This window comes from Anolis sagrei, chromosome X, assembly GCF_037176765.1.
Source record: "Anolis sagrei isolate rAnoSag1 chromosome X, rAnoSag1.mat, whole genome shotgun sequence".
Classification (NCBI taxonomy): domain Eukaryota; kingdom Metazoa; phylum Chordata; class Lepidosauria; order Squamata; family Dactyloidae; genus Anolis; species Anolis sagrei.
In genome coordinates this window covers 28,555,173-28,627,261 of record NC_090034.1, presented here as the reverse complement: position 1 = coordinate 28,627,261, position 72,089 = coordinate 28,555,173, and the positions used below count along the sequence as shown (strand labels likewise).

The following is a 72,089-nucleotide window of genomic DNA, read 5'->3' as shown; positions in this document are numbered from 1 at the left end:
CTGGTGGAGTTTGGGGGAAATAGACTTTGATATTTGGGAGTAGCAGTTACTGGATTTATAGTTCACCTACAATCAAAGTGCATTCTGAACCCCACCAATGATACAATTTGGCCAAACTTCCCACACAGAACCCTATGACCAACAGAAAATACTGTGTTGTCTGATGATCTTTGGTGACCCCTCTGACATCCCCTCATGACCCCCCCCCAGGGGTCCCAACCCCCGGGTTGAGAAACGCTGGGTTAAACCCTTGTGCTGCTGAACTGCTGACCTGAAGGTTAGCAGTTCAAATCTGCAAGATGGAGTGAGCTCCCGTCTGTCAAGCCCTAGTTTCTGCCAACCTAGCAGTTCAAAAACATGCAAATGTGTGTAGATAAATAGGTACCGCGTCAATGGGAAAAGGTTAAGAGATACTCCAAGGAGTCTTGCCGACCACATGACCAGAAGGTGACGGCGCAGACTCCTCAGCTTGAAAATGGTGAAAAAGCACCTCCCTGGAGCCCCAGTGATGAGCAGAAGCCAGAAATGAAAGAAGTCTCTGGCTTTGTTTGTGTTTGCGTATCTCTAGACTAAGGGTTACGGGAGCTGCAATCCCACAAGACTGTTTGTTCCAATTCTGAGTGAGAAATTTGTTTCAATTTATTTTGCAATAAAGAAGGGCCTATTAACATCCCACCCACCCCCCAAAATCCAAACTAAGAAGGGGCTGAAGTTTTCATTCTCACTTTGAGAGAAAGATGGGATATCAATTCAATATGTTGTCGAAGGCTTTAATGGCTGGAATCACTGGGTTGCTGAAAGCTTTTTGGGCTGTATGACCATTTTCAGTAGCATTCTCTCCTGACATTTCACCTGCATCTGTGGCTAATGACATCCTCAGAGGTCTGTTGGCAGTGAGGCAAGTGGAGTGTATATATACCTATGGAATGGTGTGACAAATTGCCTACCTTTAGACTAGAATAAGCTCAGGAATTAGGCCCAGTTTTTTTTTTTTTTGGCATCCATTTTGTATGGAGCCTGGAGGCAGCCATCTTAGGTTAGTTATTTCCTAGTGGAGGCGGAGCTTAGAAGAAGCCTGGGGGGGAAATGCGGAGAACCCTTGTGATTGGCTGGGATAAAGTGGGCGGAGCTTGGTTGAAGTGTAGGGGAAAAAAAGCTTAGAGGAGAAGTTTTTGAATTCTGACAGTCAGTCAGGTTCTTGGGTTGAAGAAGAGAGTTGGGAAAAGGAGAGTGTAAGGTGGTGAAGCCAAAGAAGTTAGAGAGTTCAGAGAGCTATTAGTGAAGAATAGCTAGAATAGTGATTATAAACAGATCCCAGGAAAAGGACTGTTTTGAAGTCAAAGGATTCTAGTCAGGAGGAAGTCTGCTAGTTTCCTGAGGGAGTTAAGAGTTTTATTGGAAACCAAGAACTGAACTGATTTAAAGAAACCAAATAAGCTTCAACTCATTCTTGCAACTGTTACAGTTAAGTGCCTGTTTTTTGAAAACTACACAAATAAACATCATTGTAAAACAAACATTTGCCTCGTTGTGCCTCCATTTGAAGAAGTATCCATAACATGTCAGGGAAACAGAATTCCCAGATTGGTGGCAGCAACTACTTAGAAGAATTTCAATAATATTCACCTCAGTGTTCTGCACCCTGAGTTCAAATTCAGCATAATCCAGCTTACTTACAATACACTGGTCAAATAATAACTAAAAATTCCTCAATAGTACAAGCTCCTAAGAATATCATTAATAGGCAGCAGCGGCCTGATGAATATTTTGCCTTTCTCCATTCCAAGTTAATTGCCCTAAGCCTTTACATATATTTTTGAACAACGTAGGGACTGTAAAGTAAAAAAAAAAAAAGTCATTACAAATGGCATCCAGAATGGGAGAAAGAACTATTGTCTGGCTGAAGCAAGTGTGGATGTTGAAAGGAGCAAGCTTGAATAGCATTGGGGAGCCATGAGGCTGCAAAGTCAATCAGTGAGGGTATCTGCATAGTGAGGGTATCTGCCTGGCCTCTGTTGCCTGGAGGCACCCTCTCTTTGGGAAGTGTTAAACTGGCAAGTGGTTGTTTGCTGTCTGGAATTCCCCTGTTTCTGAGTGGTGTTCTTTATTCACTGTCTTGATTCTGGTGTTCTCTTAATACTGGTAATCAGATTTTGTTCATTTTCATGATTTCCTCTTTTCTGTTGAAACATGAAAAGCGCTGCAGACCAATTTATCCATAGAAGTTTGCTATGGCAGAGCATTTGATGACTCAACCTCGACACAGAATATTATTTGAGAACACAGAAATGCTGGACCACTCTGACAACCACCATGTCAGACGACACAGAGAAGCCATTGAAATCCACAAGCACGTGGACAATTTCAACAGACAGGAGGAAACCAAGAACATGAACAAAATCCGGTTACCAGTATTAAAAAAACATCAGAATCAAGACAGTAAATAAAGAATACCACTCAGAAACAGGAGAATTCCAGACAGCAAACAACCAAATGCCAGTTAATACCTCCTAAACAAAGGATGCCTTCAGACACAACAGCTAGACTACCTCTATGCAGATACCCTCACTGATTGATTTTTGCAGCTGTAAGGCTACTCAATGCTAATCAAGCTTGCTAATGGCAACATTCACAGACAAAGATACTTTCTCCCACCCTGAACATTATTCCACAGGGATATATGTCCACTTGCTTCGTTACCTCTTTGCAGATACCCTCACTGACTGACTTTGCAAACTTCATGGCTACTCAGTGCTAATCAAGCTTGCTAATTGCAATATTCACATTTGCTTAAAAGAGGCAAGAGTTCTTTCTCTCACCCTGGACAGTATTCCAGAGATACAGACACACACACACCACTTGCTTCCCTGCCTCTATGCAGAGACTTTCACTGATTGACTTTGCAGTTGCAAGGCTGCTCAATGCTATGCAAGCTTGCTTGTTGTAACATTCACACTTGCTTCAACAGATAAGGGTTCTTTCTCCCACCCTGGACATTATTCCACAGGGATATATATACACTCATTTCACTGCCAACAAATTTCTGAGGATGGTTGCCAAGAATGCTACTGGAACATGGCCATACAGTCCTAAAAACTCACAGCAACCCATACATTCAATCACAGAATCATAGAATCATTGAGATGGTAGAGATCTCATGGGCCATCCAGTCCAACCCCCTGCCAAGAAGCAGGAATAAATAAATAAAATTATTTATTAAATAAATAAGATAAAATTCAGAATCCTAACAACTCAGAATGAAGGATATGAAGAAAAAAGTCTTCCAAATGGAAATGGTTTCCACAGCTAAAAGGGAGGAGATACTTAAGATGACCCTATTCTTTGTGGTGACATAAAATCTATATATATGAGGTAGAACATGACCCCCCCCCCCCAATAAAAGATAGCAACTTATAGTTTTGCTAAGGACAAGGACATCAGACTGGATAATAAGGGTTAAGTCTTGGTCAATTTACCAAGACACTAACAACAACAAAGACCCTTCCCATGTCAGATAGTGTGTACATTTAATCAAGGTTTTATGCCCTATGTTTCATATATAACAGAAGGTAACAGCTTTATTGCTGAGAAACCACCTCCCTTTACACCTCCCTGTGTTATGGGACATTTTTCCCTTCTGAAGGACTCTTAGAAACCTTTTGGAAACTTTACCTTCTCACGCCCCATGAACCTTTGGACTTTTTAAAACTTGTTCCTCTCCCCAGGCCCATGGGCTCTCAAAATGGCTTTATGAATTCCCAATGGACTTTGGTGGGTGGGGGAAAGTGGAGATGGGCTCTTTCTCTTTATATGAATGTACTCTTTGATTCCTTCCTATGCCTCCCCTTCCCATCCTATATAATATATAATGTATAAAACATGATATGCCACTCTCTGTGACCCCAGGAAGGGAGGTAATCTCCTGATTGAAAAGAACCTTGACAAAGAAAACTTTTGCATGGACAATACAATGGGCACCAATCTCGGGTCTCGGAGTCTGGCCGCTCGAGGGGTGTGCCCCCTTGGCATAGATAGTCATATCTCAACAGGACAAAGGGCCTTCGGAAAGCCACAATTTGTCCTGATCTGTTTACCCATTTAAGCTTCTCTCAACCGAAACTGCAAACCAGATTACTCTATTGTCCGCATATCCCGGCTCAAGGAAAATCTGGATTTTGGCCATCTCACCAGACCTCAATGTTGATTACCACCCCTCATCACAATAAGCTGGTCAGCTGGAAGGCCCCTGAGGACTCGCCGGCCACATGGACACCACATATTTCCATAATCCACTCAAGTTCTCATTGTTTCCCTCTCATCCCACCTCCCTCTCTCCCAATTGGCCAGGAGGCCGAAGTGGCATAAGCTCACCCATTGGCTAAGGCACTCAGGAGGCGGCCAAGCACCGAGCCAGCTGACGGGTGGGGAGCGGGAAATCCCACCCACCCTAAACGGTTCTGGCCCAAGCTACCTATCTGACCGCATCTCGGCCTATGAACCCACCAGGACTTTGAGATCTTCCGGGGAGGCCCTGCTCTTGATCCCGCCAGCGTCACAAGCACGGCTGGCGGGGACGAGAGATAGGGCCTTCTCGGTGGTGGCTCCCCGGCTGTGGAACGCCCTTCCCACAGATATTAGGTTAGCACCATCTCTAATGGCATTCCGCAAGAAAGTAAAGACCTGGTTATTTCAGCAGGCGTTCAAATAATTGTGCAATGACTGGTAATGACATAGGAATGGAACAATGGATGACGAATCTGGATCATGTTTTTAGTGATGAGACCTTAGTGAATGGTTATTATAGTAATTGTGTATTAATTGTGTATTAGATTAGGTTAGTAACTGCTTTATATTGGTGTTGAATATTGCTATGTCCTGTGTCTTGTGAACCGCCGTGAGTCGCCTCCGGGCTGAGAACAGCGGTATAGAAGTAAAGTAAAGTAAGTAAGTAAATAAATAAATAAATTCAAATCTGACAACTCTGTATATGTATAAAAAGGCTTTATTTTGTATTCAATGTATGTCTGCTTGACGAATGATCACTGTATGACATCCTTTCCAGCTGGATCGCAATAAACAACTCGGTGGCTTTTCTTCAACTTGGTGAGACCTTTTATTGGGAAAAATCAGGGAAAATATTGGGTGCTTCTTTCTGTCTCGCCAGGGCAACGAACTCTTTGATGAGTCTGATTGGTCTCTGCCTCCTGGCAAAGACCCCTAAATTTTTGCTCGATATCATATATATACACACACACACACACTTATACACACACACACAAAAGCAGATGGGCCAAGTGGACCAGAGAGGAGGACCGGAAGGGTTTCTTTGTGTGGAAATAACTGAGTGAAAATAGGATTAAATCTGATGGGAAGAAACCAAGCATTGTTTGATTGCCAAGCAACTTTGAAAAGAAGCGTCTCTGGAAAAAAATGTTTGGCTCGCCATGAATGCTTGGAGGTGTCACCAGAGATGGCTGGCATTCAAAGCGCGACGCATCCTCGCACCTTAAAGTCGCCACAAGCCGAGGCAGGTTGCTTCAAAAACAAAGGGGCTCTATCTTCTTTGGGACATCCCCTCCAAAAAGACTATCCTGGTGAAACATGTAGAAATCGAAGTCATTCTCATAAGGCTTGGTTTCCCTGTCTTTGGTTGCCTTTTGAGAAAATTTTGTTTGCCATTCTGAGAAAATGGGAAGGATTAATGAGAATAATTCCTGGACCCAGTGATCCTTGACAACTCTTGGCCTATTTCCAACCTCCACTTCCTGGGCAAGGTTTAGAGAAGGCATGGGCTGTTAGGAATTGTGGGAGTTGCAGTCCAAAACACCTGGAAGGCTGAAGTTTGCCCATGTCTGCTCTAGGGTGTGTAGTGCCTACTCAACTCCAGGGATTCTTGGATGAAACTGATTATCTTGACTCATGCAGTCTGGTTTTAGGCCTGGTTATGGAACAGAGACAGCTTTTGTCTCCTTGGTGGATGACCTCCTCAGAGAGCTAGACAGGGGGTGTGTGCCTCTGTTGGTTCTCTTGGATTTCTCAGCAGCTTTCAAGACCATGGTATTCTTCTGGCTCAGTTCTCTGAAATGGGTCTTGGGGGCAATGCTCCTTCCTGAAGGATCATACCCGGATGGTGATGCTGAGGGACACCTGCTCGGAACCCAGGCCATTGACATGTGGGGTCCCACAAGGGTTTGTTCTATCCCACATGCTCTTCAACATCTACATGAAACTGTTGGGTGAGGCCATCCGGAGTGTTGAAGTTCAGTGTCATCTGTACGCAAATGATATACAACTCTATTACTCATTTCCATCCCAAGCCAACAAAGCCCCCGAGTCCTGAACCAGTGCTTAACAGCCGTAAAGAGCTAAATGAGGGCTAACAAACTGAAACTTAATCCAGACAAAACAGACGTGCTTCTGGTCAGTCGCAAAGCCGATTGGAATATAGGGTGGCTACCTGTGCTGGATGGGTTCACACTCCTCCTGAAGACACAGATCCATAGTCTGGGGTCACCCTGGACTCAACACTGATGTTTGAAGCTCTGCTGTCAGTGGTGGCCAGGAGGGCCTTCGTGCAGTTAAAACTTGTGTACCAGCTGCAACTTTACCTCGAGAAGCCAGGTTTGGCCACAGTGGTCCATGCCTTGGTTACGTCAATATTGGATTACTGCAGCGCACTCTACATGGGGCCGCCTTTGAAGACGGCTTGGAAATTGCTGTTAGTACAAAGATCGACTGCCAAATTACAAACTGGGGCAAGCTACAGGGAACATACTGTCCTCTTTCTGGGCATAATATACTATGCCCCTACTAAAACAGCTCCACTGGCTTCCAACAATTTTCTGGGCTCAATTCAAGGTGCAGGTCATTACTTACAAAGCCCTATATGCTTCAGGTCCAACCTCTTTCTATGAACTGGTGTGGACTCTGCAATGGCAGGAAAGGCCCTTCTCTCGGTCCCACCACCATCTCAAGCGCAGTTGGTGGGGATGAGAGAGAGAGGGCCTTCTCTGTGGCAGCTCCCCAGCTCTGGAATATCCTCTGGAGATTAGGTTAGCCCCCACCCTTGAATCCTTCCAATACAGCCTGGACTCAGCACTGACGTTTGAAGCTCAGGTGTCGGTGGTGGCCAGGAGGGCCTTCGCACAGTTAAAACTCTTGTGCCATTTGCGACCGTACCTCAAAAAGCCTGACTTGGTCATGGTGGTCCATGCCTTAGTTACATCTTGAATGGATTATTGCAATGCACTCTGTGTGGGGCAGCCTGTGAAGATGGTCCGGAAGTTTTAATTATTACAAAGATTGGCAGCCAGACTGCTTACAAGGGCAGGTTGTAGGGAACATACTGCCCCACTCTTAAAGCAGCTGCAGTAGCTGCCAATTTACTTTCAGGCCCAATTCAAAGTGCAAGTTATTACCTACAAAGCCCAATACAGCTCGGGTCCTGCTGAAGGGGCTTGGCTCCTTTAAACCTCAGAAGCCCGTTTCCTAAAAGAGATTCCAAGGCGTGGAAATAAAATTCACAGAATTTTATTTTGCAAAATAAAAGACCTGTGGGTATCAAAATTATTTTGTTCCCATGCCCTTTCTGTCTTTCATCTTGTCTCCTGGAGCCCCTGGTGGCGCAGTGGGTTAAACCCCTGTGCCGGCAGGACTGAAGACTGACAGGTTGCAGGTTCGAATCCGGGGAGAGTGCAGATAAGCTCCCTCTATCAGCTCCAGCTCCCCAAGCGGGGACATGCGAGAAGCCTCCCACAAGGATGATAAAACATCAAAACATCTGGGTGTCCCCTGGGCAACGTCCTTGCAGACAGTCAATTCTCTCACACCAGTTGCAGTTCCTCAAGTCGATCCTGACACGACAAAAAAATAAATGAAAATATTGTCTCTTTCTCTCTTCATCCTGCACATGGAACCTTTGATCAGATGCTTATCAAAACAGTTCAAGAAAGTAAATGTCCCAATTACAGTCAATATATCAATATTCCATCTTGGCCTTTTGAAGCCTCATTCTGGGCCCAATCGATCAAAAAAAAAAAAACTACATCAAAAAGCCATTTCTAATTCCCACATCGAAGACTGCCCTGCTTGTGGCTTGACATTTACAATCATTCAGTTTATTCCCTTTTTGCATACCTAAGGAAGTGATTGGCTGTTTTATTGTTTTGCTTCTCTCCTTTCAACTGCCATTTGTTAGTGTTTGTGGGGTTTATTGGTGTTTATTGCTCCGTGGGTCTCTTCCTGTGTGTTTTCCCATGGCAGATTCCTCTAACACTAAGGAGACCAATTGATTTCTAAGGCTAAGGCTATGTATTTAATCAAACCTATTCATACTGACATGGTTCCATTGTATACAATAAAAACAATGGTTAAAATGTGTAAAAATTAATAAAAATGGAAGCAAGCTTAATCAGTTTGAACAAATAATATACAATGGAAGGGGGATAGAGGAATTTAAAAAATTGAAAGGAATAATTAGTAAAGTATGTAAGATAATATTTGAAATAAACAAAGGAAAAATAGAGAATAACACCCTCAAGGAGATCTAGGAAGAAGATTTAGGGATGAAAATAAATGAACTGGAGTGGTTATAATTATGGAGACAAAGACATTTGAAAAATTTATAAATTCAGATTAAAGAAAATTATTTCAAGTTAATATGGAAATGGTATCTAACACCAATAAGAATAGCAAATATAAATAAAAAGTATTAAAAAAATGCTGGAGAGGATGCCAACAATCGGGAACATATCTACACATGTGGTGGCAAGGTAAATATGTAAGTAATTTGGGGGGAAATAAAAATATATTAAAAAAATAATCAAGCCTATTCTTCATACTATTGCTATTTATTAATCAAATGAAATCAGGTTCCCCATTGTCCCCTTCACTGCCTATTTATGTGACCACATCTCTCCCTATGAACCTGTTCTGACTTTAAGTTCAGCAGAGGAGGCCCGCCTCTCCATCTCACCTTGATGAGGGACATCAGGAGCCCCCTGCCTCCAAGCTGATCTGACGTGCAGCAGGGATTTTTGCAGTTCCTGGATGTCCGATCGGGCTAGCATCGCTGGGAATGTGGCCACAGCAGCAGCTTCAAAAAGAGACTCTTTTTCTGCCTTGCTTTCTTCCTCTTGCCCTAACATTGTAACAAATCCCTAATAAAGTATCTTTTAATTGTAACTTTTCCCTCTCCATAGTGATACATTGTGTCCTTGACTGCTTCTAATTCTCTCCGGCATGAACTTTCCCTCTCCTGAGCCACAGATCGCTGTTGGCTCACCCGGGATGCGTTTCCAGCTTCCCGGGGAGGCCAAAACTGCGTTCCCCTGAACCGTGGATACGGAGACCCATGGGGCCCCTGTATCCACGGGTCAACAGATCGTTTCCAAACTGGTTCCATTCTTCTCCTAGACTAATTCTAAGCCTAACTGCTATCTCGCTATTTGCATTACAGACCCCTCCGCTCTGGGAATAACCTTTTTCACTTCAAAACTTCACGTGGAGACCAGCTGATTGAGATCCTTGCCTCAACATCATTCCTGCCATCGTCTTGTTGATGTCCAGAAGCCTGTTGACTCAGGGAACCTGATGCAGTCACCCCTTCGGACCTCCGGGAAGTGCAGGCCACCCTGGCCCCTCGATGAGATGGGATCTATAGTTTCCCCCCCCCCCCAAATGAATGGACCCCGATCCTCACCACCCTGCAGTGTTCCCAGTTCAAACTCTTTGAACTCTTAAGAACATTTCTCTTTTAATCCATGAATTCCTTTGGACTCTTATTAAACCTTTGCCCACTTTGGAGAACTTTTACAAAATTTTGGAAACTTTTTCCTTCAAACCCCCATGGACTCTCACTATGATTTATGAACTGTAAATGGACTCTGATGAGTGGGATGGACTAATATGATTTCTTTTCTCCTCTATATGAATGTATCCCCTATGGTCCTCATGCATGCCTCCCTTTCCCCCATATCTTTATATAAAATATAAAATATGAAATGCCACCTCTTCGTGAACCCAGCACCTCAGGGCTACAGGAAAAAACCTCACATTTCCTGAAGCCCTCTAAATCCCCTGACAAAAGGATTCAACAGAACCTCTTGCATGGACAATAAGACAATGGGCATAATCCTTCAGACCTCGGAGTAACCCAAGTTAGCCCATCTGAAGGATGTGCCCCCTGGCAGATTTAATAACTTCTCACAAAAGGTGACATCTCGCCTGCGGAGGATTTAGATGTCGCTACAGCTTCTTTCTTTGTTTCCGTTCCTCTGGTCAATACTACAGTCAGATATCATCACTAAAACCATATCCTGGACTTAAAGATTACAAAGGGCTGGCTTTCGAGTCAGACGAAGATGTATATTTCAAACACTCAGGACAATAGAAAAAGCCAGCTTGAGGACTTAAAAAGTTATTGCTAGCAATTATACAAATATTAAGTCACCTAATCCATTCATCTTTTTCTCCCGGTTCATTGTTTCCCACCTCCTTGCTCCCCATTGGCTGTGAGGCCAAAGCGGCGCTGGCTCTACGATTGGCTGAGGTGCAGCTAAGCCGGCAGCGCCTCCCCTCCAGCTGATGACTCCAACCAATCAGAGTGAAGCCGGCAAGGGGGGCGGGTGCGGGAAGTTTGAATGTGACAGCTCTGTTTATCTATTAAAATGTACTGTTTTGCCTTGTGCTTCATGTCAGCTTTGGCAAATGATTGCAGTTTGGCATCTGCTCCAACTGGAATGAAATAAAACAACTCGGTGGCATTTTCTTCATCTTTGGTGAGATTTATTTGGGAAAATCAGGGAAAAATTCTTTGGGTGCTTCTTTTTTGCCAGGGTCAAAACGGATCCTCTTTGGTTCTTGCTCGAGGGAGAGGGCCTTCTCAGTAGTGGCTGCCTGCTCTGGAATGCTCTTCCCAAGGAAATAAGGCAAGCACCCATCTTGTTAACTTTCAGGAAGAAGCTAAAAACTTGACGATTTAAGAGAGCTTTTGAGAATGCTAGACTGCATTGGAGACCATCAGACATAGGAATGGCTGGTTAAACGGTGATATATACTTAGATTGTTTTTACAGGACAAATAGTTTTTAAATTATTATTTATTAATACCTACGGTATTTTAAATTGCACTAAATGATAATTGGTTATTGCTATTGTTGTTTATCAAGTATGCTCATAATTTTTTATTATTACTTGTTGTAAGCTGCCCCAACTCGGGGAGAGGGGGCGGGGTAAAAAATAACATTGATTATTTATTTATAACCAGCTTGGGGACCCGGCAGTGCCTGGGTTATTTGAAAAAGGCATTGTTTGTTTTGGGAAATTTGGTAACATCAGTTTGGTAATGTATAAAGCTATTTATTTTAAAAATGCCAGTCTTTCCTTTTGTTTTTTTATGACTTCTCCCATTAGAAAATGCATAAGGATGTGGGTAAACTACAATTTTCAGAATCATGTGTCGATCCTTCCCAAACCCTGCCAGTATTCAAAGTTGGCTATGTTGGGTCTGTGTGCCAAGTCCAATACAGATCCATTGTTGGCTGGGTTCAGTGTTCTCTGGATAAGGGTGAACTACAACTCCCAGATTCCCAGGGAAATCACCCCAAACTCTGCCAGCATTCACAGTTGGCCTTGTTGGGTCTGTGTGACAAGTTTGGTCCAGATTCGTCATCAGCTGGGTTCAGTGCTCTCTGGATGTGGGTGAACTACAACCAGAGGCGGCTCAACACGGTACACAAATTACGCTTTTGCGTATAGTGCGCGTCTTGGGGGGGCACTCTTGAGGAGCTCTTGAGGTGCCCCTGCCCCAAAAACCACCAAGAGGCAGCTCGCTCTCCCTCCCTCCTTCCCTCACAAGTGCCCATTGGGCCTCTCCTCCTCCTCCTCATAGGGCAAGGGAGACAAAAATGCCAGTGTGCGTCCCTCTCCAGGTGTTAGGAAGTGCGCGGAGAAGGAGGGGCGATGCAGGGCGCGCACTTCCTAACGCCGGGAAAGGGACGTGCAGCAGTGTTGCCGGGCACATGGGAAAAGAGGCATGCACGAGGTCTCTTCCCACATGCCCAGCAACGCCAATGCGTGTCCCTTTCCCGGCGTTAGGAAGTGTGCGCCCTGCATCGCCCCTCCTTCTCCGCGCACTTCTTAACACTGGGAGAAGGACACACACTGGTGTTTTTGTCTCCCTTGGCCTGCGGGACTTGCCGCGCGCACCTCCCATTGGGCCGAGCCCTGCTGGCCCCACCCCCTTTCGCCCTGTGAGCCTCCAGAGGTGAGTAGAAGGCGCTCGGACCTAAATGGCCACGGCGGGGCTTTGCCTTTCGCACAGCTCTCAGACCGGGACAACAAGGGCTCGCCCTTTCAGGACCGAATTTCCCTTCTGAGTGGTCAATTTCTCCCACTTCCTGCTGTCTCACCCCTGTTCTTAACTAGGAATTGGATGTTTGGGACTGCCTGTAGTCTTTTTTAATGGGTGGGTTGTTGATTTAATCTTCGAGATGTGAAATAAGAGGGATTTGGGCAGTGTTGGCCCTTTTGCAATTGGCTGGTCACTATCTGAAACCATAGTGTTTTTTGAATGGATTGGAATATTGGGTTGCTGTGAGTTTGGCCATGTTCTAGAAGCATTCTTTCCTGACGTTTCGCCCATATCTGTGGCAGGCATCCTCAGAGGTTATGAGTTCTGTTGGAAACTAGACAAGTGAGGTTTATATATCTGTGGAATAACTACCAGGTACTGTTTACCCACAAGCATCAAGAAATTACATATATTAGAAACCAACTTTCTCATTACTTTCTTTTCAAGATCACCAGACTGGATCACAGCAACGCATGTCAGGGGACAGGTAGTGTGTGTGTGTGTGTGTGTGTGTCTTATATAATAAAATGTTCTGTGCATAATGAGTACCTTAAAAACAAAAGAACCAATGAACGAAATCACACCAAATTTGGCAACAAAACGTCTCACAACACAAGGAGTGACCATCACTCAAAAAATTATGATTTTGTCATTTGGGAGTTGTAGTTGCTGGGATTTATAGTTCACCTACAATCGAAGAGCATTCTGAACTCCATCAACAATGGAATTGAACCAAACTTGGCACACAGAACTCCCACGACCAACAGAAAATACTGGAAGGGTTTGGTGGGCATTGACCTTGAGTTTGGGAGTTGTAGTTCACCTACATCCAGAGAGCACTGTGGACTCAAACAATGATGGATCTGGACCAAACTTAGCACGAATATTCCATATGCCCAAATATGAACACAGATGGAGTTTAAGGGAAATAGACCTTGACATTTGGTAGTTGTAGTTGCTGGGATTTATAGTTCACCTACAATCAAAGAGCATTCTGAACTCCACCAATGATGGAATTCAACCAAACATGGCATACAGGACTTCTATGACTAACAGAACACACTGGAAGGGTTTGGTGGGCATTGACCTTGAGTTTGGGAGTTGTAGTTCACCTACATCCAGAGAGCACTGTGGACTCAAACAATGATGGATCTGGACCAAACTTGACACAAAAATTCCATATGCCTAAATATGAACACAGATGGAGTTTGGAGGAAATAGACCTTGACATTTGGGATTTGTAGTTACTGGGATTTATAGTTCACTACAATTAAAGAGCATTCTGAAACCCACAAACGACAGACATGGGGCAAACTTCCCACACAGAACCCCCATGACCAACAGAAAATACTTAAGGCCATCCAGTCCAACTCTCTTCACCAGGGTAAGAAAATGTAATCAGAGCCCTCCTGACAAAGACCCATCCAGTCATAAATATAGATAGATTGATATGATTCTCTCTCTCACACACAGATATAGTATCATAGATTTGAAAGAGACCCTTAAAGAAGGACTGTGATATGTTACATATTCCAGAGTAGACAAACCAGACACTCTCCACATCAACACTGACAAAGAAACAGCAAGAAATACTGTTTACTCACAAGCATAAAGGAATTACATATAACCAATTATCATAACAGTCATTAAAACAATACTCAGTCCACAAACCCATTGATAGAACCATAAAACCATATCCTCATACATATCATCTTGCCAATCCATTTCCAGTCAAAGTGCTGCTTTATGTTTATTGTCCGAAAGCCTGGTCCCAAAACCAAGATTTTAATTTCTTCCTGAACACCAGGAGGGATGGGGTCGATCATATTTCATTTGGAAGCGCATTCCACAGGCGGGGGGCTACAGCTGAGAAGGCCCTGTCTCTCTTCCCCACCAGCCGCGATGTTGGTGGGAGCGAGAGCAGGGCCTCCCCGGATTATCTTAAGTTACGAGGTGGGACATAGAGGCAAATGCGTTCGGACGAGTAAACTGGGCCAGAACTGTATAGAGCTTTATAGGTCAAAACCAGCAATTTGAATTGAGCTCGGAAGTGGACAGGCAGTCAGTGGAGCTGACACAACAAGGGGGTGGTATACTCCCTGTATGTAGCTCCTGTTAGTAATCTGGCTGCCACCCGTTGGACTAACTGCAGTTTCCGAACCGTCTTCAAAGGCAGCCCCGCGTAGAGTGCGTTGCAGTAATCTATTCGGGATGTGACCAGAGCGTGGGCCACCGTGGCCAGATCCCAAGGTACGGGCGCAGCTGGCGCACAAGTCTTAACTGTGCAAAAGCTCCCCTGGCCACCGCCGAAACCTGAGGTTCCAGGCTCAGCGATGAGTCCAGGATCACTCCCAAGATGCGAACCTGTGCCTTCAGGGGGAGTGTAACCCCATCCAACAAAGGTTGTAACCCTATGCCCTGTTTGGCCTTTCGACTGACCAGGAGGACCTCTGTCTTGTCAGGATTCCGTTTCAATTTGTTAGCCCTCATCCAGTCTGACACAGCAGCCAAGCACCGATTCAAAGTCTGGACGGCCTCCTTAGTAACAGGTGGGAAGGAGTGACAGATTTGGACGTCATCTGCATACAGATAACATCTTACTCCGAAACTCCGGATTATCTCCCCCAGCGGCTTCATGTAGATGTTAAATAACATCGGGGACAATACTGGACCCTGAGGGACTCCACAAGACAACGGCTGTGGAGTCAAACAGGTGTCACCCAATAACACCCTGTAGGACCGACCCTCCAGGAAGGACTGGAGCCACTGCAGAGCAGAGGCATCCCAGAAGGATACTGTGGTCAACGGTATCGAAGGCCGCTGAGAGGTCCAGCAGAACCAACAGGGACACACTCCCCCTGTCTAGCTCCCGGCGTAGATCATCTACTAAGGCGACCAAGGCTATCTCAGTTCCATGTCCTAGCCTAAAGCCAGACTGTGCCAGATCAAGATAATCAGTGTCTACCAAGAACCCCTGGAGTTGCGAGGCCACCACATGTTCCATGACTTTACCCAGGTAGGGGAGATTGGAAACTGGCTGATAGTTGACTAATTGCATGGGGTCCAGTGATGGTTTTTTCAACAGCGATTTTATAACAACCTGTTTTAGGCTGGCTGGAATCTTGCCTTCCTGTAAAGAGGCATTAACCACCACCTTAACCCACTCTGCCAAACCCCCTCTGGCTTCTTTGATTCAGCCAGGATGGGCAGGGGTCTATGATGCATGTGGTAGGCCTCGCTTCTCCAAGGATCTTGTCCATGTCCTCGAGCTGAACCAATTGAAACGAATCCATTAAAATCGGACAAGCAGATGCTCGTGTCACATCCTCAGAGACTGCCATTAAAGTGGTATTGAAATTGGAACAGATCAGAGCAACTTTGTCCGTGAAAAACCAAGCAAATTCTTCACAGTGATCTGTTGAGCTGTCTGGGATCTCGCTCTGCGGTGGATTTAATAGTCCTCTGACAACTCAGAACAGTTCCGCTGGACGGTTCATAGCAGACACAATATTGGCCACGATGGATGTTTTCTGTGCAGCCTTTATTGCTGCGTCATAGGTCCTTAGATAAGAACCCAGACGTGCTTGGGCTGATCTGCTCTGCTTCCGCCACCACACGCACTCTAGCCTCCTCTTATTTCGCTTCATCGCTGCCAGCTCCTCAGTGAACCAAGGAGCTGGTTTAGCTCGGTTACTCGAGAGGGGGCGTTCTGGAGCGAGCGTGTCTATAGCCCTGGTTATCTCCCTATCCCAGAGAGAGACCAGAGCCTCAACAGGATCACTTACCGAGGAGGCGGGAAAATCCCCAAGAGCCGTCAGGAATCCATCTGGATCCATAAGTCTCTTGGGGCGGACCATTTTAGTGGGTCCACCACCCCTGCGGAGGTGGAAAGGCGCAGTAAGTCTAAGCCTGATCAGGTGGTGGTCGGTCCATGGCAATGGAGTGATGGTCAGCTCCTCCACCCCACCACCTTCTTCCCATCCCTGACAGAAAACCAGATCTAACGTGTGTCCTGCACTGTGGGTGGGACCCGATACTATTTGGCACAGGCCCATGGTTGCCATGGCAGCCATGAAGTCCTGAGCTGCACCTGACAGGGTGGTTATCGGCATGAACGTTGAAGTCCCCCAGCACAATAAGCCGTTGAGACTCCAACACCAGGCCCGAGTCCACTCCGGCTAGCTCAGGTAGGGAGACTGTAGTGCAGCGGGGTGGCCAGTACTCTAACAGAATCCCTACCCTGTCCCGGTCACCGACCCTCAGACCAACACATTTGAACATGGTTGACTGCGGCACCTGGTCAGGGGGATGGAATCCTTATAGGCAACTGTGACACCACCTCCCCGCCCCGCCGTCTCGACTGGTGCTGTATGGAGTAACCTGGTGGACAAAGCTGGGAGAGATTAACCCCCCCCAGCCTTGTCCAGCCAGGTCTCCGGGTTCTTAATTGATCTTCTTCATGCGGTCTAATTCCTCTTCAAAATGATCAAATCTGGTAGCCAACCACATAGGCTTCTGATACATGTCAGTTCATCCTCTGGGACAGTTTTATTACCTGCTTTTCCCAACATAAAACCGAATCCCTCTCCTTCTCCGCATGTCACTGCAGCTCACCGCAAATATGGAGAGTTTATTTGCATTGCGGTAATAAGATATAATTATGTAAAGAAACACTCGTCCGGCTGCTGGTCTCGCTCAAAGGCACGCGGGCGACTGCCAAAAGCTGTGGGAAGGGGGTCGTATCACGATCCCACTGTTTACGTTCAGTTGGATTTAGGCCTATTTCCCCAAACTTTGCCTATTGGGAGAAGCAGGGACCCAGTCTCAACTGCATCTCTGTCATTCCAATGTAAGGCTTTTCTATCTCTTTCTCCATGAATCTGTTACTGAACTTGACAGTGGGCTAGACCAGGATGTTCCTTCCCCGTCTCTGCCTTTAGCCTTCTGTGTCCAAATTCAGCCCTGCATTCCATTTTAAAATTAATTCCAGCATTCCAGGAAAATGGTTTGCTGCTGTTTTTCATTCTTCCCGTTTCATGTGTCTTCCTTTTATGTTTCCCCTCCACGGGAAGATCATAGCAAAGGACTTCTGGGAACACGGTGCTATGGTTAAGTCCACAATTTAATCCATTGTTCTATGTCCCGGTCTCCTGAGTAGCAGAACATAAGCTTACTCAATAGAACATCCTTTTGAATATTCAAATATGGCTTGATTTTAACCTTCTCTTCTCCAAACTCAACATCTTCAGATACCCAACATATTCCTCATAGAGATTCATGGTTTCCAGACCTTTTCCCGTTTCTGAATACTTTCCATCTTGTCCAGATCCTTCTTAAATTGCATCTTCAGCAGCCTTCGATACCATCAACCATGGTGGTATTATTATTATTATTATTATTATTATTATTATTAATGACCATGGTATCCTTCTGGGTCACCTGGCTGGGATGGAGCTTGGGGGCACTGTTTTGCTGTGGCTCCACTCCTTCCTGAAAGGACGGACCGAGAAGGTGCTGTTGGGGGACACCTGCTCGTCCCCACAGCCGTTGACTTGTGCGGTCCCGCAGGGCTCAGGATTGTCCCCCATGTTGTTTAACATCTACATGAAGCCAATGGGAAAGATCATCCAGAGTTTTGGAGTTCGGTGCCATCTGTACCGCAGTAGCACAGCGGTTAAAACCACTATCTGCAGGAAAGGTTGCTGACCTTTCAACAGTTTGAAGCCGCGAGTTAGGGTGAGCTCCTGACTATTAGCCCTAGCTTCTGCCTACCCAACAGTTTGAAAGCATGCATGCAATGCAAGTAGATCAATAGGTAATGCCTTGGCGGGAAGGTAAAAGGGCACCCCATGCAGACATGCCAGCAGACTGCAGGCTCCTTTGGCATGGAAAATGGAACAAGAGCACCTTCCCATGGCCAGAAGTTGAGCATTGTCTCCAGACACCAGAGATGGAAAAAGGGACGGTCTTTACCTTATCTGTGTATTTTATATTGTTGTTCATGTAAAAAGGCATTTAATGTTTGTTTTATATATGTACTGCAATCCTCTCTGAGTCCCTCCAGGGAAATAAAGCAGAATATAAATAAAGCGTATTATTATTCTTATGTATGTAGCTGACACTCAACTTTACTACTCATTTCCACCAAAAGCCAAGGAAGCAGCCCAGACCCTGAACCAGTGCCTGGCAGGTGTTGTGGGTTGGATGAGGATGAACAAATTGAAACTGAATCCAGACAAGACAGAGGTCATTCTGGTCAGTCGTAAGACAAATCAGGGTATAGGGTGTCAACCTATACTGGATGGGGGTCACACTCCCCCTGAAGACACAAGTGCGCAGTTTGGGTGTTCTCCTGGATTCATTGATAAGCCTGGAGTGGAAGCCCAGGTGTTGGCAGTGGCCAGGAGGGCCTTTGCACAGTTAAAACTTGTGTGCTTGTGTGCCAGCTGCAACCATACCTTGAGAAGCCAGATTTGGCTATGGTGGTCCACGCCTTAGTTACATCCCATTTAGACAACTGTAACAGGCTCTATGTGGGACTGCCCTTGAAAAAGTGCCTGGAAACTAGTTCAGAGATCTGTAGCCAGGTTATTGATAGGTGCAATAATAATATTAATTATTATTATTTATTTATATTCCGCCCTTCTCTCCTTGGGGACTCAGAGTGGATTACAGTGTAAACAGATACCGGCAAACATTCAATGCATTGTTACAATACAATGATACACACAAAGACTAACAAAGTCAGAGGCTTCTCCTTTCATTTCCGGCTTTGGAGGCAGTGTTCATCTCTGGCTCTGGCGGAGGTGCTGTTCTCTATTGTCAAACCACGGATCCTGCGATGTCACATCCTGGTCGTGTGACCGGCATGACTACTTGAGGTGTCTTACACCTTTCCCGCCGAAGCGGTACCTACTAATCTACTCACATTTGCATGTTTTCAAATTGCCAGGTTGGCAGGAGCTGGGCTAACAGTGGGAGCTCACCCCATCCCATGGATTTGAACTGCTAACCCTCAGGTCAGCAGTTCAGTGGCACAAGGGTTTAACCCATGGTGCCACTGCGGCCCAGGGAGTGTACCACCAGGGTGCTGAACCCAGGGAGTGTACCACTCCTGTTACAGCACCTATACCGGCTGCCAATATGTTTCTGAGCCTTATTCAAGATGCCAGTTTTGACCTTTAAAGCTCTAAACCAGTGGTTCTCAACCTGGGGTCCCCAGATGTTTTTGCCCTACAACTCCCAGAAATCCCAGTCAGTTTACCAGCTCCTAGGATTTCTGAGAGTTGAAGGCCAAAAATATCTGGGGATCCTAGGTTGAGAACCACTGCAAACGGTTCAGGCCCAACTTACCCATCTGACTGCATCTCCTCATACCAATCCACCCGAACTTTAAGATCTTCCTGAGAGACCCTCCTCTTGCTGCTGCTATCCTCGTAAATGCAGTTGGCAATGATGTGAGAGAGGGCCTTCTCGGGGAGCCCCGACCCTTTGGAACTCCCTCCCCATTGAGATTAAAACAGCCCCTTCCCTGACATCTTTTTAAAAACAGCTGAAGAACTTCCTGTCCAAGCAAGCATTTAATGAATGTGACAGCGCGAGTGGCACCACCTATGTATAGAACTGTTAGTTGCAAGATTTAAACTGTTGTATCATGCTTAATCCTGCCCCTTTTACCCTGCTTATGTATAGTTGTATGGATTGGTTACTTATAGCTGTCAATCAGTACTGTTTGGCTCCACCTCTTCCTGCAGGAGGTGAGTGCTTCCCTTTTCTTTCTCATTCTGCCATCAGAGTTCCTACGATATGGACCTGAGTAAAAGACTTGATTCTAAAGGACCCTGATTTAAGTTACCTCTTAGCACCAGTTCTGAGGTTTTTTACCCCTGGGACTCATGCTTTATGTCCAGATCATCCTGGACAATTATTGAGGAGACCCAGGCGCCTTCAAGCCGGTTCTTTTGGTACCAAAGGAAGATCCTGAATCTTCAAAACATAGGCCATCTGAACTGGGGTTGTGGTTTGCTCCAGCATTCACAGCCATTGAGGAAAGAGGAAACTTGGTGAGGCTTCTCAGCTTCAAACCCCTTGGACCCAGGACTAATTGAGACTGTAACATATGTTTTCCTTCACCCCTCTAAAGTTTTCCAGCTCATTGCTTTGAAGAAATGACTTTGTGATAAATAAAACTTATTTTGAGCTATTTACAGCGTTTTGGGTTTTTGGGAGTTCTAGTTTCCTATAGGAGGGCAAGAAGCAATCCCCTGGGGGAAAGATGCCACGTTCATCCCTCCTTTATTGAGAATAATAGCGCAACGGCACAGTAAAGAAATTTAATTTGGAATGACAGGAAGGCTAACTTTCAGTGAGTCGAGTGAAGTGTATTATTTGAACTGATGAGTTCCTTCAATAATTGTATTTGTTAAATGCTTTAAGAATGCTCATTTATTTTTTATTTTAAAGGTGCTTTTATTGTTAGATGTATGGATGATTTGTATTGTTTTCAAAATGTTATGAGCTGCTTTGAGTCATGATCTCTATCTCATGCCATCCAACTATCCACCTTTCTGACACAGAGCACATGGTCCCATGGGCTAAAAGGGACCATAGGAACAATATGAACTAGTCATAAAAGTCCATTGCCCCAACGTGGGGGGAAAGTGGACTCTGGAATGTGGAAAGGGGCTAGCTCCAGGTGCCAGGATTCTTGAGTGAATATGATATTGTAGCTAGGCCTATACTGATGGGCGGCAGTGCGAGACTCTTGTATTCCAAACAAGAAAGACCTTGGTATCAGCAGCCCTTGTATCTGCATGTTCTTTCAGAGAAGACGAATCCACAGCAACACAAGTTGGAACTGAGAAGCCTTACAGTTTGTTCAGAATCCTGTACTCTCTCTAGCTTCTGCCTACACCAACATGGAGGGAAGAGAGAGGGTACGACACCACCGGGAACTAACTTGGGACATTTCGGGGGAAGAAGCAAGCTCCGAAGGAAGAGAGATGACAGGTTCTCACGCCCCTCTGGGTGCAGCAGCCTCCCCAACAATGACCAGCCGCTGGCAGGTCACACTGACTCAGCCGAAAGTCTTTCACAGAGCCAGGCCGAAAACAGGCTAGGAGTATGGCCCTCCCTACTCGACGGGCAGCCAAGAAGTGCAGGAGATGAGCAAGAATTGGCGCAAGTGAAGGAGCTGCTCCATTCCTTGCTCCTAGGACAATAAGGCAGCCCCGGGGGGGGGGGGGGCAGAACACTATCCCTGGCCTTCCAGCGGCCGCTCCTTCTCTGCAGGTAACCTCCCCGGGCCTTACAGCATCAGCCCCTTTCCCCCATCGGCAGAAGATTGAGGAAGAGGGGGCAGGGCCCAGCCGCAGCACAAAGGGGAGATGAAGCTCCGAACCACCTTTGACGGGGACCCAGATATATTGCCCTTCTTTTTGACAAGAGCAGCTTCCTTCATGACCAAGTGAGCAGGCTGTTTTGCAGACAAAACGGACAAGGTCCAACATGTGGCTGACCAGCTGGAGGGCACGGCAGCTGAGTGGCCCCTGGCCCTGTATGACATTAGTGCCCCAGAGTTGAACATCTTGGATACTTTCATGCTGGCCCTGAGGTCACACTTCAGGGATCCCCTCCGCAAAGACAAGACCAGGGCAAAACTGATGAGCCTGAGGCAAGGCGCCCACCCCATTCAGGACTTTGCCTTGGAGTTCATAAGACTGGCCTCACAGCTCCCTGAATGGAATGAAACCTTCAGGATCCATGTGTTCAAGGACGGCTTGAGACCAGACCTGTTGGAATGGGTGCTTGCCATCTGGTTGGATGCAGCTGGCAAAGGAGAGATGGTAAAGGAAGAAATCAAAAGAGCCCACCAAAACAGCCCAGGCCCACCAGAAGCACAAGGAAGAGGTAGAAGCTGGGCTTTAGCCTACGGTGTGGCGGTGAGGGGCATTTGGTTGGCTCCTGCTCAGGAAGCAGAAGGAAACCTGTAGGGTGCAAACCAGGAGAAAGCCAGCAGAAGGGGAACCTGAACCAGGGGAGAAAGAACAAGGCTACAGCACTGACAGCAAAGCAGCAGAAACAGCCAGCCTCCCCCCTCTTGCAGACCCCCAGGACGACTCATCAGACAATGGAGAGCTCTTGGGAAATTAGGCTTGCCTGGAGTAATGCATGTCGGCATCCAGGGAGCAGGAGAATAGCGCACCAAAGCGGCAGAGACTGGCAGCAACCCTTCCCCACGCCAGCCAGCAAGGAAGCGTGGCACCAACTCCCCCTTGTGGCTGGAAGTGCGGCTGAGTAAGGAGGGGATGCACAAAATCCATAATGAAGCCAGAGACAGCTGTTAGGATGGGATTGGCCAAGGTAAAGCTCTGCTTCCCCATAACCTTTGTGCAAATGGATGGGAGCAGGATGGATTCTGTAAATATAAAACTGAATGTGTTTTCCTCGTGGTGGGAGAGCATCGGGAGGCTATCTCTTTCATTATCGCACCCACAGCCAGATTTTCCTTAGTCCTAGATTTAGATTGGCTGAAATTTCAAAAACCCATGGTGAAATGGAGGGAAGGGAAAATAAGTTTCACAGATCCTGCTTGTAAGGCTCATGGGCAAGATAAATGCCAGCCTCCAGCAGACTTGAGTGCAAGGGAGTGGGGAAGGGCTGCTACTAAAAATCCATCTTTTTAGGCTGAATCAGAAGGATTTAATTATGGGGACTTACCTAATCTCTTTGGGAGGGTATTCCAGAGCCGGGGAGCCGCCACAGAGAAGGCCCTCTCTCTCGTCCCCACCAACCATACTTGAGATGGTGATGGGACCGAGAGAAGGGCCTCCCCTGCTGATCTCAGAGTCCATGCTGGTTCATAGAAAGAGATGTGGTCTCGAAGATAGGTTGGACCCGAAGCATAATAGGGCTTTGTAGGTAATGACCTGCAACTTGAATTGAGCCCGGAAAATTGTTGGGAGCCGGTCAAACTGTTTTAGTAGGACCATAGTATGTTCCCTGTAGCTCGCCTCAGTTAGTAATTGGACAGATGATCTTTGTACTAACTGCAATTTCCGAGCCATCTTCAAAGGCAGCCCCACGTACAGTGCGCTGCAGTAATCCAATCTTGATGTAACCAAGGTATGGACCACCGTGGCCAAATCTGGCTTCTTGAGGTATAGTTGCAGCTGGTGCACAAGTTTTAACTATGCGAAGGCTCTCCTGGCCACCGCCGACACATGAGCTTCAAGCATCAGCGCTGAGTCCAAGAGGACCTCCAGACTGCAGACCTATGTCCTCAGGGGGAGTGTGACCCCATCAAGCACAGGTTGCCACCCTATACCCCAATCTGCCTTGCAACTGACCAGGAGGACCTCTGTCTTGTCTGGATTGAGCCTCAATGTATTAGTCCTCATCCAGTCTATCATGGCTGCCAGTCACTGGTCCAGGATCTGGAGGGAGGGGGGGGGGGGTTCCTTGGAATTTGGTAGAAAGGAGTAATAGAGTTGAGTGTCATCTGCATACAGGTGGCACCCATAATATTATATTTTATTAATGATAAAATATATTTTATTACATTTATTATGTGTTTGAAATATATTATTATATTTATTGGGTACACTTATATATATATATTATTAATATATAAATTGTTATTCTTTATTTGAAATATATTATATTACTTTATTTATTGAGTACACTATTGAAATAGAGCAGTTTGGAGCAGCTGCAGATAGTGAGATCCGTGCCGCAGACAGCCAGAACCTGAGACCGAGAGCCAAGCCCGTTAAGAGATGAATGGCTCTAGTGCTCAGCTAGCCTGTGGATCCGTGTGCTTGGCGAACATAAGGAAGTCCAATCTGACAAAAGAATGCTCACCAAGTTGGAGAACAGTCATCGAAGATTTTATTGAGTGATGACAGCTTGCTGTAGCCTGCTCAAGATAAGCTACGATACATAACACACTAAAACATGCACTTTTATACATTTTTCAGGTTCAAAATTCCCCCTGCTCCCAGCTTCGCTGTGATTGGCTGAGCCAGCATGACATCAGTGGGGGCTCCCTGAAGAGGCAGGAGTTTGGCACACCTCAGCCAATGGGAGGGCGGCAGCTGCCTCTGATGTAGATTTCCCGCTGTCCAATGGTTGGAGAGGAGCTGGCAGGTCTCAGAACAATGGGGAAGGGGATGTCTGGCAATGGGATTAAATATCCCTGATGTGCAAACACAATGACCCTAATGGGTCTTCCGAAACCTTTCTTGTCCCTTATGTATTCAGTCCTGATTGAGCCCAGTGCCCTGAGCACCGGACTCCCGTGCAGGTTCCAGAAGGAAGTATTGTCCATATATAGGTTCAAAGGCTGGAAATAAAAAAAAAGGGAAATAGCCTTTCCAAAGGCAGTGACATGGTTTCTCGTGACTGTGAACTTCATACCAGGTTGATAAATGTCACGTATTATCCAAGCAGCAACACAAAGGCCATTTGGTCCTCCAGGGCTCCGGTTGACCTCTGTGTCACCTGGGTCTTATGGATTGCATGGAGGTAGCTGATTGAATCCAATCAAATGCAAATGAAGCCTGGCAAGATGTTGGCTGATCTTCCAAGGACAGGAAAAATGCGGGGAAAGGTCATTGCAAGGCTAGGTTGGCAACTTCTCCAATAATTTTATAAAGTGATACAAAAGCATAAACAAGATTATACATATACACACACGAGGGACCATGGTTGCAGGGGTATCCTCACTGGAAACCTGGTTCCCATGGGTTGGGGGTTTACATATGGATTGAGGTACGCAAGGTTCTTTAAGGAGCTTCTATCTCCCTTGGTCCTCTCATAGGGAAGAAAAATAAACAAATACTGTGGGGAGACGGAAGGGGAGACATGCACATGAGGGTCTCATGGGTCAGAGTGGCCCATGGGCTCTGGGAAATATACACGGGGGATCAGTGGGTCTGTGGGGACTTCTAAGGTCCTCAGGCCCAACTTGGGTTCAAACACTACTGGTGGGATCAATGTCTCGGTTCTAGATAAGGGATTATGGGTTAGATAGTTAGTTGGGGAAAGGAAAGGTTGGAGGGGCAATCAGGAAGATCCAGAGCTCCTAGGGGGTTGTAGGTTTGGTGAGGGGTGTGGAGAGGTCCAGGGGACCCCTGGCACACAAGATTGTGAATACAGGGGAACAGTGGGCCTCTGTATTTGTGGTTTAAGGGGGCGCAGCTCATGGGCCCCAGTGGGGTCAGGGTTTGGCTTTATATGTTTTAAATCGGGGGTCCTCAAACTAAGGCCCGGGGGCCGGATGCGGCCCTCCGAGGTCATTTACCTGGCCCTCGCTCAGGGTCAACCTAAGTCTGAAACGACTTGAAAGCACATAACAACAACAATCCTATCTCATCAGCCAAAAGCAGGGCCATACTTCCCATTGAAATACTAATCTATATATATAAAAAACTTAAGGGCGTAATTAGGCGTTCAAAAACGGAGAAACCACCGGACGAAATCTCACCAAATTTGGCCTGCTAATACCTCTTCCCCCAAGGTATGACCAACAACCCTCAAAACACCAATACGCAACAATACAAACTCACAATACCCTAAAAACACGGAGCATGCGCAGAGGCCTTGGGAGGAATACGATGAGGAGGAAGAACTCCATTTCCCAGCTTCCCCCGTGCCCAAGTCTCCCTCCACATGTGCACTGCTGCCTGCCTGCCTCCCTCTACCCCATCGCTCCCGCCGCTGCGTGGTTAGCGGGTGACGTCACAGGCGGGAAGAGCAAGATGGCGGGAGAGGTAAACAAACCCGGCTGGGCCTGGGAGGCTTTGCCCATCTGCTCATCTCGGGGCCAAATCGTGGCCGCCGTAAGGACAAGCGCTTTCCTGTTGGTCTCAGGACAGACAGGGAGCAGGAAGACCACCCAGCTCCCCAAGTACCTCTTGGAGGAAGGTGAGCTGCTCCGTGGTGATCTGCTACCAGGCTCAATTCAAAGTGCTGGCGTTGGCCTTTAAAGCCCTAAACGGTTCCGGCCCAAGCTACCTATCCGACCGCATCTCTGCCTATGAACCCACCAGGACTTTGAGATCTTCTGGGGAGGCCCTGCTCTCGATCCCGCCTGCTTCTCAAGCACGGCTGGCGGGGACGAGAGATAGGGCCTTCTCAGTGGTGGCTCCTCGGCTGTGGAACGCTCTTCCTACGGACATTAGACTAGCACCATCTCTAATGGTATTCCGCAAAAAAGTGAAGACCTGGCTGTTTGAGCAGGCGTTCGAATAATTAGTGCAATGATTGGTTAATGAACACTGGAATGGAACAATGGATGACGAATCTGGAACATGTTTTTGATGACGAGACGACAGTGAATGGGTATTGTAGTAACTGTTTATTAATTGTGTAATGTGTTAGGTTGTTAACTGTTTTTATACTGTAGCACTGAATTTTTTCTGTTCGTATTTGTTGTGAACCGCTGTGAGTCGCCTTCGGGCTGAGAACAGCGGTATATAAGTAAGGTAAATAAATAAATAAATAAATAAATAAATAAATAAATGGGCCTCCTTCTCCCACATCCTAGGCCTTCACATGGCCTTCTGGTAACCTCCAATGCTCTTCCTAGGGGCACTGCTACTCCTCACGTCCTTTCATAGGTGTTTCATGGCTTCAGCACATATTTTTAATTAATAATAATAGCAATTCTTATTATTGTACTCCTTGCCTGCCTCTCTTTGTGGCTGGAGGTGGGTTACAGAATAATGCAAACACACAAACCTTGAAAATGCTGCAAACAATATGTGTTTCTATAAAATACACATCCAAAGGCACACAAAAGAGATTAAACCACAGGCACGCCTTCATTTTTATTATAATCAAATTATTATTATATTGGGTTCTTGTAGATTTTTTCAGGCTATATGGCCATGTTCCAGAGGCATTCTCTCCTGACATTTCGCCTGCATCTGTGGCAAGCATCCTCGAACATGACCATATAGCCCCCCCCCCCCAAAACCAACAACAATCCGGTGATTCCAGTCATGAAAGCCTTATATATTATTATATTATTATTATGGGGGTTTTTTACCATCCTTGTGGGAGGCTTCTCTCATGACCCCACATGGGGAGCTGGAGCTGACAGAGGGAGCTCACCCACACTCTCCCTGGATTTGAACCTGCAACCTGTCGGTCTTCCGTCCTGCCGGCACAGGTGATTAACCCACTCCGCCACCGGGGGCTCCATTATTATTTTTATTTATATTGATGTTATTCTATTATAATAACATTATTATGTTCTTATAATATAATAACATCTATATAAATAAAAATGTAATGTTTGTTTCTGGGATTAACATAACTCAAAAACCACTGCCAACGAGTGACCATCTATCTATCTATCTATCTATCTATCTATCTATCTATCTATCTATCTATCTATCTATAAATGCTCTGTGCATAATGAGTACCTTAAAAACAAGAGAACCAATGAACGAAATCACACCAAATTTGGCAACAAAACGTCTCACAACACAAGGAGTGAGCATCACTCAAAAAATTATGATTTTGTCATTTGGGAGTTGTAGTTGCTGGGATTTATAGTTCACCTACATCCAGAGAGCACTGTGGACTCAAACAATGATGGATCTGGACCAAACTTGGCACAAGCACTCAATACAACCAAATATGAACACAGATGGAGTTTGGGGGAAATAGACCTTGACATTTGAGAGTTGTAGTCACTGGAATTCACAGTCCACCTACAATCAAAGAGCATTCTGAACCCCACCAACGACAGAATTGGGGCAAACTTCCCACACAGAACTCCCATGACCAACAGAAAATCCTTAAGGCCATCCAATCCAACTCCCTTCACCAGGGCAAGAAAATGTAATCAAAGCCCTCCTGACAAAGAGCCATCCAGCGATAGATATAGATAGATATGATTCACACATACACAGATATAGTTATCATAGATTTGAAAGGGACCCTTAAAGAAGGACAGTGATATGTTACATGTTCTAGGGGTGGGCAAACCAGACACTCCACATCAACACTGACAAAGAAACAAGAAGTACTGTTTACCCGCAAGCATTAAGACATTACATATATCAGAAACCAACACTTTCTCATTACTTTATTTTCCAGATCAACAGATTGGGCCACAGCAACGCGTGGCAGGGCAGCTAGTAAGTTTATATTTGTTAATATTGTTCTTTGTTTTAATTACTGTATTGTTTTTAAGTGTTTTTTACACTACAAATAAGATATGTGCAGCGTGCATAGGAATTCATTCATGTTTTTTTTTTTTTATTATAATCCGGCCCTCCAACAGTTTGAGGGACTGTACCTGGCCCTCTGTTTAAAAGGTTTGTGGACCTCTGTTTTAAATAAAGTTTTGTAAGGTTAGTGATGATGGGGAAGGAAACGCAGGCCCTGTAGTGGGTTTTCTGTGCCTTTCCATAGGTAGCCAGATTGCTCACTGGAGCGGCGTACAGGGAGCATACAACCTCCGTTACGTCAGCTCCACTGGCTGCTAATCTGCTACCGAGCACAATTCAAAGTGTGGGCTTTAGCCTATGAAGCCCTAAACGTTTCTGGCCCAGCCTATCTGTCCAAACATATCTCCCTCGATGAACCACCGGGGAGTTTAAGATCAACTGAGGAGGCCCTGCTCTCGGTCCTGCTTCCCTCGCAGGCGCGATTGACGGAGATGAGAGACAGGGCCTTCTCAGTGGTGGCCCCTTGGCTGTGGAACTCCCTCCCCAAGGATATTGGGGAAGGTCCCTCTTGACCTTCCACAAGAGAATGAAAACATGGCTTTGTGACCAAGCTTTAGAGAACTTGTGCAATTGACAGACTTGGAACAATATGCAATGACCATTGCAACGGCCCAGATTACGCTAGTGGATTACGGTGTTTAACTCTGAATGTATTGTTTTAAAATGTTTTAATTGTTTTTAATACATCTTTTAATTCTGTTTTAATATTCATTTAAGTGTACATTGTATTTTAAGGCATCGAATTGTTGCTTGTATGTAAAGCTGCCTTGACTCCCCTCCGGGGTGAGAAAAACAAGGTAGAAATCCATATATATATAAAAACACTCTGTTTGTTTGTTGGACGTTAGAAGCAACAAAACTACTGGACCGAATATCACCAAATTTGGCAGCAAAACACATACTAATCTAATCTATGTCCTTAAAACAAAAAAACCTTTAAAAATGAAGGGGAAATAACTTAAAACTCTCCAAAAAGAAAAATACCTTACAGAGCATGTGCAAAAACCCCCTTCCCCAGCGCATGAGAAGAATAACACACCAACCATTGTGAGGGAAGAGAAGCCTAGCTATGGAGTCCCTTTCCATGCATGAAGGCAGATTCCTCTTTCTTTTGGGGAGGGGAGGGATTGAGGAAAGGAAAGAGGGAAGGAAGGAGAAGGCCTGGGACGGAGGGCGTGGAGGCTTGGCAGCTGGAGCAACCACAGTGGCTCCATGAGGCCCAAGTGGCCACCAGGCAACCCTCCCCACAAGGCTGGAGGATTGCAAGACAAGCCTGGCTGCACGAGCAGTCCGTCCTCCCCACCTGTTGGGTGAAGGGAGGATGCAAACCATGGGAAGACCAACAACACCCCCACTTGGGCTCCACATCCCCCCTTCCATCCCCACACAAAAAAAACCCCTTACAAACTGCCTGGAAGGAAGGGAGGAAGGAAGGGAAAGGAGAGAAGAAAGGAAGAAAGGAATTGGTGAAGAGAAGAATATGAATGGAAGGAAAGCTAGAAGAAAGAGGCAGGGATGGGAGAGGAAAGGTAGGTAGGTAGGAAGGAAGGAAGGAAGGAAGGAAGGAAGGAAGGAAGGGGGAGACTGGTGAAGGGAAGAGAAGAATATGATGGGAAGGAAAAGGAGAAGGAAGGAAGGATGAAGGAAGGAAGGAAAGGAAAGAAAGGGAAAGGAGAGAAGAAAGGAAGGAAAGTATTGGTGAAGAGAAGAATATGAATGGAAGGAAAAGAAGGAAAACAAGAGGAAGGAAGGGAAGGAGGCAGGGATGGAAAAGGAAAGGAATGGAAGAGGAAGGGAAGGAACAAAGAAAGAAAGAAAGAAAGAAAGAAAGAAAGAAAGGGGAAAACTGGTGAAGGAAAGAGAAGTAGATAGATTCAGAGTCCTAGAGACCTGGTGGGCCATCCAGGCCAGCCCCATTCTGTCAAGAAGCAGGAAAATCACATTTAAAGCACCCCCGACAGATGGCCACCCAGCCTCTGTTTCCAAGAGGCTTTTTGGAGTGTTTTGGCCAGCATGAATATCACTTGCAGCTTCAAACCCTGGCAGCTTCTCATTGCTTTATTTTCCATACCACCAGACTACCCCAGGATTCTATTATTATTAAAGAGTCTAAATGACCATATATCTGGAGTGTTTTATGTTTCTCCCTTATGCCAGAGGGAGGTTGGACTGGATGACCCTTGGAGGTCTCCCTACTCTAGGATTCTATTATTATTATTATTATTATTATTATTATTATTAAGCAGAGTCTCCATGGCCATCTATCAAGGGTGTTTTGATTGTGTTTTTCCCTTATGGCAGAGGGAGGCTGGACTGGATGGCCCTTGGAGGTCTACTGCAACACTAGGATCCTATTACTGTGAATTCCTCCCAAACCCCTCCAGTATTTTCTGCTGGTCATGGAGGTTCTGTGTGCCAAATGTGGTTCAGATCTCTCATTCATGGGGGTCTTAGTGGTCTGTGGAAATCAGAGCTGAATCAGTTGAAGGTACTCAAAATCCCACCATCTGTTGTTCATACTCCCCCAAAGATATTGTTTTTGTCATTAATTAGTATGCTTTAATTATGTTCAATTTATAACAACAGAAATACATCTTGCATTCAGAACAGTAGCAAAATTACAGTTAGGAAGTAGCAACGAAAATAGTATTATGGTTGGAGGTTACCACAACATGAGGTATTGTATTACGGGGTCGTGGCATTAAAAAAGTTTAGAACCACTGCTAAAGACATTCTATAAAAATAAAAATATACTGTCCATTTATGGGGACCTCCTATCTCCCAAACCTAGAGAGAATACAATTCGCTTCTGGAGTGAGACAATACGCCATCTCCAAGGATGTTCCCCATGCATCAAACAGATGTTTTCCCATTCTGTGAGAGGCTTCTATTTATAGATATGTAAAAAGTCCAGGGTGGGGAAAAGAAATTATTTCTACTTGAGCCAAGTGTGAATGCTGCAGTTGCCCACCTGGATTACCTTTGAATAACCTTGCACCTTAAAAGCCTGGCTTCTATCTTTGGTGGGAGGAGTTCCCTAGCCCAGATTGTTTCATGTCTTCATCTCCGTTTTCAACGCGTGGCTGGGTACAGCTAGTGTCTTAAATAAAATAATTTCCCAGCCACGTCAGCTGGTGCGAGGAACCGGGAAGTGGTTTGAATGTAGTGGCGGGAAACAGGCAAAGACAGAGAAAGTAGGTGGAAAGCTTGGGTTTTCTGTTTAATTACATGTATAAAGTTTGGGAACTGGTTGTGGGATTCTTCGTGGGGTTGTTGGCTGCTGCTGGGTCCACTCAGCTGAAGGCAGCTGCCTCTGACTCAATTGGTGCCTGGTGAAACCTGCGGAACTCCCTGCTGCAGGTCGCAGTTGTATTATTTCATCAATAAAAGGGGGGGGAGGTCGTTTTGGGCTCGATAACACTCTTATATACTATTATTGCTAATATTTTATTTTTATTACTAATCTATTATATTTCATATTATATTATAGGCCTCTAATAATAATGATAAATGAATTACTTAATTGCTTAATTAATAATACAAAACCAGAGACGTGCCCCCGCCTCCCCCTCCCTTCTCTCCGGGCCCAGCCCCCTCTTCCCTTCTCCTCCTCCGCCATGTAGGACCGGAGCTGCCCCTGATGGGAGGGAGGGCGGGGCTAAACGGGGTGGGCGGGACCTTCCCTCCCAGCGAGGGCGTGGTCTCTCCCTCTCCTTTCCCTTCGCCATGTCGGCCTAGGGGCGGGGCCAAGCCTGGTGGGCAGAGCCTCGCCTGTTCTTCCACCCCCAGGGGGGCGTGGCTTCTCCTGGTCCACCTCCCTCTTAGGTGATCTAGGGGCGGGACTAGGCCTGGAGGGCGGGGCCTTGTCTGCCCTCCTTTCTTGCCCCGCCCCTATCTAATTCTCCTCTATGGTGGTCTGGGGCGGGGCTAGTCCTGGTGGGCGGGGCCTCACCTAGGCTTCCTTCTCAGGCGGGGCGTGGTCTCTCACAACCCCGCCCCACTCTTCCTCTCCGCCTCTCCCATTGCCATGTCGGCCTAGGGGCGGGGCCTCGCCTGCCCCTGCCCCCGTTTCTTTTTCCAGCCGGGGCGTGGCCTATCCCAGCCCCTCCCTCCTTCTCCTCTTCCGTCATGTTCGGCCGTAGCTGCCTCTGAGGGAAGGGCGGGAGATAAAAGCGGAACTAGGCCTGGTGGGCGTGGCCTCTCTCAGCCCCGCCCCTACCTCATTCTCCTCCACCATATCCTCTTACTCGTCCAAGGTGGTTTAATAGCGGGGCGGGGCCTGGGGGGCGGGGCCTCGCCTGCCCCTGCCACCTTGTTCTAACGGGGGCGTGGCTTCTTCGAGCCCCGCCCCCACCGCCTTCTCCGCCATGTCGGTCTGGATCTGGTGGGCGTAGCCTCGCTTGCTCTTCCTTGTCCCGGCGGGGGCGTATCCTCTCCCGGCTCCTCCCTCCCTCCTCCTCCCTCTCCTGCTCCGCCATGTTGGGCCGGAGCCGTTTCTGAGAGAGAGAGAGAGAGAGAGAGAGAGAGGAAGACGTCTGAAAGAGCAAAGGAAGGAAGGAAGGAAGGAAGGAAGGAGAGAGAGAGAAGAAAGGAAGAGCTTCGGCGGGCATGGCTCCGGAGAGTGAGTCGAGTCGGGGGAGGGAAAGGCAGGGAAGAAGGAGAAGGAGGAGAAGATGAAGGCCAAGGAAGGCCCAGGGGAAGGGGGGGAGGGAGGGAGGGATCCCGGAATGCTGGGAGTTGTAGTCCGTGGCCGGCCGTGCCCTGCCCTGCCTAATGGCTGCCTCTGCGATCTATATAGGAATATGATGTATAATAGTAATAGTTATAATAATAATAATGTTACAATGTAATATAATACAAATGTTACAATATAATAATAATTATACAATTAGTTTTGTTTATTACAATAAAATAAATATTAAATAGATATAAAATTAAAATATAACAATAATAATACAATATAATAATAGTATTGCAATGCAATACTGTTTAATAATAATGATGTTGTAGTCCTGTATTATTATTATATTATATATAATAATGTATATCTCTGTTATCATATATATTTTTATTTTATATTGTTATTTCATAATACGACTTTCTATTCTATGACACTATAATTTCTAATATTATTTTTATATATTCCTGTTATTTTATATTTATCATCATAATCATCATCATTATTATAGGATATTATAGTTCCCACTTGTATTATAATTGTATAATTATTTTAGTTTTGTTATTATTATATATTGCATTATAGAATATAGGATATTATAATTTCCATTATTATTTTAAAGTTTTGTATTGTATGATACTTTAATTTTATTATTATAATATATTATTAAGGTGTTTTTTATTTATATTATTATTTATATTATATGACATTCCTATTATTATAATTATATATTATTTATATAATATTATATTTTATGTTCTATTATATGATACTATAATTCCCACTATTATTTGTATATACTGTAGTGTTATTATTATTAATTATTATTTTATAGGATATTATAATTATTATAATTATTATTTTATATTATTAATATTTCTATTATATGATTCTATAATTCCCATTATTAATATAATTATTTTTCTATATTATTTTTATTTTATTTTAGTATAGTATTATTTTTCTTTTATCTTACACTATAATTCCCATTATAATTTTTATATATTGTTATTATTTTATTTCTTTATTATAGTATATTATAATCTACATTATTATATTTTATATTTTACTTTTATTATATTATTATTATTTAATATTTCTATTTTAATATAGTGTATTATAATTTCTATAATTATTAATATTATTGTTATGATTTTATTATATTTTTATTTCTGTTAATATTTCATATTTTATATTCTTTTATTTTTTTTGTTATATGATATTCTTGTTGTAGGTCTTTCTACGACTGCCAGCACTTGAAAAGAAGGCCTGCCCGTGGCTGCCCACCATGGTAAGCCTTTGAGAATGAATTAATAAAGGAGGGAAGGCCCCTCTAGGATTCTCTGGGTGGTGGGGACTCCCTTGGAAATGAGGGGCTTCCTTCCTGTGCAAGGATAGCCATAGAGCCGCTCTTAAAGGGCCAGCGTCTTTTGCAGGAGGAAGAGAGGGTGGCAGCACAGCAGCAGCAGCAGCAACAGGCCAATCAGACCTTTCCCAGGAAGCAGCTCATCCGCGAAGATGACAATCTCCAGGTAAATTATCATATTTATATATAATAATAAATATATTATTATCATCTATCTATCTTCTATCTATCTATCTATCTATCTATGTATATAATAAAAGTCAAAACTTGTATGCGGAGGACAAAAGTGTGGCGGTGTATGTGCCAGCATTTTGATTGGCCAGCCTGAAAGTTCCAACATTCTGATTGGCTGCCGCAGTGGTGCTATTTGCATATGGTCTCTGATTGGCCAGCTTCAATAGGAGCCCCTGGTGGAGAAAAGAGTTCATGGCAGAAACGGGGACATGAGAAGCAAATTTGCATATGGTCTCTGATTGGCCAGCCTCAATTCCAAGATTCCGAGATGACAAAGAGAGGAAAGGAAAAGGCCAGGGGCTGAGTCAGACAATTACCATTACAGACCAGACTTGGCACACAGAGCCCCCATGACCCACTCGACATCCTACTGCAGTTTGGAGGAGGATGAACCATGGATGATGGGACTTGCAGTGCCATCACTCACATTCTGAGACCGCTGTTAACCTCATCCAATGACTGATCAGGACCAAACTTGGCACATAGACCTCTCATGACCCACTTTATGTCCTGGTGTTGTTTGGCGGGGGATGGACCATGGATTATGGGACTTGCAGTACCTTTGCTCAATTCTTGAGACCACTGCAACCCTCATCCAATTATCGATAAAGACCAAACTTGGCACACTGAGTCTCCATGATGCACTCTACATCCTGGTGCGGCTTGGAGGAGGATGCACCTTGGATGATGGGACTTGCAATACCTGCATTCCCTTCCTAAAACCATTATAACTGCCAACAATGATGGATCAGGACCACAATTTACACAGAGAGCCCGCATAACCCACTCTACATCCTGGTGAGGTTTGGAAGAATTTGACAATGGATGATGGGACTTGCAGTCACTTCACTCACTTCCTGAGACCACTGAGACCCTTGCCAATGACTGATCAAGACCAAACTTGACACACAGAGTCCCCATGACCCACTCTACATCCTGGTGTACTTTTGAGGAGGACAGACCATGGATGATAGGACTTCAAGTACCTCCACTCTCTTCCCAAGACTGCTGCAACCCTCATCTAATGTCCGAACAAAACCAAACTTGGCACACAGAGCCCCCATGACCCACTCTACATCCTACTGCGGTTTGGACTAGGGCATACCATGGATGATGGGACTTGAAGTACCTCTACTCGCGTTCCAAGACTGCTGCGACCATCAACAATGACTGAACAACACCAAACTTGGCACATAGACCTCTCATGACCCACTTTACGCCATGGTGTGGTTTGACTGTGGATAGAGCATGGATTATGGGACTTGCAGTATCTTCGCTCAATTCCTGAGACCACTGCAACCATCATCCAATTTCCGATAAGGACCAAACTTGGCTCACCGGATCTCCATGATGCACTCTACATCCTGGTGCGGTTTGGAGGATGATGCACCATGGACGATGGGGCTTGCAGTTCCTTCACTCACTTAGTGAAACTACTGATACCCTCATCGAATGACTGATGAAGACCAAACTTGGCACACAGAACCCCCATGGCCAACTCAACATTCTGGTGAGGTTTGGGGGAGAACAGACTATGGATGATGGGATTTCAAGTACCTCCACTCACTTCCCAAGACTGCTGCAACCCTCATCTAATGACCAATCAAGACCAAACTTGGCACACAGAGCCCCCATGAGAGACTCTACATCCTGGTGCTGTTTGGAGGAGGACGGACAATGGATGATGGGACTTGCAGTACCTTCACTCACTTCCTAAAACCACAGTGACATTCATCCAAATACCAATAAAGACCAAACTTGGCACAGAGAGCGCCCATGGCCAACTCAACATTCTGGTGATGTTTGAGGGAGACTATGGATGATGGGACTTGCAGTACCTTAACTCACTTTCTGAGACTGCTGTGACCCTCATCCAATGACTGATCAAGACCAAACTTAGCACACAGAGCCCCCATGACCCTCTCTCCATCCTGGTGCAGTTTGGAGGACGATGGACCACAGATGATGGGACTCACAGTACCTTCACTAACTTCCTGAGACCACTGCGAGCCATATAAATAACTGATAAAGACCAACCTTGATATACAATTCCTTTCTCTAATAACCCGGGCAGCGCCGGGTCCCCAAGCTAGTTAATAATATGTAACAGTACATCCAATAAATATAATAATATAATATATTTCAAATAAGCAATACTTTTATTATTTTTGTTATTTTAATATATATTATATTATTAATATATAATACATGATAAATAATAATAATAAATATATTATTATCAATAATATATAATAGCTTACCCAATAAATGTAATCTAGCAACATATTTTAGATGAATATTAATTTTATTATTTATTTGAAATATATTATATTAGTATATTTATTGGGTACACTATTTATTATTGATGATAATATATTTATTATTATTATTAATTATTTATTTGAAATATAACATATTATATTTATTGCATACACTAAAATATAAAATTGTTATTAATATACAAATTGTTATTATTTAAATATATTATATTAATTGGGTACACTAGTATATATTATTATGAATAATAATACATTTTTATTATGTTTATTGGGTACACTCATATTATTGTTGATAATCTATTTATTTTTATTTAAATTATTAAATTTATTGGTTTCACTTATTTGTTATTAGTATAATATATAAATTTATTTAAAATATATAATTGATTGTTTTTAATGGCACTTCTATGAATGCCTGACATCGAATTGTGCCAATCTGTAACCCGCCTTGAGTCGCCCTATGGCTGAGAAAGGCGGGATATAAATATCGTAAATAAATAAATTATATTATATTATTTTATTTATTGGGTACAGTATTATATGTTATTACTAGCCTGGGTACTCAGTGTTGCCCGGGTTTTTTTTTTTTAAAGGCATTGTTTGTTTTGGGGTGTTAGGGGTGTTTGGTAGTACCATTTAGTTAATTAGTAATAATTCTAACTATTTATTAGAAAAAAGCCAGTCTTTGATTTGGTTTTGCATGAATGCTCTCATTGGAAAATGCATAACAATACAGGTGAAGGCTGGATTCAGTGCTCTCTGGATAATGGTGAACTACAACTCCCATATGCCAATGGCAGTCATTCCCAAACCATTCCAGTATTTACAGTTGGCAATTTTGGGTTTATGTGTCAAGTTTAGTCAAAATCCAATGTTGGCTGGGTTCGATACTCTCTGGATGCAGGTAAATCCTCTTGTGAGGGTTTTCCCAGCGGAGATTAGAAAGGAGATACCTCAATAGTTTCCAACGTTTGTTCTTTCCCCTTTTTTTGAAAAGGGTGATGATGGTGGCATCCTTGAAGTCTGCTGGGATTTTTCTGGTCACCCATACTTTTTCAGTGAACTGGTGGAGTTGTTGTGTCAGCTCAGGTCCCCTCTCTTTAAAGACTTCAGCAGGGATCCTATCAGGACTGCTGGCTTTGTTGGCTGATGCGTTGCAGACTTCCTCCAAACTAGGCAGTGCTGCAAGCTCATCCTTGGTTTGTTGTTGTGGGGTTTGTAAGAGAACCTCTTCGACCATGTTGGAGCTGTGATTCAGGAGATTGTTGTAGTGCTCTTTCCAACGTAGTGCGATTTTTTTTGTCCTTCAGAAGTTTGGTTCCATCTGATGAGCGTAGAGGATGTATACTATGATTTCTTGATCCGTAGATGACCTTTGTGGCTTTAAAAATCCATGAGCATCATGGGTATCTGCAAAGTGTTGGATTTCTTCAGCCTTTTTTGTCTGTGATGTTTTTGAGGTCTCTGATCCTTCTCTAGACCTCAGCTTTTGCACTAGCATAGATCCTTTTCTTAGCAGCTCAATTGGTGTCTCTCTGCCATGTTGGGAAGGCTTTCCTTTTCTTATCAATTAACTGTTGCATCTCTTTGTCATTTTTGTCAAACCAGTCTTGATGTTTCTTAGTTGATATCCAATGGTTTTGTTACAGGCTATGATGATGGAGGTCTTCAGTTTGTTCCAAAGTTCCTCAACATTTTTTGTGTGTTCTATAGGTAGATGATCCTTGAGTGCTGTTTGGAGAAGGGCTCGTTTGGAGGGTTCCTGAAAGGCTTGGGTGTTCATTTTGCGTCTTATCTTTCTTCCTTGGAATCTGCATTTGGGGGCGATCTTGGTAGCCACCGTGGATCGGATTAAACTGTGGTCTGTCCAGCAGTCATCAGAGCCTGTCGTGGCTCTTGTGAGAAGCACATTGCAGCAGTCTCTGGCACGTGTAATAAGATAGTCTAAGAGGTGCCAGTGCTTTGACTGGAGGTGCTTCCATGATGTCTTGAGCTTGTTTTTCTGGTGGGAAGAGCATGTTGGTGATGACAAGATTGTGTTCTGTATGTTTGGTGAGAAGCAGGATGCCATTGAGTTTCAGTTTCCAACCTCGTCTTTTCCTATAGTCCCTGGCCACAGGCCGAAGTCTTGTCCAACTCTTGCATTAAAATCCCCCAGAAGGATGGTTTTGTCCTTCTTAGGTATCTCCGATAGGACGGTGTTCAGCTGACAGTAAAAAAATTCCTTGATGTCTTCATCAACATCTGATGTAGGTGTATAGGCACTTATGATGGTTGTCTGTTGGTTTTTGGCAAGGTTAATTTGCAAGAATCCTTGCAAACCGCCTTCTACCTGTCTCAGCAGACACCCAGAATCCCATTACGGCTTCCGCCCCTCCAGAGGAACAGTGGATATGATCTTCATTGCACAACAGCTCCAAGAAAAATGCAGGGAACAAACCTCTGTACATGGCATTCATTGCCCTTGCAAAGGCATTGGACACAGTGAATTACAGTGCTCTCTGGACCATCCTCAAAAAAATCTGTTGCCCTGACAAATTTGTGAACATCCTGCGGCTCTTCCATAATGACATGATGGCAACAGTCTTAGACAGCAGTGGCTCCCAAAGTGACCCATTTAAGGTGGATTCAAGTGTTATACAGGGCTGTGTTATTGCCCCAACCTTATTTTCCATATTAATTGCTGTGATACTTCATCTTGTTGATGGGAAGCTTCCCACCAGAGTGGAAATCATCTGTCAGACAGATGGCAAGCTATTTAACCTCAGAAGACTGAAAGCCAAAACCAAGGACATAACAACATCTGTTATAGAACTCCAGTATGGTGATGATAACATAGTCTGTGTGCATTCAGAAGAAGACCTATAATCCACTCTAAACACCTTTGCAGAAGCATACAAGATGCTTGGCCTCTCATCAAACATCAAACATCGAGAAAACCAAAGTTCTCATCCAGCAGTCACCTGCCAATCCCTCTGCAAGGCCAGAAATACAGCTTAATGGTGTAACATTAGAAAATGTTGACAATTTCTGCGACCTTGATAGCCACCTCTCCACAAAACTTAACAATGACACCGAATTACAGCACTGTCTGAGCTCTGTGAGTGAAGCATTTTTCCAAATGAAGCAGAGAGTGTTTGAGGATCAAGACATCAGTAGAGATACCAAGGTACTTGTTTATAAAGCTATTGTCCTCCTAACCCTGCTATACACCTGCGAAATGTGGAGTGTTTACAGACGTCACATTCAACTTCTGGAACGATTCCATCAGCGTTGCCTCTGAAAAATCTTGCAAATTTCTTGGGAAGACAGGTGGACAAATGTCAGCGTTGTGGAAAAAGCAAAGGCCACCAGCATTGAAGTGATGCTCCTACACCATCAACTCCACTGGACTGGCCACATTGTCCGAATGCCCAATCACTGTCTCCCAAAGTAGTTACTATACTCCCAACTCAAGAACGGAAAACGTAATGTTGGTGGACAGGAAAAGAGATTTAAATATGGCCTAAAGCCAACCTTAGAAACTGTGGCATAGACACCGAGACCTGGGAAGCCCTGGCCCTTGAGAGCTTTAACTGGAGGTCAGCTCTGAACAGCAGTGCTGAGAATTCGAAGAGGCACGAATGGAGGCACATCAAGCCAACCCTGACCGGGTCCACCTTCCACCTGGAAGCTGCGTACTTGATGCTCAGGTGTTGGCGATGGCGGGGAGGGCCTTCCCACAGTTAAAGCTTGTGTGCCAGCTGCAACTGTACCTCGAGAAGCCTGATGTGGCCATGGTGGTCCATGCCTCGGTTATATCCAGATCGGATTACTGCAATGCACTCTACGTGGGGCTGCCTTTGAAGACAGCTCAGAAGCTGCAGTTAGTGCAAAGATCAGCGGCCAGATTACTCCTATAAAGCCCTAAATGGTTCGGGCCTGCCTTTCTTTGTGATCGCATCTCCCCCTATGAATCAGTGCAGGCTCTAAAATCCACCGGGGAGGCCCTCCTCTTGCTTCCACCACTGTCACAAGCATGGCTGATGGGGATGAAGGAGAGAGCCTTCTCGTTGATGGCCCCCCAACTTTGGAACACCCTGAGGAGATTAGGCAAGCCCCCACACTGTCCTCCTTCTATAGGGATCTGAATACTTAGATATTCCAGCAATCATTTGGAAGCAGCTATTCCCTAGTTATACAGTGTTATGACCTCTCTGTCATGCCATCCAATTAAGTCCTGACATAGAACACATGCCCTTTGGCCAAAAGGGAAGACAGGATGCTGCAAGGACATGTGAACCGGTCATAAGAGTCAGTTGGCCTGAGGTAGGAGGGTCTGGTATGTGGGAAAGGCACCAGGGCCTTTTGGGTGATTTATTTTGTTATAGCTTAGACTCTATATACATGAGCAGATTTGTTAGATGCTTGTATTCTGAACAATAAAGATGCATGGTAACTTTAGCCGCTGTGTATCTTATCATTACATACATGCCCAGTCCCTAAGTCACCAGATAGTATTCTGTTTTGCACTTCATCCACTTCCCCGGCCCTATGGTATGCTCCTTTGCACTATCCCTTGCCCAGCCCTTTTATAGCTTGGTCATGCCCATTTTAGAAATCTTGGTCATTGTTTTCATCAAACCTGTTCTGATGGAGCTCCAATGCAATCTGTTTCTATTCTGTTACGTCTATTTTGTTTTATCTCAGCTGTTGTATTTTATGATGCTTTTATTTTAATATATTTTGTTTTATGAGTTGTTTTTGACTCTATGTCTTGTGGACACTGTCCCATCTGTAAGTTGCTCCGAGTCCCTTCAGGGAGATGGTGGTGGGGTATAAGAATAAAGGGCCAGGCTTTAGCATGGCTGGTTAATCACCAGCAGCAATACATCTTACCAACTGGAATGTTGGCAGTTCGAAGCCCAGGTCGTGGTGAGCACCCAACCTTCAACCCAGCTTACTGTCCAGCTAAGCAGTTTGAAAACAACTGTGAGCTGTGAGTAGAGAAATTAGGCACTGCTTAAGCGGGGAGGTAGTTTACGGCACCATAGAAAGGAAATACCAGAAAATGTCTGTGATCAAAGGAAGGAGGAAGTCTGTGATCAAGGGTTCTTCGTCATAGAGGATGGAGCGACAGCACAACCTCCAGGACACCGAATTTGGGGGAAAATGCTGACATAATACCTCTATCTGTTGTCTGTTCTGTCTGTTTATTTGCATTGAATGTTTGCCATGTATGTATTCTGTGATCCGCCCAGAGTCCCCTTCGGGGTGAGAAGGGCAGAATATAAATGCTGTAAATAAATAAACATTATTTTTCCCTCCTTGCCTGCCCACCTGCAGGTGCCATTCCTGGAGCTGCATGGAGAGAGCACGGAGTTTGTTGGCCGTGCAGAGGAGGCTGTCATTGCACTCTCCAACTACCGCCTACACATCAAGTTCAAGGAGTCCCTGGTCAATGTAAATATTATTTCTATTCACAACTTTGATGCTGTAACTAAAAGAGCTTCATTCATACCAATAATGTTTCTTGCCTGTGGGAGGGAAGATAGGTGGCTTGATAATATTTAAACTATTATTATTTTTATATTATATTATAAATTTAGAAATATATTATAATGAATTAAATTTATCTTAATAGAGAAATATATACATATTATATCATAATAAATTAACTTTATTATAATTTGTAGAAATATATAATATAAATTTAGATATAGATTTAGATATATAATTTATATTGTATATAAATACAGTATGATACCCTAACCCTTATATTATAAATTTAGGATTATAATAAATTTATTTTCATACTAGCTTGGGTACCCAGCATTGCCCAGGTTATTTGAAAAAGTCTAGTATGAAAATGTCCCCATATGAAAGCCTTGGCTTGCATGGTTTGCAGTATGGTATTTGTGGAGGACATTGTCTCTTGAGTAGTGAGAGTTATAGCTGTTTGGAGGCAGGAGCCTGTTTGTGTAAGTGGACATCCCAACCACACACACACATGAATATTTTCACTTTTATTATGTGTATAGATTATATTATAAATTTAGTAATGTATTATAATAAAATAAAAATATAGAAATATAACATTTAAACTATTATTAATATTTTAATATTTATATTATGTTATACATTTGGAAATATATTATAATAAATTATATTTATAATATAAATAAATATATTATAATAAATTAAATGTATTCTAATATATAGAAAAATATTATAATAAATGCATTTTATTTTAATATACAGAAATATACTACATTAAATGTATTCTAATGAATAGAAATATAATTATTTAAATTTCTTATAAGAGATATAGAAATATATTACATTGTTATTGTTGTTATATTTTAAATAATATTATGATTATTTATCACAGATTCCATTGCAGCTGATTGAGAGCGTTGAGTGCCGGGACATCTTCCAGCTTCACTTGGTCTGCAAAGATTGCAAGATCATCAGGTATTATTAACATAACAACAACAACAACAATAATAATGTGATTTATGGAGAATAAATATATTAACAATAATGTGGATTATGGGAATGATAATAATAGAGATACATAATAGGTAGATGGATAATGGGTCAATTTATGGAGAATAATTATAATAGTTTCATTGTAATATATTATAATATATAAATAATAATATATTAACATAATAGATACATGATGGGTAGCTGGAGAATGGGTCAATTTAAGGAGAATAATGACTTGTTATTGCTTATATAATATGTCAATGTTTTAAAATGTATTTATGATGTTGGGCATTGAATTGTTACCTTGTGAACCGCCTCAAGTTGCCTGTGGGCCGAGAGGGGTAGTATATAAATATAGCAAATATATAAATAATGATAGTAATAGTATTATGATACCATATTATAATATAATATAATAATACCTAATAATAAAATAATAACAAATAAAAATAAATAATACCAAATAATAATAGTAAATAAATAAAAATTAAATAGTAATAATATCAAACAATAAAAATAAATAGTAATAGTAATAAATAAAATAACAGCAAATAATAATAAAAAAATAAAGTAATGGCCTTTGGAAGGTCTTATGGCTTTGGAGAGAAGGACATCTTCTTACGACTACAGAAAGGCAATAATAGATAGAGTTACATGATAGGTAGATGTTTGATTAGTCGGTTGATGGAGAATGATGATGATGCTCGCCTCAACCCCTGGGGTTGCAGGTGCCACTTCTGCAGCCTGGAGCAGAGCCAGGAGTGGCAGCGGCGCCTGGTGATGGCGACAGGCCCACCCTCGCGACTGGAGGGTCTCTTCTCATTCGCCTTCCACGCCTGGTGCACACACGTCTATGCTAGCGAGAAGGAGACCCACGGGGAACTCTGTCGGCCTGGTAGGTGGAAGGGTGTGAGGGACGGAGGAAGGAAAATAATAATAATAATAATTATTATTATTACTGTAATATAATCGTGTGGTGTATGAGAATAATAATAATAACACCTGATATATAATTTTTTCCCCACACCTGGGCTCCCTTTATTGATCTTTCAGTCTCTGAGAACAACAGAACTGTCTCTGCTTCATACCTGTTACACCCTAGCCCTGAGACACCTCTCACTCAGCACCACACCAAAGCCCAATAGTCCCAAGTAATGAAGATTTTATTGAATAAAGAATATAAAGGGGAGGGGGAGGGTTATATCCAAAATTAGCAATCAGGAAATAACTCTAGTTTAAGCTCAGCCAGGCTCCCATGAAGCCATGTCTCAGACACCTGGATTTTAAGGCTTATCTTAAGGGTGCTGGGAAGTCCTGGTTGGTCTACTTTTCACGCCTTGCTTTCTGAGATTTAATCTATACTCCCTGGTGACCTCTTTGCCCTCCAGTTTCACTTTCCCTGGAATGCACAGCATTGGGTCAGGCTGACCTGTCTGCTGCAAACCTCCCTGAATGCTCACAGAATGTCCCTGCACACATTCAGACACTTGGTTTTGAACCTCTTCATCTTCAGAATTGTCTGGCTCTTGCCAGGCTATAACACTGCCCAGAAATAGCTGCAGTCAATCCCCAGCCAACACTTCCTTTCCATTCCCTCGATTCTAGATGCCAGTAGGCAGTTCTTTCAGTCCAAACCCTCCTGCCCCCCCCCCCATGCGGTGGGCCCGGCAGGGCACCCCATGAGGGCTTGGTCCACCAAGTGCAAAGTGGCCATCTTGGGAGGGTGCCTCACTCACTTCCTGTCACTCTCCTCTCGGCCCCAGGGGAGCACGTGACCTCGCGGTTCAAGAACGAAGCTGAGCGCATGGGCTTTGACTTGAACCATGCCTGGAGGATCTCCAACATCAATGAGAAATACAGGTGAGAGAGTGAGGGGGGGGGTGAGGGCCGCCATCTTGGATGGAGAGTGTCCAAGATGGCCACCGACAATCCCTTTCCTCCTTCCCTTGCAGGCTGTGCAGCAGCTACCCTCAGGAGCTGATCGTTCCGGCCTGGATCTCGGACAAGGAGCTGGAGAGCGTGGCTGGCTTCCGCTCTTGGAAGCGTATCCCTGCTGTGGTTTACAGGTGAGAGGGAGAAGGCACTCACTGGCCACCAGCACGGCATAGAGCTGTGCTGGAGGACTGTCAGGATCCAGGGCAGAGGTTAACCAAACAACACCCAGCTTGTGTCAAAGCTATTGACTTAAAGCAGCACTTAGTCATTTGGCTGTTTCAAGGTCCAAGTTCAAAACATGACCTTCCTGAGAAGAGTTAAAAACTTGCTTGAGTCAACCTTTTCCTTAGTGGTCAATATCCACTAGCATTCATGCAAGGCAGTTAGGCTTCTCAGCTGTTAAACTGAGATCCCTAGATATCTCTTTGAACTGTTAGGAACAAATGCCAATGCACAAAAAACATATATAGCAGAGTTTCAGAAGTGTTCTTTTCAGTTGCCCAAAACATTTACTCTCCCTTAAAACATCTTGGTTTAAACCATGCTCTCAAGAGACAAAAATAAGCAGACTTCTTTAATTGTAACATACTTGGTTTACTTACAAACTTCCTGTATTCAGCATAGAGGTACTTTGCTTATCAGTCCAATTACAGGTAGGATTTGAAGTGGTTTCTCTGTGCTGATAACACAGGGCATCTTTCTTAGAATCTTGGCAGTCCATAGTCTAAAGCATCTCTCTGGTCTGAGAGTCTCTGTCTTTCCAGTCTGAAAGTGTAAACTGTACTGTTTCTACTGTTGTCTGAAAGCATACTGTTTCTAAAATGGAGTCTGAGTCCTGAACAGTCCCAGATCTGATCACATGATCTGCAGCCCCTCCCACAACATAGAGTTAAGGAAAACTGCATGCCAATACAAACATATATAATACAGTAAGCAATCTGAATTATATGCATCACAGATAAGTAGTGTAGGAGGCTTGAAGAAGGTTGCTATTACCAACAACCTAGGGATCCATCTGGTCCGCTTCCTGCCCACAGGCACCAGAGCAACGGGGCAGTTATTGCGCGCTGCGGTCAGCCGGAGGTCAGCTGGTGGGGCTGGAGGAACGCTGATGACGAGCACCTGGTCCAGTCGGTGGCCAAGGCCTGCGCCTCTGACGCCCGGGCCAAGATGGCTGACCCGGGAGGAGGAAGAGGAGGGGGCTTCTCCGACGGAGAATTTGGTAAGGCTCTGCGGCGTTTATTGCGCAGGACAGGCATCCTTCATTTCGGTGGGGTTGGGCTCTTACCCTGCAACACATGGAACGACTCCCTGGCCCTGCTTTCTCCAGGCTCCTCCATTCCCCACGCTCCTGGTGCAGAGGGCCTGGCTGCCCAACCCCAGAAGCTCCTCATCCTGGACGCCCGCTCCTACGCTGCTGCTGTCGCCAACCGGGCCAAAGGAGGGGGCTGCGAATGCCCAGGTAACAATCTTAATAATAGACATGTACATATCTTGGTTTGTTCCGCAAAGGCTTCCCTATGGCTGTGATGGATTGGGTCCAGATGTGGCCCACAACATCCCTCGTGGCCCAACTTAAAATAATTGAAGTTTATGGACCGAAAGAAGTCACCCGATTGAGCCTAGACGTGAGGAGAAGGGAAGGAAGGAAGCGGATTGGCGGCGACTGCTGCTGGGTGAAGTTTCCCTCAGTGATGTCACTGGGAAAACAAAAGGAATGAAGCAGATTGGCTGTGGGTGGGTGACATCTTTATGAGGGGAGGGGAGGAAAGACCGAACAAGAAGAAAATGAAAGGAGGGAAGAGAAAAGAAAAGGGGAGAAAAAGTGTGGGAAGGAAAGACAGCAGGAAGAGAAAAGAAAGGATGAGGGAGGGAAAGAAAGAAAAAGGAGGAAGGTGGAGTGGGAGGGAGGAGAGGAAAGGAAGAGAAAGAGAAAGGGAGGAAAGGAAGAAAGAAGGGTAAGGTGTATGAGGGAAAATCAAGGTGAAAAGGAAGAAGAGGAAAAGAAGAAAGGGAGAGATGGGGAAGAGAAAGGGAGAGAAAGGGAAAAAGTAGAAAAGGATGAATGAAGCAAGGTAAGATAAACAAAAGGAAAAGGGAAGGAAATTAAAAATGAAGGGAAGAAAGGGAAAGAGGTATCAGGAAGAAAAGAAAGGAAGGCTGTGGAAGGAGGAGGAGATAATGGAAAAGAGGAGAAAATTTTGAAAGTAATGAATATGGACAAACTAACTCATTGGCTAATGCCAAATCAAGGAGTTCCAAAGAAGCATACAAACTGGGACCGATAAAAAACTACTTTAGACAACAGAAAATAGAGATCACTACTTAGAAAGAGTAAATTGCAGTTAAAGAAGAACCAATAGGAAATCAACGCTCTACAATACACTGAAAAAGACATCAAAGATCTTCAAAGACTAGATGGAAGTCTGTCTATATATATATATATCATAACATAACAGATTTTTGCTCAATTTGGACTTCTATTTTCATACCTTTTTTCCTCCTCTTTTTTCTTAAATACACTTTCACTTCTCTTTTTACTTCCTCTCTATATACAAAGATTATGTTCTCCCACTTTTGCTGTTAAAAACTTACTTTTGGTTCTATAAAACTTGCTAATAAAAATATTATTAAAAAAAAAAAAGAAAGAAGGAGGAGAAAGAAGGGAGAGAAAGAAAAGAAAACCTCGTCTCTTCCAGAGTATTACCCCAACTGCGAGGTGGTCTTCATGGGGATGGCCAACATACACTCCATCCGGAAGAGCTTCCAGTCCCTGCGCCTGCTTTGCAGCCAAGTGCCCGACCCAGGAAAGTACGTCACATGCAGTACCCAAACCCCCTTGGGTCCTTCCTTTTTTTCTGCCATGGTGTCATGACGCCATCCGTTCCCCCTCAAGGTTATACGCTGCCGCCTGTCCCCCTTCAAGGCTGCGGTACAGTTTCCTGTTGAAGCTTCCCTTCCCTTGCCCCCATTTGTTCCCCCTGCAGCTGGCTCTCAGCACTGGAAAGTACCAAGTGGCTGCAGCACCTGTCTGTCCTGCTGAAGTCGGCATTGCTGGTGGTCCATGCAGTGGAGAGGGACCGGCGGCCAGTGCTGGTGCACTGCTCCGACGGATGGGACCGCACCCCCCAGATCGTGGCCCTGGCCAAGCTGCTCCTTGATCCCTATTATAGGACCATCGAGGTGAGGGGCTGGAGATGGAAGGAAAAAGAGCTGGAGAAGGGAGGAAGCAGGCCTTGGAACTGGAGAAGGGCGGAAGTAGAGCTGGAGAAGGGAGGAAGCAGGCCTCAGAGCTGGAGAAGGGAGTAAGGTTGGGGAAAGGAAGAAGCAGATCTCAGAGCTGGAGAAGGGAGGAAATAGAGCCGGAGAAGGGAGGAAGCAGGCCTTGAAACTGGAGAAGGGTGGAAGCAGAGCTGGAGAAGGGAAAAGGTTTCTGATAGCTGGGGAGAAGGTAGATCTCAAGAGTTGGAGAAGATAGAGCTGAAGAAGGGAGGAAGCAGGCCTCAGAACTGGAGAAGGGAGACAGTAGGCTCAGTTTTCAGAGCTGGTGCTCTCCCTCCCATCGGCCTTGCAGGGCTTCCAGGTACTGGTGGAGACAGAGTGGCTGGACTTTGGGCACAAGTTTGCCGACCGCTGTGGCCATGGGGAGCAGGCGGACGACCCCAACGAGCGCTGCCCAGTCTTCTTGCAGTGGCTGGACTGTGCCCACCAGCTCCAGAGGCAGTTCCCTTGCTCCTTCGAGTTCAGTGAAGCATTCCTGGTAAGGGGACGCTTGGAGGGAGGGCAGCCCTCTAGTATTAGTATATGGACAAAATTGGGTTAATTTCCTCTTTTATTTATTTATTTACGGCATTTATATGCCACCCCGAAGAGGACTCAGAGCGGCTTACAAGATATATTTTCATACAATATATTATCATAGTACAATATTAGTATTTTATATTACTATATTGCACTATACAATTATATTGTAATATTATTAGTAGTATTATATGTAATATAAATTTATAATTATAATATTGTATTATTATTACTAGCATTGTACTGTATTACATTATAATATTATAAATATTATATATATATACAATATACTATATTATATTATTAGTAAAGACAAGATGGAAATGTCTTCTGCTCCCCTCTGCCTTTGCTCTGGCCAGAGCAGCAGTTGGTGCCGGAGGGGGGGATTACATAGACATTTTGGATCCCTTTCTTTCCTTTTGGGAGACAAACACCCCTTGCTCTTCGTCTGCCACCTTGGATCTCTCCTTACTCCTTCCTTTGACACTTCCTTCCCTCTCAGGTGAAGCTGGTCCAGCACACCTACTCTTGCCTCTTTGGCACATTCCTGTGCAACAACGCCAAGGAGCGCGATGAGAAGCACACCCAGGAGAGGACCTGCTCCGTGTGGTCCCTGCTCCGGCCCGGAAACAAGGCCTTTCAGAATCTGCTCTATTGCTCCCAGTCTGAATCCGTAAGTGTGTTCCTGCTCCTCCCTCCATCGGTCGTGGTTCCACGTCCACCGCGCAGTTGAGTCCATCACGAGCTTCTCTCTTTCTCTCAGGTGCTGTTCCCGGTGTGCCACGTGCGGAACCTCATGCTCTGGAGCGCCGTGTACCTGCCTGGCTCCTCCCCCTCAACCCCTGCAGACGACCCCTGTGCCCCCTACCCACTCCCAGCCCCTGGACCCGAAGAGGCACCGCTGGGCAGGTGAGAAGGGCATGGGGCTCCTCCCCTTCTGGGTCTGGATGCAGAAAGGCTTTGCAATTTTGGGAGATTTATGATCTTGGGGAAAGCATGACCTTGTTAGAAGTCATAACCTTTTGGGGAAATAATGCCATAACCTTTTGAGAAGTGGAAATCTCTATAACATTTTGGGAAATGGCATTCATTACCATTTGGGAAAGTCAGGAATCTTCCCGAGAAGAGTTATAAACTCACTTTAGTCAGCCTTCTCTCTGGTGGTAAATATCCACTAGTATTCATGCAAGGCAATTAGGCTTCTCAGTTGTTAAACTGATATACCTAGATAGCTCTTTGAACTGTTAGGGACAAAGATATGCCAGTGCAGAAAAACATATCTATAGCAGAGTTTCAGAAGTATTCTTTCAGTTGCCCCCCTCCAAAAATCTACTCTCCCTTAAAACATCTTGGTTTAAATGGTGCTCTCAAGAGACAAAAATAAACAGACTTTTAAAAAAAGTAACATAGTTGGTTTACTCACAAACTTCATGTATTCAGTATACAGGTACTTTGTGTATCAATCCAGTTACAGATAGGATTTGAAATAGTTTCTCTATGCTGATAACACATGGCATCTTTCTCATAATCTACAGTCCATAGTCTGAAGCATCTCTCTGTTCTGAGAGTCTAATAGTCTTTGTCTAGTGTGGATATCCAATTGAGTCAGTTCTCTAAAGCATTCTGTTTCTACTAGCATCTAAGCTGTAGGGCTTCTATGTGTTGCCGAAGGCTTTCGTGGCCGGAATCACTGAGTCAGATCTGATCACATGGTCTGCAGCCCCTCCCATAACATAGAATTAAGGAAAACTGCATACCAATACACACATATACAGTAAAGTAAGCAATCTGAATTATATACATAACAAAAAATGAGTATAGGAGGCTTGAAGAAGGTTGCTATTTCCAACAACAATGGTTTCAAGGGCACGTCTTCACCTGAGCTCAGGGCAGTAGGAGTTGGGAAGGAGAGTAGAAAAGAAGAGGGCCCATCCACAGTCACGCTGGCCTTACAATCGCCTTTCCTTTCCCAGGCTGCCAAAAACCCGCTCCTTCGACAACCTGACCATGGCCTGTGACAGCGGAAGCCTCCCGCCCACCACTCCCCGCCGTAGCAGTGACCCCAGCCTCAACGAGAAGTGGCAGGAGCACCGCCGCACCCTAGAGCCAAGCAACCATTTTGGGGGGGAGGGCGACCCCTTTGAGGGGGAGGCAGCGGGGCAGGGCCTAGTAGCGGAGGCGGAGCTCTCCTTGGCAGTGGCTGAGGGCCAGATGGAGAACATCTTGCAGGAGGCCACCGAGGAGGAGGAGGAAGAGGACAATGACGACTCAGAAGAGGTGGCGGGGGGCAGAGGTGGGGAGGCAGACTTGCAAGGCACACTGGGAAGCCCTGCTGAGAAGGTACCGGATGCCTTGGATGAGGAATTGGGCGTCCACTCTGCCGGAACAAGCAACACGGAGGGGTCGACCGACACCTTAACTGAAATGGGGGCCAGGGTCAAGGCCCCAAGTGCATCCTTCTCGTGGCTGCGCCCAGAGGATGGCAATGGGGAGGAGGCATTGGAACTGCACCGCTTGGCCGCCACCCTCAACCGGACCCCTCCTTCCGCGCCTTCCCCATGCGCCTTGCCCTTGTGCGACTACAAGGAAGCTGTATGCAATGGCGAGGAGGCAGGCGAAGAGGGGGGGTGGAGGAGGAGGAGGGCCAAGGGTGCATTGAGCCGGAAGATGTCCGGCTCCGGACCAAGGTCCCTCTCCCACAAAGCATCACCGTCACCAAACAGCCCCGAGCAGCCTGCCCCCCGGAGCCACTTGGACGACGACGGGATGCCCGCCTACGCCGACGCCATCCAGCAGCGCCTGCGGCAGATCGAGAGCGGGCACCAGCAGGAAGTGGAGACACTCAAGAAGCAGCTGCAGGAGCTACGCAGCCGCCTAGAGGGACAGCTCCTCAACGGCTCCCTCCACTGCAACGGCATGGAGTACGGCGACGAGGTGGTAAGTGCCCAATGAGGACTGGTGGGTTTGGGTGGCATCTTGATGGCTTTGGTTTTTGAGCTCAAGGCGACTCAGTAGGACTGACCATTTAGCAACCCCTCTCGTGAGGCTCCTCCTTTGCGTGCTCCCCTCACCTTCTTCCCATATTTTAATTTCTTCTCATCTGCTCTGCTGTTCATCTTCCTAGTCTGTCCTCTTCTCCCAACTCGTCTTCTCAGCCACCTCATTTCCTCTTTTCTGCACCTCACCCTCCTCACATCTCACTTCCTTCCTATCTTCTCACCTTCCCATCTTTTCCTCACCCATTTTCCTATCTACTCCACATCTCACCTACTTCCTATCTTCTCACCTTCTTCCTAACCTCCCCTCTTTTCCCGTCTCCTCACCTTCTTCTCAACTTTGCCTCACCTGCTTCGTATTGTCAGGAATACTTTTCAAACAAAGGCTTTTTATTGCAATTTCTAGTGTGGGAGAGTAAATCAGAACTTTTATAGAACTTTTACACAAAAAATGACATTAGACATACAGGTATTATGTAACTACATTGAATTCTCAAAGCTACAGTTACATTGGGGAATTACATATTTACTCATTTTTTCTCCTGCTGCCTCCTGGAGAAGATGCAGGGAATGCCCTAGATCAGGCATGGGGAACCTTCAGCCCTCCAGGTGTGGTGGACTTCAACTCCCACAATTCCTTGAGGCTCGGCATTTGCCCCAAAGGCTTACCTTGGCCCAAGGAATTGTGGGAGTTGAAGTCCACCACACCTGTAGGGCCGAAGGTTCCTGACCCCTGCCCTAGATGTAGCATATCTGGCTTTCAGTAAGGTCTTCCTTAACAAGGTCCCCGATGACCTTCTGGCAAGGAAACTAGTCCAATGTGAGCTAGACAAAACTATGGTTAGGTGGATCTGCAATTTGTTAAGTGAACGAACCCAGAGGGTGATTCTCCCAAATGCTTCCTCTTTATCCTGGAAAGAAGTGATGAGTGGAGTGCCAGAAGCAGGGTTCCTTCCTGGGCCCAGTTCTGCTCAACATCTTTATTAATGACTTAGATGAAGGGTTAGAGGGCATGATCATCAAGTTTGCAGACAGGACCAAATTTGGAGGGATAGTCAATACCCCTGAAGACAGGAACAGAATTCAAAACTATCTTGACAGATTAGAGAGATGATTGGCCAAAATGAACAAATGAAGTTGAACAGGGACAAACGCAAGATACTCCACTTAGGCAGGAAAAATGAAATGCAAAGATGCCTGGCTCGACAGCAGTACGTGTGAAAAAGTTCCTGGAGTCCTGGTGGACAACAAGTTAAACATGAACCAACAATGTGATGTGGTGGCTTAAAAAGCCAATAGAATTTTGACCTGCATTTTATTTATTTTGTATCAAAAGCATTGCATAAGTTATTATAAAACTGATAAAAATAGAAGTTGTGCAGGCGGCTAAATATCTTTTGACCAAAAACAGGCAACAGCAATGGCATTGTCTGTTGCCTCCAACAATTCCTCCACTGTACACGAGACAGGGCACAATGGACAAGCATACAGATGCAGAGTTGTCTGTTCTGCTCCAAGGTCACACAAGGTATGGGATTCTTTTAGGTAGTGCCATTTTGCCAGGTTGTTTTTTGATCTGCCCAGAGACTTCCAGGTTGCCCATTCTTGGTTTGTCCCTGGAGGAAGACCCTCGTGGTGGGCCATCCAGTTGAGATTTTCTGATTTAGCTGCCCAGAGGGATACCCTTGCTGTTGCTGGAAGGACGCCAAGAAGAGTGGTAGTGTTCATAAAGCGTTGTCTTGATTTGAGTTTACTGGGAGGAGGCTGGTAGCCATGTAGTGGATGGCTTTCACAGTGTTCAACCTCATTTCTCTCACATTTAGCACATCGGGGGGGGGGGGGATGCCAACTAGCTTGTAGAGTTTATCAACAGGTGTAGGTTTAAGACATCCTGTTATTATTCTGCATGTTTCATTCAATGCTGCATTAATAGGAGTCTAGTGTCTAGATCCAGGGAAGTCATGCTATCCCTCTATTCTGCCTTGGTCAGACCACACCTGGAATCACACTGTTCAATTGTGACACCCCAGTTGAAGGGAGATGTTGACTCTTAGCTGGAATGCGTCCAGAGGAGGGTGATTAAAAGAATTGAGAGTCTGGAGAACAAGCCCTCTGAGGAATGGCTTAAAGAGCTGGGCATGTTTAGCCTGCAGAAGAGAAGGCTCTGAGGAGACATGATGATAGCCATGTATCCAGATGTATGGGAAAGTCATGGAGAGGAGGGAGCAGGCTTGTTTTCATCTGCCCTGGAGACTTGGACACAATGGAACAACGGCTTCAAATGACAGGAAAGGAGATTCCACCCGAACATTAGGAAGAACTTTCTCACTGTGAGAGCTGTTAAGCAGTAGAACTCTCTGCCATGGACTGTGGTAGAGGCTCCTTCTTTGAAGGCTTTTAAGCAGAGGCTGGATGGCCACCTGTGGGGGGTGCTTTGAATGCCATTTTTTGCATCTTTGCAGAATGGGTTGTACTGAATGGCCCACGAGCTCTCTTCCAACTCTAGGATTCTATGATTCTAAGACATCTCTTAGGCATCCTGTTTCTCTAATCACACTCCTTTCTCTTCCCTTGAGAAAAGGAGGCCAAGTGTCCAAACTCCTGCTTTCCATTGCAGATCTCAGACTCTCCAATACACCATCGCTTTCCATAGAGCAGGGGTCCTCAAACTTTTTGAACAGAGGGCCAGGTCACAGTCCCTAAAACTGTTGGAGGGCCGGAAAAAGATATGAATGAATTCCTATGCACACTGCACATATCTTACTTGTAGTGCAAAAAACACTTAAAAACAATACAACAATTAAAATGAAGGTCAATTTTAACAAATATAAACTTATTAGTATTTCAATGGGAAGTGTGGGCCTGCTTTTGGCTGATGAGATAGGATTATTGTTGTTGTTGTTGTGTGCTTTCAAGTCATTTCAGACTTGGGTTGATCCTGAGCGAGAGCCAGGTAAATGACCTTGGAGGGCTGTATCTGCCCCCCAGGCCTTAGTTTGAGGACCCCTGCCATAGAGTATGACGGGTGAACAGTGCCGCTGTCTGTTACAATTTTTGGAATATTAGAAGGTCTCATATAAAGCAATATTTTGCTGATGTTGTTCCAAAAAGCTGTAAATGAATGATAGATGTTTTTCCAGCCTGAAACATCCTAGCTTCATCTCAGTTTCCTGGCAGATGTTGACTTTGCATAATTGGTGTTGGTAAACACAAGCAGCTCTGTGTTGACTTCCTTCTTAACATAAGGAATCTTGTAAACTTTTCCTTAACTTAAAGAGCCATTGTCTTTGACTAATGTAAACACGTTTTCCCCCAAAAGTTCAACAGTTCAGCAATGTCAACAGTTAATCATTTGTCACAGTTCTCGTCAGCAACTTTTAATTATAGTTCATCGAGCAGGTAGCTAATGATTTAGCCATTGCACACCCACACTTATTTCATCATGACACTATCTTCTCACTTTCTTTCCACCTATTCTTCACATATCTCCTTACTTTCTTCCTTTCTTCACCTTCTTCCTAACCTCTCATATTTTCCTGTCTCCTCACCTTCTTCTTGACTATTCCTCACCCATTTCCTTACTTTCTTCCTCTCTTCACCTGCTTCATAACCTCTCCTCTTTTCCCATCTCCTCCCCTTCTTCCTGCCTTAGCCTTTCCCCTTCTCTGCTCCTCGCCTATCTTATCCACCTTCTTCTCTGGGTGCTCCTCAGCTGTGTTTGTTTGCCAACAGACCTCATTCCCTGACTTGGAAAGCAATCTGGACCCGAGCTGCCTGCCTCGCTGCAGCACAGAGCTTTTCTCTGAAGCCAGCTGGGAGCAGGTGGATAAGCAGGACTCCGAGGTACAGGCCTCCCTCCCTCTCTGCCCACTGGCTCCCCTCATCCTCCTTGTGACTAATGACGCGTTCCTGCCTCCCCTCCTCCTCCTCTTTTGTAGCTCAGCAAGCGGCAGAGGATTTTTCTGACATGTCGGAGGACGAAGGGTTTGATAGGTTTCAAAGTGATGAGTCTGTCAATGGAAGGAGAGACTTGCAGGCAGATGAGGACAATGTTTTACGTTCCGGTGATCATTCCCGGAATGATCACCGGAATTGGGGAAAGTGAAAATGTGAAAGGTTAATTTCTCTTAAGAAATTGTCTTTGGCTGATAGGGAGTTTTCCTGAGAAGCCAAATTAGGTTTGAGAATGGAGGGAGTGAAAAATAGATTATTTAGAAGTTCTGATATAATCCGTGAGAAGGCTTTGAAGCCCAGGTACATTTGGCATGATCTCATGGCTGCTTGGTCAGGCTTAAATTAGGTGGTGTTGGCTTTATGCCTCTCAGAGGAGACAACGGTGCTGAAAAGGATGGCATCCTTGTCTTGGCTCTCAAGTTCATGATTCAAGTTTCCTGTTTTGGTTCATGCCTTTGTTCCTTGGAGAGTTTGCCTTAGAAAAAGTTCCTGTTTTCTGGGTCATGGATTTATTTTTGAAGTACTGCTGTGGATTTTGATTCTCTTGACCTTATGTGTTTTGTCATTTTTGGATTACTGCTATTTTGTATTTTCTGTTCTTCTGACCCTTTTGGAATTGCGCTTTTATCCCTTTGTACCTGCTTTCTTTAGTAAACATTTTTAGATAGTACTACTGGACTCTGGTGTGGTGCTGGATGAAAAGGTGTTTCAGTGCCAGACTGCAATGTCCTTCTCTTCCTCCTCCCTCTTGCCCTTGCTCCCCCATTTGGGATCCTGTCATACCTCATGCCTTCTCTACACTGGCAAGCTCCTGTTGTAGCCTGGCAAGCATCACAGGATTTTTCTGAATGTTCAGAGGATGAGAATGATGGGTTTCAAAGTGAAGAGTCTGTGCAGGCAGGCAAAGCTGATGCTTTGGATTCTTCAACTTGTTCTCGGGCAACGGGAAAATGAAAATACCAGATGCCTAGAGAAACAGCCTTAGGAAGGCAAGGAATTTTCAAAGGGGAATAGATCTGAGATTGCGGAGAATGAAAAGCCAGCAAACTAGATATTCTCAGAGAATTCTAGATAAGGCCCAGAGGTCCAGATGTGTTAGGCATGATGTCATGGGTTCCTTAGAGGGCTTAAGTTAAGTGGTTTGGCTTCAGGCTTTTCAGAGGAGACAGCATTGCTAAAGGAGATTGGTTTCCTGTTTAAGATCCCAAGTTCCTGTGCATGTCTGGTCAAGATTCCTGTTTCATGTTCCTGTTTTATGCCTGTGTTTCTTTGGAGAATTTACCTTGGAGAAGTTCCTGTTTTCATGTTCATGGATATAACTTTGGATTAATTCTGTGGTTTTGGATTTCTTGGCTTGGTGTTTCCTGCATTTGTGGATTACTGTTACTGAACTCTGGCTTCTTTTGAGAATTGCATTTTCTATTGTACTGACCCTTTTGGATTTGCCTTTTCACTTTTTTATATCTTTGAGGGTGGGTCAAAAAGTAAAGCCTCCATCTGTCTAACTTTTATTTCTTTCACAGCTACTGGACTATCTGTGCATGATATGATAGAGGTAACTTTACTCTATTGATATAGTCTGACTGATTAGAACCATGAATCTGAAGCTAATTATTATTATTATTTATTTATCGTGTCAGAAGCAAATTAAGAATACAGTTATAATTTATAGAAAAACAACAACTTGGCATTATGCTCAATTTCCTTTGACCAGAAGCTGACCACTTGGACTGCCTCTGGTGTGGCTGTGAGAAGGTCCTCCACTGTGCATGTGGCAGGGCTCAGGTTGCATTGTAGTCAGTGGTTTACTCTTCTCCACACTCGCATTTTGTAGCCACGTTTGGACTCTCGCTTGCTGAGGTGTTCCTGCGAGTATTTCTGTAGATCCTAGGAAGCTGTTTCTTGATTTAAGACGTTGGCATGCTGACTGATATCTGAACAGAGGATGGGCCAGAGACGTCAATGCCTTGGTCCTTTCATTTCTGGCTGCTACTTCCCAACAGATGTCAGGTGGTGCAATACTGGCTAAACAGTATAACGTCTCCAGCAGTATTGGGTGTTGACATCCTGTGACAATGTGGCATGTCTCATTAAGGACCACATCTGTTTCAATGTGGTGAGATGTATTCCACACTGGGCATGCGCGTTCAGCAGCAGAGTAGCAAAGTGCAAGGGCAGATGTCTTCACTGTGATGCCCAGGTTGTACCAGTCAGCTTCGGTATGGTGTTATTTCTAGCACCCACTTTTTGCTTGATATTCAAGCAGTGCTTCTTGTAAGTCAGAGCACAGTCCAGGTCAACTCCCAGAGCTCGAGATGCTTGTCTGTTCTTAAGGTGAAAAGTACATGCCTGCATTTTAGTTGGATTAGGAATCAGCTGGTTTTCCCTGTAATAGACAGTAAGGGCACCTAAAGCTTTGGAAAGCTTCTGTTCAACCATTTCAAAGCTCCCTGATTGAGTGGTGATGACACGATCATCACCATAGGTGAAATTCACTATCCCTTCTGGTGTGGCTGGTCATTTGTGTAAATGTTGAACATAGATGGAGCAAGCACGCTCCCCTGAGGCAGGCCTGAATTAAACAATGGCACAAATGTGTACAAATGGATGGTGACTATGTTGACTATGGTAGTTTTGTGTAGAGGACAGTTCAGGATACGATCTGTAGCAACTTCTGCTATTATAGGTTCATTCATCATGTTTCTATGACACAGGAGGCAAAACGTTTTGACCCACCCTTGTACTTTTCTTTAATCAACATTCTTTTAGTGGATCACTGGTCTCTGATGTCGTGCTGGGTGAAAGGGTGTTCCAGTGCTGGAGTGCAGTAGCACCTGCTTCTCTGTCGCTGCCACTTCCTTCCTTCCTCCCTCCTTCCAGTCCCTTCTCTGGCTTGACTGTTACCTTTCCTTGCTCCGCAGGTGACCCGGTGGCTGCCCGACCACCTGGCCGCCCATTGCTACGGCTGTGACAGCGCCTTCTGGCTCGTCAGCAGGAAACACCACTGCAGGTAATGTATTGTGTCTCTCTCAACTGAAGTGGCTTTTGGAAAGGCATCACCTTTTTAGAGATCATAACCTTTTGGAAAAGCACAATCTCCATAACCTTTTGGAGAATAATGGCATTCAGGACCATTTAAAATCACAACCTTTTGTAAAAGTATAGTCAGAGAAGAACCAAAAACTTGCTTGAGTAAAATCTTCTCTTTAGTGTTATATATCACACAGGCCTATGCAAGGCAATTTGGTTTTTCAGTTGTTAGACTGATAACCTAGTTGTCTCTGATCTGTTAAGTACAGAGATTAGGCCAATGCACAAAATATAGCAGTTCTTTAGAAGTGTTTCTTTCAGTGCCCAAAAACATCTACTCTCCCTTAAAATGTCATTTTTCTATATCATGCTCTCAAGAGACAAAAATAAGGTAGACTTTGTTAAAAGTAACATAACCAGTTTACTCACTACCTTCATGTATTCAGCATACAGGCACATAACTTGTCACTCCAGTTACAGGTTCTCTGGTCTGAAAGTCTAATAGTGTCTCTGTACAGTCTGAAAGTCCAGTGGAGTCCTTACAGTCTTCTGTTTCTACTGACTTCTGAAAGCATACTATTTCTACTGGTGTCTAAACGGTACTGTTTCTAAAATGTAGTCTGAGTCCTGAATAGTCCCAGATCTGATCACATAGTCTGAAGCGCCTCCCACAGCATAGAGTTAAGGAAAACTGCATACCAATACACACATACACAATACAGTAAGCAATCTGAATTATATACATAACAAATAATTAGTGGAGGCTTGAAGAAACTTGCTATTTCCAACAGTTTCCTTACTTCCTGTGTGTTTGCAGGAACTGTGGGAATGTCTTCTGCTCCAGCTGCTGCAACCAGAAGGTCCCAGTGCCCACCCAGCAGCTCTTTGAGCCCAGCCGTGTCTGCAAGGCCTGCTACTCCGGCCTCGGCCCTGACAACAAGCCTGTTGCCACCCACTCAAACTGAATGAAGGGGGCATGAGGCGTCATGGCCACTGCAGAAAGACCTGGAAGACTGTCATTTTGAAATGGATTTTGCTGGAACCTGGAGGTCGCTGATTGTTGTCGTTGCTGCTGCTGCTGCTGCTGCTAGGGACCTACATAGAAGACAAAATGGAAGCTGCCTTCTTCTCAAAGGAACCGAACCCTCCTCCTCCTCCTCTCTCAAAATGGCCGACGCGAGGGCTCGGGGGGGACCTCTGAAGCGGAAAAATGGCGTTTAGTTTATTTATTCTCAGTTTTTCTTATTATTATTATTCATTATCCAGATAAGAGAAAAGTCCCATTTTTTTTAAAAAAATCTTAATATCCTTCAATAATTTTTTTAAATCCCCATTTTAAATATCAGGATCCATTTTTTATATAAATATATATTTAAATATATATACACACACATACATTTAAATATATATTTAAGACGTAATGAAGAATTTGGAATATGATACAAAATTGAGATGAGGAAAGAATTTTGTATATTTTGAGGAGAATTTTGTATATTTCGAGGAGGATGTGCCAAGAATATATCTATATTCCGATTACGGGTCTTTTAATTATTATTATTATTTTCTGGAGGGTAAATGTGTGAATAGAGCAAACTATGGCTTGCGACTCTCTCTTTTTCCAACAGATGAAGCACTTTTTACAAATATATTTCGTTTTTCTTCTTTATATGTAAAGCAGGAAAGAATAGCTGTGTGTATATGTATGTATGTATATAATATCAAAAAAACAACCTGTCCCAAAAGGCGGAGTTTGCTTCTTTATATTTGTCATTTTTTTCCTCTTTGTCAAACAAGCATTACGTTACTTTAGAATGTTTCGATATATATATATGAATTTTTAAAAAGTGAAATAAAGTTTAGACTGTGGGGTTTTGTTTTTGTTTTTGCATGGGAGACAATTGTTGGTCTTCTTCCACCAATTAATCCTCTTATCAAACCAATTATAAAAATGGAAAATTTTAAAATAATAATAATAAATATTCATCAAAATAAACAGAAAAATAATGGAAAAATCATAAAAATATTCACTGAAAATGGAAAAATGTAAATTATACTTAAATATTCATCAAAATAATCACAAAGATAATAGAAAAATCAAAATAATAAAAATTACTAAAATAATAAAAGAATTATGGGGAAAAATGAAACAATAACAAATATTCACCAAAATAATTACAAAGATAATGGGAAAAATCAAAATAATGAGAAATATTCTCCAAAATAAATGTTTGTATGTGTGTGTGTGTGTGTAATATAAAAAACAACTTCTCCCAAAAGGTGGAGTTTTCTCCTTTATATTTGTCATTTTCCCCCTCTTTGTCACAAAAGCGATATATTACTTTAGAATGTGTCTATATATATATATATATATATATATATATATATATATAGACACATTCTAAAGTAATGTGTGTGTGTGTGTGTGTGTGTGTGTGTATATATATATATATATATATATATATATATATATATATATATATATAAAATTATCTCCCATGCAAAAAACACCCCTCTAAACTTTATTTCACCTTTTAAGGACACACACACACATATATATATGAGAATGTTTAAAAAGTGAAATAAAGTCTAGAAGGTGGTGTTTTGCATGGGAGATAATTGTTGGTTTAATCCTTTCATTTCTTCATATTTTGCACATTATTATTATTATTATTATTATTATTATTATTATTATTATTATTAGTCTTCATTATAATCAGAGTCTGATTACTCTAAAGACTGCCAGACAGGCACTGACAAGAGAACAAACAGCAGAGAAGTGAAGTGAAGCAGAGAAGAGCCCCTCTTCTCTCAATAATTCTCTCCCAAGGACTCTGCCAGTCAGACCCGGCAGGGGAAAGAAAGGAGTTGGAGCCTATTTCATTTCTTAAATCTTGCTGACGGTCTCAGCGTCCTCCATCTGTTCCCTGCACAACCAGTTCACCTGGTTAAATGTTAAATAGCACCCTGCACATTCCACATTTTCCTAGTTTCCAACAGACCTCACAACCTCTGAGGATGTCTGCCATAGATGCAGGCGAAACATCAGGAGAGAGTGCTTCTGGAACATGGCCATACAGACCGGAAAGCTCACAACCCAGTGATTCCGGCCATGAAAGCCTTCAACAATGCAGGCTTCTAATTGGTTTTTAAATGTTTGTTTATTTTTAATAACGTTGGCATTTAATTTTAATTCTTGTGTGTCTATGGGTTTCAAATTATATCCTGTGTTGCTTTTATTGTCTCCTTTTAAAAGAGATAAAGCGGTACAGAAATAATGACGATGACAACGATAACAACAACAAAACTCTGTAAATGGTGAGGCAACCCTTGCGACCTTGCCCTTTGATCCCTGGCATTGTCAGATTGGGCACTGAAGGTCAAAGAGGAGACACTAGAGCAGGCCAAAGAGACTGGCAGAATTATTGGTATTATAAAATAATAATAATAATAATAATAATAATAATATATTACATTATATAATTATATTTATTTAAATATATTTATACCATATATGCATAAAAAGGTAAACGTAGTCCCCTGACATTAAGTCCAGTCATGTCTGACTCTGGGGTGTGGTGCTCATCTCCATTTCTAAGCCGAAGAGCCAGCGTTGTCCATAGACACCTCCAAGGTCATGTGGCCGGCATGACTGCATGGAGCGCCGGAGCGGTACCTATTGATCTACTCACATTTGCATGTTTTCGAACTGCTAGGTTGGCAGAAGCTAGGGCTGACAGCGGAAGCTCACGCCGCTCCCAGAATCGAACCTGTGACCTTTCGATCAACAAGCTCAGCAGCTCAGTGCTTTAACCCACTGTGCCACTGCCCCCCCATATATGCATAGATTATATATTATTGTAAAATAATTACATATTATTATAATATAACAAAATAACAGAAATATACGCAACATTGAAAAACAATATATAAACACACACAGAGAGAGAATTATAATAATATATTGAGGCCACTGTTAATTTTTTTAAAATAATTTTTATTGATTTATCACATTTATTACATACTATTGCATTTTGTACATCAGCCTCTTTAACATGTTGTTTTATTATTTTGCTTTAACATTCTCCCCCCCCCTTTTCTCTTTTTTTCCTTTTTATCACCACAGTGCTCCCCTCCACCCGTCTCAAGCCACAATTCTTACATTTCATCTGTCCAAAATTTCATTTCTTCTTGTGACGGTAATTTTCCTTCCTTATTTTTTAATCCATTTACCACAAATCTTCCCCATACAGCATCAAAATCGCTTTGTTTCCATATACCTTTTTTAACCTTTAATATACATGTCAATTTATCATTTATTGCTATTTTCCATGCTTCTTTATACCACTCCTCTATTTGTATATTCATTTCTTTTTTCCAATTCCTTGCTATGAGCAGTCTTGCTATAGTTAGTAAGTTTGTTATCGCTTCTTTATCCTCCTTTTTCAATTGCTTATTGTTATACAATGATAGTAAGGCTATACTAGGACTTTTATCTATTTTCATATTCATTATGGCTTCTATTTCTCTAAATACTTTCTCCCAAAAATTATTTACGTATTTACATTGCCACCACATGTGTATATATGTTCCTGGTTCTTGACACCCTCTCCAACAATTTATTGAGTTATTTTTATTCATATACGCTATTCTTACCGGTGTCAAGTACCACTTCCATATTAACTTGTAATAATTTTCTTTAACTCGTATCGATAAATTTTTTAAATGTCTTTGTCCCCATAACTGTTGCCACTCTGTTTCACTTATTTTCATCCCTAAATCCTCTTCCCAAATCTCCTTCAGGGTACACTTTTTTATTTTTTCATTCTTCATTTCAATTAATATCTTATAAATTTTGCTAATTATACCTCTCAAGTTTTCATGTTCTTCTACAGCCCTTCCCTTCTGTATTATTTGTTCGAATTGATTGGGTTGGCTTCCATTTCTATTGTTTTTTTTCCAGTTTATTAACCATTGTTCTAATTGTATACAATGAAACCATGACAATTTTATTTCTTTAAACTCTTCCAACATCGTCTCCCTCTTCATTTCCCCCTTCATCCAATCCCCTATCCTATCTAAATTTATTTCCCTTACCTTTTTATCCATTACTTTTTTAAAAAAATGTTGGGAACTTCTTTTCCATCACTATTGGGGTTATAATTGATCCCTCCTTTATTAACCTCCCCTTATATTTATTCCATACTTCCAGTATGTTACTCAGCATTGGATTTCTAATTTCCCTCATTTCTTTTCTAGTAAACTGTTTAAAAAATATATTCCAAGTTTCATCTTCCACTTTTCCTGAATCATTACTAAGCCAATCTATTCCCTCTTTTTTAACCATTCCTTCTATAACCAAACTTAATCTACTTGCTTCATAATATTTTTTTATATTAGGTAGCGCTAGTCCACCCTCCTTTTGCGATCTGTACCATAACTGTTTATTTAGTCTATTTCTTTTACTTCCATTACAGTACTTATTAATCATTTGTTGCCATCTAGTTAGTTCTTCTGTGATTTGAAGTGGTAGCATCCTAAATATAAAATTTATTTTTGGAAGTATTTTCATTTTTACTAATGCTATTCTTCCAAAGCAGGATAAGCGTATACCTTCGTACTCTATTAACTTTTTCTGAACTTCTTTCCTTAATGTTACTACATTTACTTCCTCTATCTCTTTTAAATCCTTAGTTATTATTACTCCCAAGTATTTTAATTTATTCTTAATTCTTATTCCCATTTTACTCTGTTCTATAAAATCTTTTTCTTCTTCTCTTGTATAATTAAGTAGCATCATTTCTGACTTATTCCAATTAACTTGTAAACCCATTGCTTTCCCAAATATCTCCAAATGTTCTTTTATTCTATCCATTTTCTCCACTATATTTTCTATAAATAACAATGTATCGTCAGCGAATAAACTCACCTTCTGTTTCTCCTTTTTTCCTAACCCTTCTAAATTTTTATCGTTCCTTATGCTATTAGCAAACAGTTCTATCACCATAGCAAATAGTATCGGAGACAAAGGGCACCCTTGTCTAGTTCCTCTAGTCACTTTTATTTCGTTTGTCACTCCGTCATTTATAGTTACCACTGCTGAGTTCCTTGAGTAAAATTGTTTTAGTACTCCTTTTATTCTATTTCCCATTCCAAATTTATTCAATATTTCCCTTAATGTCTCCCATTCCACACAATCGAAAGCTTTAAAAATATCTAATGATAATATCCCTGCTTTTTCCTTCCCCTCTTTAGCCCAATGAATTTTATTTCATACTCTCCCTATCAAATTTGACATTTGTCTTCCTTTTACAAACCCGTACTGATCTTCTTTTATGTACTTATACATGCATTTATTCATTCTATTGGCTATTATCGCGGACAATATCTTTGCATCCTGATTAATTAATGATATGGGCCTATATGACCCTGGGTCTGTTAAGTCTTTATCAGGTTTAGGTATTAATATTATTAATGATCTCCTCCATGATTCGGGTATCTTATCTTCCTTCATTATTCCATTATACAATTCTAATAATTTTGGGGTTAAAACTTCTCTAAAGCTTTTATAGTATTCTGTCCCTAGACCATCCAAGCCTGGAGCTTTCCCTACTTTTAATTTCTTAATAACTTCCTCTATTTCTTTTTTCTTAATAGGTTGTTCCAGTAACTCTTTATCTTTCTCCTCCAACTTACTCTCCCAATTTTCCTCCACATATTTCCTAATTGCCTCTATGGGGCTTGCTTTGGTTTGATATAGTTCTTTATAAAATTCTTCAAATACTTTCAATTTTTCTTTCATAGCTCTACATAATTTACCTGTTTTATCTTTTATCGTATTTATCATTCCTTCCATTTTTTTTTCTGTGTTGATTTGGCTAGCATCTTTGAATTCCTATCACTAAACTCAAAATATTCCCTCCTTAAATAAATTAAATTTTCTTGTACTTCGTCTATTTCCATTTTATCCAATTCCTCTTTTTTTGCTCTTAACCTAGCATAAATTCGTGTATCTCTCTTTATTACATATGCTTTTTCAATCTCTTCTATTTCTCTTTCTAAGTTCCTTTTCCTTTCTTCTTGCCTTCTTTTTAAGTTAATTGTCTCTTTTATACATAACCCTCTGGTCACTGCTTTCATAGTGTCCCATAGAACCCCTCTTGTCACCCCAAGGGGGTGACAAGAGGCCACTGTTAAAATATATATTAAAATAATATACAGGGTTAGTCAAAACGCATAGGCCAATAAGCCATTCAATTGAATGGCTTATTGGCCTATGCATTTTGACTAACCCTGTATATGTATATAAGATTGAAAAAATACTATATATATATATATATATATATATATATAATGAAATGAAATGAAAAAAGTCAAGTCACCAAAATAGGAAGATAAAAAATAATTAATGAAAAGAAAAATAAAATAATGAAATAAATACTTTTAGAAAAAAAATTGATCAAAAGGAAATAAAAAGTAAGTGAAAAGACAAAAAGCAATAAAGTATGAATTAATATAATTTTAAATAATGCCAATCAAATGAAATAATGAAAAGAAAAACAATATAATGTAATATCTATATTTATATGTGTGTAAGTGACAGAGGTGTCCAAGTACACAGACAACCTCCCACCTCCACAAATATATAGAACCCAAAGTACGCAGGAAACACCAATGGCCCTACCTCCAATGGCCCTACCTCAATGGCCCTATCTCAAACTCCACACTGCACACCACCCAAGGAATGCTTTCATTCAGGGACCATTTCATCATAGATATTGTTTTTCCCCCAGAAATGGACAACCCAGGGTTCCTTTCTCTCTCTGCATGGGTGTGGAATTTGCATGACCCTGCCCTCTGCCTCTCCCTTAACCCTTTCCTGCCCTTTCCTTGCTGGTATACAGAAAACAACTTGATCAGCAACTGAACAAGAGATTTGTGGGTAATTGACCTTGATTTAGAGGAGTTGTAGTTCACCTACATCCAGAGAGCACTGGAAACCCAGCCAATGATGGATCTGGACCACACTTGCTACAGATGATAGAATTTGCAGTACTTTCACTCACTTCCTGAAATCACTGTGACCAAACTTGTCACACAGAACCCCCATGATGTACTTTACAACCTGGTGTGTTTGGAGAGAGGATGGTCTAGGGACGATGGGATTTGCAGTACGTTCATCCACTTCCACAAACCACTGTGATCTCCATGAATGATAGACCTGGACCAGACTTGGCAAACAGACCCCCCCATGACCCACATTGCGTCCTGCTACTATTGGGGGGGGGGGAGATGGACCACAGATGATGGGATTTGCAGTACCTTCTCCCAAATCAGCTCCCACAGAGCACTGCAACCCCTATGAATGACACACCTGGACCAAACTTGATATACATAACTCCCATAAGCCTGGTGAGGTTTGGGGGAGGATGGACCATGGATGATGGGATTTGCAGTAACTTCACCCACTTCCAGAGAACACTGCAATCCTCACGAATGATGGAACTGGACCAAACTTGGCACACAGACCCCATGACCAACACAATATACAGGAGATGTTTGGGGGGAAACTGACCTTGATTTATGGGAGATATAGTTCACCTGCGTCTAGGAAACAATGTTATGGCAGGTCCAACAATGGACCAGAACCAAACTTGGTACAGAGAACCCGCATGACCATACATACTGGAGGGGACTGGAGGGAATTCACCTTGATTTTAGAGAGTTGTAGTTCATCCACATCCAGAGAGCACTGAACCCACCCGATGTCAGATTTGAACTAAACTTGGCATACAGAACCCTGGTGACACAGAACATAATATACTGGAAGTTTGTGTGTTTGTTTTTGTTTTTGTTTTTTTTGGGGGGGGGGGGGGAGATGACCCAACCATGCAGGAATTGTGGTTCACCCTGCATTACAAAGATATTACCAACCTTCTCAAAACAAAGATTGCCTTTTTCAAATAGCTTGTGCACCGTCAGGTCCCCAAGCTAGTAATAAATAATTATAATAACTCACCAAAGTTATGATATTATAATAATATTAATAGTATTATTGTAATGTCCTGGGCATATTTCTCAGCAAAAGTACTCAAGGCGGATAAAATCAGGAGGCTGGGTTTTGGAGGGACAGGAGGCCTTTTTCTCCCTCAAAACAGTTTTTGTGAGTTGGAAATTCAGTCCTTGCCCAGGACTCCCATAGCATTGAGCTGTGATAGAGGTGCACTTTAGTGACAGAGTTGTATGGGAGGCTGATGGCGTTGCTGACTTCCTTAAAGCCAACCTTAAAAACTGTGGCATAGACACAGAGAGCTGGGAAGCCCTGGACCTTGAGCACTCTAACTGGAGGTCAGCTGTGACCAGCAGTGATGCAGAATTCAAAGAGGAACGAATGGGGGGGGGGGGGAGAAACATGCCAAGAGGAAGGCACATCAAGCCAACCATGTCTGGGACCACCTTCCACCTGGAAACCAATGTCCTCACTGCGGGAGAACATGCAGGTCAAGAATAGGGCTCCACAGTCACCTACGGACCCACAACCAAGACACTGCACTTGGAGGACCATGATCCTCGAGCTATGAGGAATTGCCTAAGAAAGTAAGTGTATGGAAGGCTGGGCGATGTAGATTGACGAAAAACCAGAACTCTTGGGCAGAGGAGGAAAAAGACCTTGCAAACCTACAACTCCCAGAATATTATTATTATTATTATTATTATTATTATTAATCGCCATGGCTCAATGATATGGCAGGTGAAGTCCTAATGGCAGAGGAGGCGGGATGCAAAATTTGCAGTCTCAAATTGTTGTTGTCGTTGTTGTTGTTGTTGTTGTTGTTGTTCTTCTTCTTCTTCTTCTTCTTCTTCTTCTTCTTCTTCTTCTTCTTCTTCACCATAGCTCAATGATATATCAATGATAGGGAAATTCAAGTCCTAATAGCTGATTCCTTTGGCGCCCTCTTGCCAACACAAGGAATATTGCAGTTGCTTTGAGATTCTGATCTGCAGTCCTTTGCTGCCATCAAGTGGCGACAGAGGGAAGCGCACACTTGCTTTCAGATTCGGAACTGCCCTCCTTTGCACGGCAGGGCACTCTTGAGCCGTGGAGGCGCCTCTGTGCTGCCATCGTGTGTACGAAGTGAGAAACCTCACCCCGATATTATAATCACAAAAATAAAAAATAATTCACCAAAATATTTAAAAAGAAATTTAAAAAATCAAAATAATAATAAAATAATCATCAAAACCATCAGAAAAATAATGGAAAAAATATCAAAGTAATAAGAAAACAATTATTCCAAATAATAATAAAAAGTAATGGAAAATCCAAAATAATGGACTTCCGGTTGGTCACCGCTCAATGGAGGACATGCTTTTGTGAGCTCTCCGAGCAGATCACAGAAGCGGCTTGGTTTGGATAGCTTTGGGAGCTACAAATGCAACCCAACCTCCATCTGATGGACTGAGGTCGTGGAGGCAAGACCCTAAGGCATTCTCGGCCGACGGCATCTAAGTGATATCCCCCTCAAGCGGGTATCCAAAGACGCCCGGCAACGAGGTGCAAAGGGTGAGCACAAGCCAAAGCCGGAGCGAAGGCTCCCGACGCTCCATGGTGGCCGGCACAAAATAAAGAAAAGAAAAGATTACGAATTTGACGACAACAAAGCAGCGGTCGGACAAGAGGCTCAGCTGACAAGAGGAAGGTAAAGGGAAAAAGGATAGAAAGCAACCACAAATACGAGATCGGACGGAGAGACGGAGACTGAGACATCGACGTCGACTTAAAGCAAAGGTAATGATGAGAAACGTTCACAATAGAGAATAAGAGACAGAAAGAGAAACAGAATAGACAAGGATAGAGACTGTTGCAATCCAGAGTAGAGAATGAGGCCTAAGATAACTATCCACCACACTTGGCTGTGAAAAACAATCCTTTTTTATTGAAGAAAAATGGTTACAAAATAAAGGAAAAATGCAAGTCAAAAGCCACAGCAAAATCAGCAAACATGAATTTAAATGGACAAAGCAAAACCAAAAGCCTTTCTGAGTCTGAATACTTGAATCTGTTAGCAATCCACTAACCGTACTTGATATCCTAGAAATCTTTCCATACTATGGCCAGGGAACCGGGAGAACTGCCAAGGTCTTCGTCAATTCTGAAACGATGCCTGAACTGAGGGAATCAGCCTGGCGTATTGCAATTAAAACTCAAGAATCGGTTCCGTGAACCGCCCTTCTGTTTTGAAACCAATGTTTTTAATTCTTGAATTCGGGAGGATCGACGCAAACTGAGTGTTTTATTTCTGTCTTCCCAAATTTGGCTCCTTCTGTTGTCATTACAGTTAACAGGTGCAGAAGGGAGGGAAAGTTCAAGGTCTCCCTCTGCAACATTCTCATTAACACTGGTACTTTCATTTTCTACAGAAGTTCCTTCCTCACTAATTTCAGGAGCATTGGCATCAAAAGGTACATTTCCACTAGCATCAGTAAGTATACTTTCATTAGCATCAGGAGGAACAAACAGAGAATCAGGTTCAAGTTCAAACTCAGGCTGAACCCCAACAGAGACAAACAAAGGGAGAGAAGGGGCAGGAAAGCAAAGAGAACAAAGAAACGAAGATCAAGAGAGAACATAAACATAAAATACAAATACAAATACAAAAATAGGAGCACTTGAACGCCAAACAGGAAGGACAACGATCCCAACTCCTAATCCTAATTCCCCAAACCAGCTGGGTAGAGCCAGGATAGGCTCCCTCCGGCCAGGGACAGCATAACCTAAGCCTGCGAGGGTCCGACGGCCGGCCCCCTCAAGGTTCGACCGGTAGGACACCCAGGGCTTAAAGGTATAGCGGGCTGAAAGAGGGAACAGGAGACATTATTTCAAGCTCCAATCTCTATAATCAACTATAGTCACTCAGCAAATTAAAAAGATTCAAGACATAGAAAAAGAATAGGACATATACAGTCCTATACCTAACTTCCCCCCTCTCCCAGAACATCATAAAACAGCTTACTACAACTAAACCTTGAGGAGGGTAGAAAACTGCAACAAAGCTTATGAGAAATCACTGCCAGCTGACCTTGAGACGAGAACTCCCAGCCCCCAGCTTCCAGCCTCCTGCCTTGGCCCAGAGCCAGGAGACGTCCTTGGAAAGGTGAAGAAGGGGAGATAAGGATAGGAGACGAGGGGTGGCCCGAGCTCCAACCGCGTGGCCACGCCACTCGGAAGGACTAGAAAGGGAGGCATCGCGAGACGGGACGGGAAGAGAGCAAACGAGAGTGGACTCATCTCGCGAGAAGAAGAGGCGCAACGTGAAGGCACGCCGAGATGCAACGGCGTGACGACGTGACACGTAAACGCGGAAACTGGAAGGACTGAAAGGAAAATAAAGCCGGCAAAGCGGAAGTAAGAGAATAAACAATTAAATAAAGAAAATAAATAAAGAAAATAAAGAAAATAAGGAAAGTAAAGAAAATAAAGGGGGGGGAAAAAAAAAAAGAAACGGACCCCAAGGATAGAAAGGAAGCAGAAGGTAAGACCTCAAAGAGCAATAAAGAGAGGGAAATAAATAAATAAATAAATATTTTTTTAAAAAAAACAACAACAACCTGACTATTAGAAAACAAGAAAATATCAACAATAAAATATAGAATAAAACACGTAGACTAAATTTTAAAAGGGAGAAAATGATTGCAAAGTAAAGAATAGCAAAAGGAGTGATACACAAAAATAGGATCAACTGAAGCAAGAAC

General features: G+C 43.6%; 1 protein-coding gene across 3 annotated transcripts; it reads left to right on the top strand.

Moving 5' to 3' along the window:
• Positions 1-32,943: 32,943 nt before the first annotated feature.
• Positions 32,944-61,205, top strand: MTMR3 (myotubularin related protein 3). Of its 3 annotated transcripts, XM_060786186.2 has the most exons (19): positions 32,944-33,216; positions 34,508-34,564; positions 34,710-34,805; positions 42,478-42,594; positions 43,523-43,605; positions 44,352-44,518; positions 45,387-45,483; positions 45,576-45,689; positions 46,596-46,780; positions 46,889-47,020; positions 48,258-48,369; positions 48,546-48,741; positions 49,133-49,318; positions 49,862-50,032; positions 50,123-50,268; positions 51,333-52,296; positions 56,088-56,198; positions 59,231-59,319; positions 60,157-61,205. In XM_060786186.2, exons 2-19 carry the CDS (start codon positions 34,562-34,564, stop codon positions 60,302-60,304), a joined length of 3,117 nt encoding a protein of 1,038 aa, XP_060642169.2. In that variant the 5' UTR covers positions 32,944-33,216; positions 34,508-34,561; the 3' UTR covers positions 60,305-61,205. The 3 variants fall into 3 exon arrangements, with proteins under 3 accessions (XP_060642169.2, XP_060642168.2, XP_067329142.1); XM_060786185.2 differs by lacking the exon at positions 56,088-56,198; XM_067473041.1 differs by lacking the exons at positions 32,944-33,216; positions 34,508-34,564; positions 34,710-34,805; positions 42,478-42,594; positions 44,352-44,518.
• The last annotated feature ends 10,884 nt before the right edge of the window (positions 61,206-72,089 follow it).

Coding starts and splice junctions, on each gene's coding strand:
- MTMR3 (XM_060786186.2), top strand. Junction 42,595..43,522: donor TCAAGGAGTCCCTGGTCAAT/GTAAATATTATT, acceptor TATTTATCACAG/ATTCCATTGCAGCTGATTGA. Junction 46,781..46,888: donor CTTCTCCGACGGAGAATTTG/GTAAGGCTCTGC, acceptor TGCTTTCTCCAG/GCTCCTCCATTCCCCACGCT.